Source organism: Mytilus californianus, unplaced genomic scaffold, assembly GCF_021869535.1.
Source record: "Mytilus californianus isolate M0D057914Y unplaced genomic scaffold, xbMytCali1.0.p SCAF_1, whole genome shotgun sequence".
Taxonomy (NCBI): Eukaryota; Metazoa; Mollusca; class Bivalvia; order Mytilida; family Mytilidae; genus Mytilus; species Mytilus californianus.
In genome coordinates this window covers 970,383-1,042,471 of record NW_026262581.1, presented here as the reverse complement: position 1 = coordinate 1,042,471, position 72,089 = coordinate 970,383, and the positions used below count along the sequence as shown (strand labels likewise).

General features: G+C 32.2%; 2 protein-coding genes across 2 annotated transcripts in view; both read right to left on the bottom strand.

The window, feature by feature from the left end:
- Nucleotides 1–16,802, bottom strand: part of LOC127727284 (uncharacterized) — a 23,799-nt gene extending 6,997 nt beyond the window's left edge. Inside the window, exons 1-3 of the mRNA XM_052234759.1 lie at nucleotides 15,968–16,802; nucleotides 9,604–9,779; nucleotides 322–542 (exon numbers count right to left, since the gene is read on the bottom strand). Coding sequence (XP_052090719.1) covers nucleotides 322–542; nucleotides 9,604–9,779; nucleotides 15,968–16,706 — 1,136 coding nt within the window. The 5' untranslated portion in view covers nucleotides 16,707–16,802. The remainder of the gene's footprint in view (nucleotides 1–321; nucleotides 543–9,603; nucleotides 9,780–15,967) is intronic.
- Nucleotides 16,803–29,675: 12,873 nt separating this feature from the next.
- LOC127727198 (uncharacterized) lies at nucleotides 29,676–67,778 on the bottom strand. Its single transcript, XM_052234692.1, has 4 exons — nucleotides 67,524–67,778; nucleotides 65,581–65,999; nucleotides 43,561–43,755; nucleotides 29,676–31,239 (listed from the first exon to the last, which is right to left on the bottom strand). The coding sequence occupies exons 2-4, from the start codon at nucleotides 65,932–65,934 to the stop codon at nucleotides 30,889–30,891; spliced, it is 900 nt and encodes a 299-aa protein (XP_052090652.1). The 5' UTR covers nucleotides 65,935–65,999; nucleotides 67,524–67,778; the 3' UTR covers nucleotides 29,676–30,888.
- Between the last annotated feature and the right edge of the window lie 4,311 nt (nucleotides 67,779–72,089).

Here is a 72,089-nt window from a genome sequence, read left to right as displayed (position 1 = left end):
TAGCTGAAGAGCACCGAGGACCAAAACTTCCAAAAATTTGCGCCTAACACGGCCAAGGTTTTCTGCCTGGGACAGGAACATCCTTATTATTTAGAATAATATATAATTTTGCAAACAGTAAATTTTATAAAATGACTATATAATAGATATACATGATAAAACCGAAGTGGGGACTAACTATAGAAACGGATACATTACATAAAATAACTTAATCCAACACATAAAAATACACAGCCGAGTTAGCCAAAGCCTCAACACACAAAGTGACGTCACATTTTAAATTCTAAAAACACACACAAAGATATGTGTCGATTCCTGTACCTTTTATAGCCTCTGCATGCGGTAAAGGAGTGAATAGTAGTCGATCCAACAACAGTTCGCTGAGGCATGTAAATGTATTTATGTCTGTCAGCAATTGAGGTGGTGCTATTTAGGTATTTGTTGATAAACAAGGTACTTGATCGGTTGTCAGGTATCCATGTTGTGACATGTACTTTTGGGTTTAACTGAACTCCTGCTGTTTTTATGTCAAACATTTGATCCTGGAATACAATCAATATATAAATGAAAGAAAATAAAAATAAATTATCACCGATTCAATATGACGTGCTTCTTTCGCTTTGTAAACAACAGCGTGATAAAATTCTCAATATATCTATACTATATCGATATATATACCAAACTCAGAGATGTACATATTGATGGCTGTTACAATTTATCTCCCACGTAAATCCACATGTATCGTTACCTATGTGCAAACACTATGTGGATTTCGTTGTTTTCAAATTGAAGAAGGAAACTACAGAACCGTTATTCCTATTCCAATGCATAATAAAAAGAATAAATGCATAAGATTTTAAAAATTGTATAGCTCAAAATAAAATAAAATTCAACGAAATTCCATGAATGATTTTGGCGCATTAATGTCATGTCAAAACATGACGTCGTACGAATGAAAAGTCTCAAGTTGAAGATTATTCCTCTACGTGTACACTCTGAATTCGGATAATATTGCATTAAAATGGAGTTTTGAGGTAGGTGTTGTTTCATTTTCTATTCTGTTACATCATTCGATCATTCATGGATTTCAGCAAGTCAACATGGCGTACCACTCCTTAGTCACGACATGTCAATTGTGCATTTGACAGTAAATAGTAGCCAACAAACAGCAGCTACAATAGTATTTACATTACATTTTGAGTGAAACGAATACGGATTGACATTCAAACAACCGCAATAAAAATGCAAATACATATGAAACCATGACGTATATAAAAAAAAAATCTAGTTTTACTGGTTGTCTTGACATTTCCGCACCGCTTTTAGTAATTGGTTCATTGAAGAAACATATCATCACCAGTAAAAATAAAGAACACAATAATCATACCTTTCCTAAACAAAAACAAGTAAAAGATAACAAAAATATCGAACTCCAACATCAGTTAAAAGCGGAAAGTCCTTTCTTTATCAGATGGCAAAATAAAAGCTCAAACACATCAAATGAATGGAAAACAACTGTCATATTCCTGACTTAGTACAGACATTTCCTTAGGCAGAAAATGGTGGATTAAGATATTGTTTTGAAATGAACATGCCACCATATATTTGTATTACAACAACTGAGACAATATACAAAATAGATCATGGTCCCAAATAATACACAATGATCTTGGGTTATAGATGGATAATTGAGAAGTTGTGTATCATTTTATTAACTTAACAGTTCAGCTTTATTTTTCTTTTTTACTTGTACGTTCCTTTTGTTCGTATGATTCGTGTCGTGGCTCGGTTTTTTGCGCATCCACCTTTCTAGTTTTTTGTCTTTGGATGTTTCTTGTGCTCTGTGCGATTCGAATGCATGCAGTTTTCAAGGTGTTATTTTCGTTTCGATTACCCTTGTATATATAGTTAACTCTATTTGTACTTTATCCGGAAAGTGTTTACTATTAAGACAATATGCTGTACATGTACTACATTGTTTGCACTTTTAACTACAAAAACTTGATTGTCAGATTTGTTTGTTTGATTGTATGTACTATTAACTACAATAACCTTGTTTTTTTCTTTGTCTGATGTATGTGTATGCTTGTTTGAATGTTAAAGTCAGTTTTGTTCGATGTATGTTTACATTCTTTTGACTGCTGGATCCCAGAAAGTGTCACATTAACCACTTATGTCTGTTTTGGTTACTCACCTAATGTTGTCAATATAAGCGAAATATATTCAACTGTCATACAAGTAAAAGGTTAAGTTATCTATGAAACCAGGTTTTAACCCACCATTTTTGTGTGAAAATGCATGTACCAGGCAAGGAATATAGCAGCTGTTTTCTATTCGTTCCGTTTGTTACCAAATGTAAAGTTTTATTTTGTCAGTTTTTATGGAACTAAACCATTTTTGAATTTACCTTGGAGTTCGGTATTTTTTGTAAATACTGATTTATAGTATCACTTTTACTGTGACAAGCGAGTTGGCATTGCCATTGTTAGTTACTTCCACAATTCATTTTGTATTCGGATTTATCATTTTTCGTCGTGCGCTCTTTCTTGCATTATAACATGTACAAAGTATTGCACCTTTTCTTTAGAGAAAGACTTTTTGGTATTATTTTGACAAATATAATAATTAGTATTATTATTAGTAGAAATATTAGTATAAATATCAGTATTAGTATTATCATTTTAGTGTAGTCAGTGTAGATAGGAATAATGAAAAGAAATTTAGATTTTTTTTTCTTTCCATGAAGTTATATCTTTAAAAGAAAGAAACAGGTCACTGTACTTTACACAAAGGTTTTAAATATTATGCTTTTCTGGTACAAAATCTGATGTTTTTCTTATAAGAAAACGTTGATTTCTTATCATAATGAATATCATTTGCGTTTGTCTTGTTTTAAGGGTATCAAAGGAATTCTGGTTCATGTATTATTACTCATAAAGCGCTTTTATCACTGGGAATTTCGGATAGAATCTTAATTTTTAATTTAGGCAACCTTTACTAAAACTCAATGGGGGATATATTAAACGGATGATGCAAAATACTTGATTAATAATATGCTAATATGGAAGTATGTCCGAGGGAATCCTATGTCTCCCAGTACAAGTTCTTGTCCTTGTAATGCAATTATAGATCAGAGGCAACAGTAGTGTTCCAAATGTTGTCCGAACTGTAAATTTGGTGTTTATTTCAGAAATTGTAAACATATTGATAAGTCAGAGAACAATATTCAACATTAATGAAGCTTGTAGGAGATATCAAATTTAAAAAAAAAATAACGTTTCTATATGTTAAAATTGACGTTTTATTAGTTAACAAATTTTGTTCATGTATGACTCCATTTTGTTTTCATACAAGGATAACCTTGAACTTTGATTATGCAAAATTTACATAAAAATGAAGTTTTGATAGACTTGTCAGTATCTAAAACTTAAACGAGAAGTAAGGAGGGAAAAAACTTTATTTTATAGAATTTAGTCCCACTGGCTTTTTTAGTCAGTAATTGAAATTTTCATTTCAGACTAAAGGTATCTTTGACATTTCTGTTTTTACATAAAAATGTTTTCGTATAAACTTTTTTAAAATATATTAGTATCCTGTCAACTTTTATTGGCGTTTAATATTTGACGCTCGGAATGTGCCAATAACTATATCGTATAGAACGGAAATAATTTGTGTGTACTTACTTACATAAATGTATTAATAACAAAAAAATAGACAATAACTGAATGTAAAGTACGTTTTAGTCATTCAAATGTTTACAATGTAAATAGCTCAGATAATCAAGCATCATCATCATCGACATCTGTCATGTGTGTATTGATAAAATGACACAGGTCTGATGCTTGACATTGACAAAGTTCAGTAGAAGACAAATTATCTTCAAAAAATGAAAATAACACGTTATTAATTTCATGCGTCCGAAGCGCTTTCCTGGATTTACCTTCATCAGGAACGCTCAAATCCGAATTTTTGAAAGCCAAGGATGTATAAAAACCGAAACAGTTGAAGAGCTTTATAATAAAAAAGGATCTAAAATAATAGCCAAATCCATCTAAGGCCAACTTTGCCTGAGGGAGTTGAAACCTTAGTTTCTTAATAATTTCAAAACTTATAAACGGACAATTTTAGAAAGGTTTGTTATAAATCATGTCAGTATCGAAATACTGACTACTGAGCTGATGATAGCCTCGGGGACTGATAGTCCACCCGCAGATGTATCGACCCAGTGCTGTAAAAAATGAAAACAACACGTTATAAAGCTTCCAAAGCGTTTTCTTCAAAACGTACAACCCTTACTGCACACTGCATTTCCTTTGCACATGCACACCGAACCTTGAAGGAAGTCATATGACATTTGACCTTCAAACAAGAAAGGTTCAAGACCACAATTTCCTTCTTTCCAACCAAAATTGTAAAAGCGACCCAATAACCGACTTGGCTTTATGCGCATTCACCAGACATTTCAAAAGAAATTTCAACACGTGTAGTTTAAATGATGCTTCACAAGGCGGAAGCTGGACTTAGTTGGAGCATTTACAGGTTGCAAATTACACACGGATCCTGCTCTGATTTGTATGGCAATGTGTAGACTTTTTCTTCGCATCACACCGCCTTGCTATCATATATATCTTATGGTGATATATAGGATAAGTCATTGAATTGATCTGATATAACTCATTGTGTTGATCGGGTGTTTCTTTCAGTGCCTTTAGTAAGGATTTGTTGAAGATGATGTAGTGTCACATCCTTTAATAGCATGGGCAGTTGGTAGGAACGAACATAGAACTGAATTCATTGACTTGCACAACTCATGAAGAGGAATGTAACGCCTACAATGCTTAGGCTAGAAACTATTCCTGTCTGAAACTACAATGCAGATATATGAGTCATTTGTGCGAAAGCTTTAATGGCATCATCAATAGTAAAAACATTAACGGTACCAATTTTACTGCAGCAGATGCGAATTTCGACAAGAAATGTCTCTTCAGTGATGATCGGGGTCAAAATATTTTAAAATCCAAAACTTATTAAAAAAAGATGAAGAGCTTATAAAGCAAACAATACAAAAAGTATAGACAAAGACATGCTAGGAATCAGAGCTTTGCATGAAGGAGATGTATACCTTAATTTCAAATAATTTCAAACCTTTTGAAACAGAACAATATCCGTGTTTTCATGCCAGTACCGAAGTACTGGCTGCTGGGCTGTTGATACCATCGGGACTAACAGTCCACCAGCAGAAATATTGACCCAGTGGTAATAATAACATTAAGGGTACCAACTTTACTGCACCAGATGCTAAAGATATGGAACTGATGAATACTATTTTAGATTTACCCTGTCTTTGTTGTAATTCAATAATAATTGAATCGCCGTAATAATTCTACAACCTATTTTCCAATGTATCCGTTGTGTCAGCATGCTCCTTTGGAAGAAAAACACGCAAAAGTAATGCCTTATGTTTAACCTAATTAGATAAGAATTTATTTCGGATATCAAATTCACGACTTCAGTATTCTGGTTTAAAGATTTGCTTTCTGCTTTCACTTTATTGGTGTTTTCGGTGTATACTTAATAACTTAAACAGGGCGAATGGTAAAGTGCATTTTTATAAAACAAAAATATATAAAATCTTTGATTCAATTTCATGATTTAATTCTGGTTGCCTCTGGGATATTTGTCATTCTGTTTTTTTATTTAACTGTATGCAGTCTTGTTTCTTTTCAGTTGGTCTTACAAAATTTGCAGGAATACCAGTCAGATCGGGTTGTTATTCTAGATATGCTTACAACCATTTCCATTAATTCTTGTTTATAACGAGTAAGATTGTTTTTACTGATGTCTAATTTATGGCATTTACCTTTTTCCCGAAATGATATGATTGACAGAAAAAAAAATCTTCTTCAATCTTCTTAATCTTTATTAATCTCATATTGTCGTACTTCAGTAGTTTCAATAAAGCCTACTTTGCCATTGTGAGTGAAAATGTAGAATTTTCCAGGACTTTCAGTTTTACAAATACATGTAATACACATCTGAAAATTTGATAAACGATGTTTTGACTCAATTGGCGCTAGCTGAAGCAAGTTTAAAGGACAAATGAACTGGCCGTACGGATACCTATAGTTGATAATTTCTGTGTCACTTGGTCACTTGTGGAGAGTAATCATACCACATCTTCTTATTTTTATTGTTACACTTTCCGGAAATTTTTGCACAGTAGATCCGGAATATTTTTTAAACGCAAATTTCAACACAATGTAAACTATGATAGAAAATAATAATAATAACCTCTTTTGTCGATCAAAATAGAAAAAACAATGAAATTAACAAAAAATCTACTTTAGCAATGCGTAAAGACCTCTAAAGGTAATAAATAAACAATTTCAATGTGAAAGGCAAATAGAATTTTAGCTTCAGAGGGATAGAACTGATCGGGTTGAGGATTAAATGGAAATAAAAGTTTCGGACCACAATTCTGGATTTAAATGCATCATTTGACGGATTGGTGTGCCTTATTCAAATTATGAATTTCTCCAAAATAGAATTTAAATTGTTTCAAATGGAAGTTCTATGTTTCAAAGTGTATTTATATGCAAAATAAATACAAATGAAGCGAATAATTATTGTCTTATCATAAACGGAAACAGGTAGTTAACCAAAACTACTGAAATAAAAACCTTCACAAAATTTTATTGGTAAACATATGAAAACGAAATCATTGTCGCCTTTTATCATTAATGTTTTATTCTTACATTTGCATGATCAAATATAGCCTGCATGTGGTGATTCGTAGTAAAAATAATCATTTTAGTAAATCAGCGATTTTGTTTTATAAACTGCATAATGCTAAATAAGGCAATTCTTACGGAATTAAGACCATACGATTTTCTTACGGCATGTTTACAAAATAAGTTGAATATTTATTATTTCATTTAAAAACATTTCCAGGTGTGTGTTCTTTTGGGTGCATTAAACTCCTTAACTAAGAGTCTTTTCAGATTTTGCCGCTCCACTATTAAGATAAAAAGCAATAACTCATAATGGAATGAGCCTGTGAGCATCTTATGTTTGTTACCCCCGCCATCCAAATTCACATAGTCTTTACAAAAACAGAAATATAGTACTGCGAACAATATTTTGGTCCGATTTATAACGTCTTTTGGCATGTAAACCTCTGACAGATATCCACCAGAAAATTAACGTGAATTTGAGTTATAACATGACATCGGACGTCCCTCAACAATAAGCAAAATCCATACCGTATAGTACGCTATAAAAGGCCCGGACATATCAAAATGTAAATAATACGAACGAAATGTTGGTAGGAGTTGCTATCAAATATTAAACAGGGAAATTAGAATCATCTTTCTTATGCAAGTAATCACAGATGGAGATACACACGGATATTTGAGATAAGTGAACCTTTTTTCTCGTGAGTGGTACAAGTACATACGTTGGATTCACGTAGTCTTTTTAAAGCATTTCAGATAATGAGTTTTGCATATAAAAAGTATGTGTTGTGCAGGGAGAAACAAGCAGACATCCACCGGGCTACATGACATGAAAGAAACCCGTATGCTACATCGTTTCTTAATGCATGTCCAATCGATTTGTTTTTCTATAATCATGACTTTCATAGAAAAAATTTAATTATCAGGCTTGTAAAAAGTATTATAAAGAACTGTAGTGTAAACAGGATCAAATACATAAGACGAAAAAGGAACATTTTTTTTGCATTTCGTTTAGTCTAAGTCGTGTTTCGCCGATATAGTGTGCAATTTAATTACGTATACAATAACGCTGGCTGTTCAATGCATAGCGTCCTGAATTGTTGTATTGTACCATTTGATGGTCAGGTAATTAAGATTGGTTAAATTTTCCATGTATTGCAGATGAAAATGTATTCTCAATTAGAGTTTATTGTGTATCTAAACAAAAAAGAGGGACATTTTTTGATAAACCTGCATGTTGGATTATTTTTTTTTTATATTAAGAATTCCAAAAAGTTATAAATAAAAGCAACAGTAGTATACCGCTGTTTAAAAGTCATTAATCGATTAGGAGAAAACAAATCTGGGTTAAAAACTAAAACCGAAGGAAACACACCAATTATAAGAGGAAAAAAACAATACAACAGAAACCCTTAACAGGACATTATAAGAAAAAATGATGGGTTGAACTTGGTTTTATAATTAGCCAAACCACCCACTTATATGGCAATGTTAAAAAATATCGCTAAAATGACGACTCAGCACAGAGAAATGAATAAATAAAAAATATAATAATACATTACAATATGTAAACCGTAGAATAACAACTGACATCTACCATGAATTAACGACAGCACAGGACACCACAAACTGCGTCACATGAATGGATCAACGCCACAAAAGGTGACGTATTTTTGTGACGTATATATAATCTTGACATTCATACAATTTTATGGAACGAGATCTATAAATTCACAACTATTTTCACAATACTAGTCCAAATAATTATCATGATTATGACGGTCTTGAAAGGCTATTTTAAATTAATGTGTGACGACGTCATAATTATGTTGACTTACACAATACTTTATCCATGAAAAAATGGAAATTAACTCGACTATACTGACAAATAAGACATCCAGATTTCAAGCCATAAACAATAGGACATAACACAATATCCAACGGTACTTACAAAAGAAATATCATAACTAAATACTGAATATTGGATGTATAAATACCGAGTGACGTCGTATAGCAATGCGAATTCACACTTGGCAAAACAGTCATATTCGAGAATAGGTCACGTTCGGTACTTAGCAGACAGACGACGTAGATGGTAAACCACAATCTAAGACGTGGTAAAAATGTCGTTAGTTAGTTTAAACACAGACACATCGTATAGATCAACCAATTCGTGATGGTATCCATAAAATTAACGGAGTGTCATTTTTAATCTTTCCTCCTCATAACTCTGTTGGAGCAGTTTCTGCGTAAGGAACACACACCTGTTTTATGAAGTCCGTATAGAGTGAAAATACACGAGCATAACGTATCAATTGAGGTATGTATGAGTTTGGGAAATTGATAATTGGGAAGTTGAAATCATCCCGTTTGTCATAGATTTTAGTGTGAAGTCGTCCATCTGTGTCAATAGTGGGGAAAAGATCAAGGTATGAAAAGTCCTTCTAGATATCAGTAGAATATAGGTGTGTTGCAACTTTCCTTTCAGAAAAGTCTTAATTCGTCTGGATTAAATACTTTACATCACATTTTAGACGTTTTGTTGATAACATTTCCGCCTTCCATTTCAGGTCCAAACAATTGATATCTAAAAAAAGCACATGCAGGTATTTACATTTATCATTCGAAGTTTCTTAAATGAACTGCTTATACCTTTGCGAGCACTATTTTCAAATGGTCTAGGGAGTGTTATTTGCATTATTTCATAGACTAGATGTATTGCCCTTCTATTGAAAGCTTTTACCGAATTAAAAAATAAGCAGTCTTCTAAACGCTAGTCTTCCTAATGTAGACGAAATGCCCTGTTGACTTAAGGGGTTATTTAAAAACCTGATGTGATATATAATTTGTTAAGGAAAAAGATACGTACTAGTGCTTTCCGTAATGAAAATCCAAACTTCGTGAAATTCGGCACCACAAATTCATCTTTGTCACACATTATGACATACTTAAATCCAAGAAGTCGTGCGTTGCAATCAAGAGATACAACTTCTTTGTCAGTCCATTGCCTTGCATTCTGTTCTCCAAGAAATCTAGGAAGTTTGTCTTAAATGAATGAGTAGATGTGCATTATTTTAATTTAAATTTGAATTGTTTGCAATAAATACAACAGCCAAGACTAAAAGCTTACACACACGTTAAAACTTAACGACACAAATAAGCACACGTATACAAATAAACATGCAGTCTTCAATTACGGATAAATATGAATGCAAAATGTCAGCTACACAATTTATAGTGCTTACATGCAATTTCTAAATTAGATATCAATCTCTGTTTAAGCTTACATCGTTATTGCAGTTTTATCGATTCAACTATTATTTTTTTTTTTTTATAAAATGTTTGAATCAATTGCATATTAAAAGAAAATGGATAAAAAGAGGTAAACGATAAGAGACAAAACCATTATCTTGAACATGAATTTCCGAATTATAAATTTACTTTTCTTGTTGTTAATGGCCGTACGGTTGTCAATTCATTTGAACTCTGGTGGATTATTGTCTCATTGGCAATCATACCACATCTCCTGATTTTTTTAAACCTTCTTTTTAGGTCAAGTATTATAGTGTTCTAATTTGAATACTTAAATAAAAAGTGATCAGTTTTTCACGCAATCATAAACAAAAATATAAGTATTTACTTTTGCAACAGTCAACAAATAAATTAAAAAAAAAAAAACAATTTATTTTCACTAAAAAGAATTGTATGTTTTTTAACGTTTTTTTTTTCTGAGTGAATTGGCTTTTTTGACACACAACGCATTCATTGTTTTATCACATTTTAAAACGAGACATACAATGATGAAGGCCTTTTATTGTTCTGAAATTTCCGTCAATACGATATTATTTCATCCTGTTCGTATATTTTTATATTTGATCAGAATCGTTGCACAAATCATAAGACTATAATAAACTCGTAAACAATAAATATAAGTATATATAACACATATCCTTCATCAGTATGATATTGATGATGTAAAATGAATCATATCAATATATTCTGAATAAGCTCAAACAATCCTTAACGGAATACAAATTAATAACTGGAACACGCTTGTATAATTCTAAAAATTCAAAGTTGAAAACAGGTTAAGTATTTACAACAGAGACTGCATAGATATATATGTGTGACGATCCGTTAATACTACAGTTGCTGCTTGGTGTTTTATATAAGGTTGCACTTTGTAAATACAGCTGTTTCTCAAACCACGCCTCTTTTGGGGAGATATTTAATATTCATAGTTATGTTAATTTGTTAACGTACTGGTTCCCATTGATGATCTCTGTGTTTCATCTCATAGAGACATCACTTGGGAATGTAACCAGTATAGAAAAACATGGTAGCGGCTAAATTTTAATTCTTAGGAGGTCCAAAAATGGAGGTAAGGGCAGTATAGAATTTTAGTATAAGTTTAAACTCTTAGAAGTTCAGGGCATATAAATGTTGAAAATATGCCGCACAGCCCTATATTTTGACCTTTGAATAAAATAGTAGTGCATATAAACTTTCCGTTCTGGGATATTATTTTTCACGAAACTTCATAGTAAAAGTGTCACAGTTTTAGCCGCAAAGGGAGTTCTTATGGGAAATTGCATTGTCTGTATTTACAGAATTGCAACCTATATAGGGTTAAAAAATAGAACATACAGAATTTCACAAAATCTGGTTTATCTCAGAGATTTTAAAGAATTTAACTCAAATATGAAGTTTTATAAATATTTCATGAAGATTGAGAAAATCCTGGGCCTTAACTATGATGACTCAGCATAAATTCACAGTTTACAGTATGCATGGTTTACCCAAAGCCCTGAATTCAAAATAAATTCATAATATATGCCTATTTGTAATTTAAATTGTTTAGAAGTGCTTATATTTACTCTTCGCAGTAATTGCAACTCATTGATCCTTCCTAAATATTTCTGGTGGGGTATTTTTGTCCTGTCGATAACCCAAAAGTAAGCCGTAACGCCTAAATGTGCTTTTTTGTGACTGCGGCATAAAAAAGTACAAGCTAGAATTACAAAAAGACCTCAGTAAAACTTACAATAGTGTGTTCTATCCTAAATATGTAGTAAATATTCCACATTGCTAGAAACAGGGGAAAAAATTAGGAAATGTGAGGCCCCAGGGGCAAAACACAGAGAAAAATGCCTACCCCTGAGTCATAAAACAGATAATTTAACTTGTAAATGCTATGATTTTTTTTATTTTAAAGGTCTTTTATAAAGTAAACAATAACTGTGCTAGGAAGTTATGCAAAAATCAGATGTAAGCAGTCATTTCAATCAAACTTTTAGTGAATTTATGCACCAGACTGATATCTTCATAAATACAACTTTTGCAAATATGGCTTTGTTTAAACACTTCTAGGACATATATTAACTAACTTATGTTAGATATATGGTTAGGAATGATACTGTTGTGACAAGAATTCTAAACTGACCATTTGAGGCAGAAATTGTGAACTTTCATTGACAAATAGGCATACAGTAAGATGTGGACTGGAGACACAGGCAGGATTGGATACTTTGTATAATCTTGAATGTTGGAATGCTTAACTACTAAACAATACATTTATAGTATTCTAAAATGCTTTCAATTTGTTATCAAAATAGTTTCAAACAGGTTTTAGACAGTTCATGTCAGAAAACATGCACATAGGGTAAGCTGGCAATAATTAGAGTCTTGTTTTCAAAATCTTTAAAAAATTGAAACAGGGGTAGGGGTATAAAATGTACTGTAAAAGGAGACTTAGAGTATATGCAGTGATTTCTTTAAGGCTATAATTGTGATAAATAAGTATTGTTGTGAGAAAAAGTGTTTTTAGAGAGTTTTCTATTTGAATAAATGTTTGTATAGGTTGCACTTTGTAAATACAGCTGTTTCTCAAACCACGCCTCTTTTGGGGAGATATTTAATATTCATAGGTATGTTAATTTGTTAACGTACTGGTTCCCATTGATGATCTCTGTGTTTCATCTCATAGAGACATCACTTGGGAATGTAACCAGTATAGAAAAACATGGTAGCGGCTAAATTTTAATGCTTAGGAGGTCAAAAAATGGAGGTAAGGGTAGTATAGAATTTTAGTATAAGTTTAAACTCTTAGAAGTTCAGGGCATATAAATGTTGAAAATATGCCGCACAGCCCTATATTTTGACCTTTGAATAAAATAGTAGTGCATATAAACTTTCCGTTCTGGGATATTATTTTTCACGAAACTTCATAGTAAAAGTGTCACAGTTTTAGCCGCAAAGGGAGTTCCTATGGGAAATTACATTGTCTGTATTTACAGAATTGCAACCTAAAAGCCTCTTATAAATATAAAAATAATTTATCAAGGAAACCAGGCTTGTAACTTTCTACGCAAGACGTGCGTTTCTTCTAAAAAAATGTATTACATCGCCAACTTAATTGTTTGCCCGTTGTTGTATATACTTCATTTTTAAATGTCATTTCATTGTTTTTTCAATATATAACATGCGCTAGTTTGATATTAAGTTAACTTTAGCTGTATTGACAAAATCTTTTGGAATTTTGGTTCCTCAATGGTCTTCAACTTCGTACTGTTTTTTGCCTTTTTAACTTTTTTTTTATTCGAGCGCCACCGATGAGTTTTTTATAGACGAAACGCGCTTCTGGCGTACAAAATTTTAATCCTGGTATCTATGATGAGTGTATTACATGTACGCTTGAATTTCTTGTATGATGTTAATATCGTTCCCTATATTGAATACTTTTCTGAAAATATGACTTTTAAATTGTTTATATGCACCTAAAAATATAAGTAGTAAGCATAGGATATATATATATATAACTACCCAGTCTGTTACGCCTCTAGTTTTATGAAATTTCCAATAAAGTGTGCAATAAAGTCATCAGTCCGCAAAATCTGTCAATGTTAATTCAAGATGTCCATTTACTTGTGTGTTAAAGAGGAGATAATTCAAAATAAATTTTATATTCCTTCGTAAAAACATGCCAACAGCGCCAGAATATGAATGATATATCTTCCAGCTCATACATGATTCCATAGTTTGCGTAAATTATCATGATTTCATTGGAAAAAAAGACAATAGTATCAAGGGTTCCGAATAGTGAAGATAAAGTAATCCATTCATGAGTTTCACGGCCGTCATCATGTTTTATTAGAACAATATGGAATATCGATGTTTATTCTAGAAATCGACAATTCTTGCCGAGTGAGAAATGAATTTTACGAGACACGAGAACATAATTGTACCATAAATATTCTTATAAATTCCAGCTATAGAATTAGCTCAAAAACAGAGCATGCCATTAAACATAATAATCAAAGAAATAGTACAGTGTATATCGCAACTTCACCTGTATACAAAACATAGAGTTTTGCTACTAGTAACTGCTTTGTTATTTATAAATGTACATGTTCTTCAACGTTTATAATAATTTTTAAATTTCAAAATATGTTAGCCTCAGGCAATACATTACAAAAGAAATGTCCATAACAGTAACAGTCATTTTATGACTGATAAAAGTTGTAATCTTCACTATTGCAGTAGTTCTAAAAGTAGTTGTTTCCAACATAAGCCGACTGCAACAACGCTTGAAATTGTTATCACAGTAATAATAGGACTGCTGCAACTATTTTGACAAAGTAACTCGTCCTGAACTTGTGTGAAATATGTGTCACTGAACATTAAGCAACCAACAATCAATCAATCATTAAAATTGCAACACTTAATCTATAACTGTCACAACTCTAAAAACGTTGCAACGGTCATAAATAATTTTTTTAAACAGCGAAAAGGTTGTACCAGTTATAATATGACTGCTTCAACTATTTGAAAGTTGTCACAGTTAATTTATAACTGTCCCAAAAACGTTGAAACAGTCATAAATAAATTGTGTAAATGCCATAAAATTTTTTACGGCTATGACATGTTTGTTTATTAAAAAGTTGTAACAGTTAATTTATACACAATACATGAAAGTCCGGGATAGCTAAGATCCTTTGTAAAACAGTTTACCGTGTGAAACATTCAAATGTTGTAACGAAATGACACATGGCACACCAATTCATAACTTGATTTGAATTTAAACTGCTTGTTTTAAAAAAAAAATAGTAGATTGAAATATATGCCATTGCACATTTTACAGTGTGCCGCTTATTTGTTCATTGAAAAGAAATTAGTTGTCGAAATGTGCATCCGGCGCAGTAATGGTGATGGTATTGCGATCAATGTTCTAAAGAAATAGTAAATGTATATTATGACCCATATATAAACTAAAAACCACACAATGTTTTTTAATTAATTGAACAGTATAGTCTGAATAGTTTTATTGTTGCTATTACTGATTTGTTGCATATCTACGATATCCTCTTTCGATATGATTATTGCCCATTTTTATATTTCTTCATAGAAAGCTGTTTCCTGGTGGCAGAGATGCAAATATATGCTTTAAAAAGATATCCTTTTTTTTTTTTTTTTATCTTTCTGTGGAATTTATTTTGGTAGAATTTTTGCTATTGCATTTTAAAAAGTCCCAATTTATTCGCACTAACCATAATCTACTGTTTTATGAAAATCGTTCTTTATTTTGAAAATTTACAAATTAATCGAAGTATTATACTATGATTTACTTATAAGCACATAAATAAGATGCAAACAATAAACCTAAATTGTGCACCAACGGTAAACGTTTAACATGTTTAAAGGCCATATAAACAGATATAAATAATTCAAATATACACACTTGGCTACTTTTCCCTTCCCTAATGAAAAGTTCCATTACTAATGGTTAATTTTAATTAGATGTCAGCCTGACATTAGCCCGACTAATTTAAATAAGTATAAATTAAAATGGTCACATATATAACATGCATACATTTACATCATTCACAGTTGCTATTAACATTCGAGTGAAAATATATGTCGTGTGAGCACCCGCTCTGATTGTTGCATATCGTTATTTTACAGATTGATAGTAATCGTTATCTAGGTAACTGCTACATGACGAATCCTATCAGAAAAACCCGTTGCACCGATCATTCATCAATCCAAATTTCAGTTTTGTGTTACTTCTGGATGGCTTGCCAAGAATTTTGGAGGTTTCGATTGACAAGAATTAAAAATACATGTATACACAAATCAATTATCAAATTTGTATGATTCCTGTAGAAAATAGAACCTGGCTTCAAAAGGAATACAAATCGAACACAATAACAGAAAACAAACAAACGACCACATACCTTTTTCTGGCATATCAAACTCTCGAATTACATAAGCAAGTCCTATGGACTCGTAATAATCCAACACTCGCAATGCATCGCTGTTAAGCTCTTGTGTGTACGTTACAATCTTATTTACACCAAGTAAACGTTGTGCTTCGAACCATTCAACTAATATTGCAGCATCTTGTGATCTATAGGATATTAGAGAGCATATAGCTATACTGGAATCTTGTGAAGCCAGTGGTAATGATACTTTTACATAATATGATATGTCCTCTTGACATGTAGCTTTCATATCATTTACAATCGATACATATTCAATCAAGTTGAACTCTACTTGAACTGGACATCTATACTGAATTCTGCGAAGTGGCATATGTGCATATATACTGGATAGTTTCTGATTCGAAGTAATATCTAGTGGTTTTCCATTCTTTAAACGAAAGCAACAAATGAAATTATTGTTTTTAACATTATATTCCCAGCCGTTTACAATAACATCTTGATGGTTTAAACAGTTTGATAAATTAGTATATATAGCAGATGTAAGAAACGATTTACCATCAAAGGCTGGCGTGAATTTGAATGTTGTTTTTGCTTCATTAACATCAGGAATGTGCGCTGCACTTTTTAAATTAATGTCAATATGGAGATAATTATATTGAATTATTATGAAATAAAACAATACAATAACAGATAATGCTATTACAGCTCGTTTCGCAGCCAAATATCGAGCATGGGAAAAACAAAATTGCATGATCAAATCCAAGACAACTATTCAAACACAAAGTTGAAGTAATAATGAAGCAATTATTTGCTGAAAATAAGTCACCAACTGCAAGGGAAATTATGAAAAAAATATGGAAGTAAAATCAATAGACCATAACGTATTTACAAAATTGTTGCTAATAAAAACAAACACATTATAAACCTACCAGTAGTTACTACAAAAAAACTCATCAAATATACAAGTCCTATACTTGTGTATGGCAGTCGCACGTTTCTACAGAAGACTCACCAGTGACGACAAAACAAAACGGTTGAAAGACCAAATTAAATACCAAGTCGCAGAGCATTTTCATCGACCCAGTGGTTATAATAATTCATCAAGGACATATAAGGCTTATAATTTTGAACACCAGACTCGAGTTCCGCCTTAATAAGAAATATCAGTGATGCGCGAATCAAAACGGTTGAAAGGCAATATAAAATATAAAATTGACGGGCATCAAAACCCCTAAAATTCCCTAAAGCCGAGCCCAAAATATCTACGGCAATCTATATCTGGGGTAAGAAAAAAAACTGAGGGTTTCGAAAAATCCAATATTTCATTATCAGTAAATTAAGAGACAAATAAGCATATCAATGATATGTCTCGTCAATACACGGATATATGGATAATTAGACTGATGATACCTTTGGAGAAGAAATGTCCACCAGCAGTGACATTTACCCAGTGGTAAAAGATAACAGTTTGATAATTTGGTACGCCATACGTGCGTTTCATCTATATAACACACATCAGTGACGCTCGAATTACTATTGTTGAAAGGCAAAATCAAATCCAAAGTTGAAGGACATTTAAAACAGAAAATTCCCGAAAAGCTGCGCCAAAACAGTTCTATGGCAATCTTTACCTGATGAAGGATAAAACTTGGTGTTTCATATCCTTCGTTCTTTTATAAACAGTTAATTTACAGAAAAATGAGTCTGTTAATGATATTTCATGTCAACAAAAAAAATGTTGACTATTGGGCTGATGATACCGTCGCATACGAAACGCGAGCAATGACATTGACCCAGTGGTTGTGAAAAATTATAAAATACAACCGGTATACAATTTGGTACAGCTGGCGTACCAAATTGTATACCAGTTATATTTTACGTCTATATAAAACTCATCAATGACGCTCGAATTAGAACAGTTGAAAAATACTTCAAATACGAAGTTGAAGAACATTAATTACTAACCACAAAAAAAAAAAAAACTGAGCCAAATAAGTAGAAATACCATAGAGTTTCAAATAACTCAATATTTTATCAACAGCAAATTTACAAGAAAGAACTTATTAGTGATGTTTCATGTCAACACAACAGTGGATATAAAAACTCATAAAAGATACCAGTAGCTTGTTTCATTTTCATAAGACTCATAAGTGACAACAAAGACAAGGAATAACTGAGCAGAACCAATTTGTTAAAATGTGTTGTTTTACATGACCGTTGTTATATATTTCTAATAAAAAGACACGTGCACGTAACTCGACGTACGTTTAAAGAAACATAAAGGCTACTTATAGAAACAACATAATGTGTTCAGCTAAATAAAGGCAACAGTAGTATACCGCTGTTCGAAAACTCATCAATCGATAGAGATAAAAACAAATCCGGGTTACAAACTAAAACTGAGGGAAACGCATCAAATATAAGAGGAGAACAACGACACAACAAAAACACAGCATTAAAATGTAACACACACAGAAAACGAACTGTAATATAACAATGGCCATTTTCCTGACTTGGTACAGGACATTTTAAGAAAAAAAATGGTGGGTTGAACCTGGTTTTGTGGCATGCCACACCTCCCGCTTTGATGGCAACGACAAACACAACACCAAAACGACAACATCACATGACAGGACCACAATACAAATAAATGGGAGAACATATAGGACAAAGAAACACACGAATACTAGCTAACAAAAGGTACTAGGCTTAAAATTCAATACGCCAGACGTGCGTCTCGTCCACACAAGACCAACCAGTGACGCTCAGATGAAAAAAGTTTGAAAGCAAAAACAAGTACAAACCTGAAGAGCACCGAGGACCAAAACTTCCAAAAAGTTGCGCCTAACACGGCCAGGGTTTTCTGCCTGGGACAAGAACATCCTTATTATTTAGAATAATTTATAATTTTGCAAACAGTAAATTTTATAAAATGACTATATAATAGATATACATGATAAAACCAAAGTGGGGACTAACTACAGAATAAAAACGGATACATTACATAAAACAACTTAATCCAACACATAAAAAATACATAGCCGAGTTAGTCAAAGCCTCAACTCACAAAGTGACGTCATATTTGAAATTCTAAAAAAAAACACAAAGTGACGTCACATTTGAATTTGTAAAAATTTTTCTCCAAAATAAGATAGGATTACCATTCCACAAAACCAGTATTTCCTTAAGGATGCAGAACTTGTACTTCGTCAAGTTCTTAAGTATTGTACCTCGCAATCAAAGTAACCGTACCATTTTTTTATTATAATAATTGAAATTAAATAGTTATCATAAAACAATTCATAATGAAGAAGACACGATAATAAAAAAAAAACTTTCATAAATTGTATTAAAATCCCTTTTTCAATCCGACACGCGACATACAAACGTCAGAGTTAACAACAACAAACAAAAGACGTTCAGAGGAAATTATTAGGCCTCAAAAGATGACCAAGTGACCACGTTGTATATATAGTAAGATCCAAATTAAACAACAAGTTATTAATAAGTTCAACAAACATAAATGTCACCAAATTCTGAATCTAGAATCGAGACACACCACCTGATATATCGATATCAGCCAAATTAAACTAGTACATTATTGTGAGTAGGCAGCAAGACAAAGCTACAGTGAAAGGAATACACTTTTCTTTAAAACAACTACGAACACTACTGTATAGATAAATATATTCTCTAAATAAATTGTATTTTAGAAGATGTGCTCGATTAGGGATTGTAGTGTGTTGTTTTTGCATAACGGATTTGACAGTTTAAAATTCTAAACGATTCCAATTCAAATTAAGTTTCTATGCAATATCTATTATATCCATCGAAGTATCTTAACTTACGTTACTTTATCCTTTTTACTAGTATTCATATACAACACAGCATCTCTTATACAATTTATAGGTGTCACCGAACTCGTTTAGACTGCATTTTGCAATATAGCGTAGTTAGAAACATACAAAAAATAAGAAACATTTAATGTTTGCCTTAACGTTAATGTTTTGTAATGCTGTGCAGATTATCACGACTATGTGTACGCCAAAATATAAGTTTCGACATGATACAAATGTAGGTACATAAGCTAAACAATATGTAGTTTGAATATAAAGTATATATCATTTACAAGCAAATAATACCTAGTAATTTGTCTGTAGGAAAACAGTGTTCATGGAAGAAACACATACATGGATATCTAAAACATATGAAACATGAAAATGATTTCATACGAAATCGTGCCTTTCACATGATAACATTATTTGTTCAGTTAGATACAAAATCCGGGTCATTATTTTTAAAAACATTTTCAAAGTATCAAATCTGGTACTGGATGGACCAACGGACGGATATACTGAATAGAAAATGCTATATACCCTATTATCATAGGGTTTGCATACAACGAAACTGCAATGAAATATTCCATGCATGTCTGTTTTTAGAATAGGTTCTCAAGTCAAAATTTCTTTAAGAAAACAAACAGTGGGCCATGACGTTAGAGTAAAGATGACGACTCTTTTTAAAAACAATGCATCATTTTAAGCGAAAACATTGAAGACAATAACTGATCTGCGTAAGGTTCTATTTTAATTTTCGATCTTGAAGATGCATTCTCATTTATTAAATTTTATAATATTCTACGGAAAGATGAAACGTACTATATGAGTTAGTAAATGCAATACTCATGTTATTTATCATAATTTCTGCCAATAACACAAATTATAGAAATTTGAGTGTGTTTGAAACCTCTTTTTTCAAAGGTGAATTATAAAACAAAAATTATCTAGCTTCAGATTTCATTATTGTTTTTTTTTTTTTTTTTTTAGCCTAAACGTTGATGAAGTCTCTTTAAAATTTGCAATTTAAATACAACTAATCATTTGGGCTACGTGAAATTACCAAGTAATAACTACAAGCCAGTGGATTAGTTATTCACTCAAAATGATGTTGCTAATTAAGATCATCCAACTTGTAACAATAAACAATTAAAATATCTTCAATAGCAGATCGGATTAATTCTGAAATAAAATCTATTCCAACAAAATATGTTTATTTAACTACAATGTAGCAAATAATTCACGCAGTCTACCCTTACCTTCGTCATGAGTCAATACATTAGGCCAAGATACGTTCAGTTATGTTGGTTATGTCGAGTAAACTCATATTTATGGAAATCTCGAGCAGGCAATAAAAAAAAAGACATTCTCTTTTTTTGGTCTTTCTGCCTTTCCGTGGAAAGGCCTTTTGATGTTGTTCTGATTATTAGGTCTTCCGACTGTTCCGTTGCAAAACCTTTTATCGCCGCGATATTTTGCTAACGTTTTGCACGATAATTTAGTGGTCAACTTAACTGTTATACTTTGCGCATATAAGGACCAAGTTTGAAGATTTAATTCATCACAACGTTAAAATGCTTCCATGCCAAGGTTGGACACTGCTATTCGAGTGTCCCAAAAAGAACTGAAAATGTTAACCAGAGCACAATTTCGCAACTTTGGAACAGATACCAGCAGACTGGCTGTACTAAGGAACGTCCAAGGAGAGGACGATCTCGCCTAACAGCCCATGGACAAGATTGCTACATCCGGCTATTTAATCTACGTAATTGATCCGTTCCCGCAACAGCCACTGCAGTTGGTATACCAGGATTGAGAAGAATCAGCTCACAAACAGTCCACAATCGACTGCGACAGCATGGCTTTAGACCCAGAAGGCCGTATTTTGTACCCGTTTTGAGGAGGTTACACAGACGGAATAGAGTCCGATGGTGCAACAGATTGAGGGGCTGGACATTCCTCAACTGGCGTAGAATCTGTTTCAGTGATGAGTCTTGTTTTATGTTTCAGAAACGTAATAGAGGAACTCGAGTCTACTGGCGCATGAATGAACGTTTTGCTTACTCGTGTGTCCAAGAAGTGTACAGTTTTGGTGGAGGAAGTGTCATGATGTGGTTGGCTATCTCTAATGACCATAAAACGGAATTAGTACATGTTCCGGGTAATTTAACGGCTAAAAGGTATAGAGACGAAATTCTCCAACCTCACCTTATGCATGTTATTGACCGACAGTGGGAGTTATTCCAGCAGGACAATGCTAGGCCCCACACAGCGCGTTTAACAATGGACTACCTTGTGCAGAATAACATCAATGTGCTACATTGGCCTTCCAAATCACCGGACTTGAATCCTATTGAGCATCTATGGGACCAAAAGGATAAACGTGTGCGCCAGCGTCAACCCTGCCTCAAACCCATGATCGGCTCCGACAAATGTTGCAACAGGAATGGCAAGCAATTCCACGCAGGACAATTAGAACATTGATAGCATCCATGCCGAGGAGACGCGTAGCAGTCTTAACAGCGAGAGGTGGTCATACACGGTACTAACTTTAATGGCACCGGAAGTAACTCTAATTGTGATAAATTATCTTTTGTTCATCAATCTCGAAGGCATTGACTTTCTTCTTCTCAATCAAACAAGTTTTTAGTGAATATCTTTATAAGTAAATTTAAAAATTCTATTCAAAATAAATGTATCAAATTCTTAAAAATCCATTATGCTGAGTATCTTTAGCTAACAACAGCTCACAAATGAAATGGTATGGTAATGCCCCTCTTTGTCCCCTTGACTTTGAAAAAAAAAAGAGTAAATACTGCCAACATGACCTCATTTTGACATATTGTTATTAATATTTAGATATGATCGAAGGCTTCACCAAAAAAAAAACAAAACATTAGTTGCTATCCCGCAATGGTGGTAAGTCGTGCACTTAAGGACATTTTTTATTTGATTTTTCTGTAGACTTAGCTTTATTTTTTTATTACTGTGTGTTGTCAAGCTTGGTTACTCATAATTGTTTTTCAGTCAATGAATGTACGATGTTGTTCCATACTGGAGCAGCTGACCCGGTTTGTTTACATTCAAATTCTATTGGCTTCAAAACCACGTGATACATTGAATCGTTATATCCAATCAAATTGCTCTACTGTCAAATAGGTGATTTTTTAGTACAAGGCAATTATATTATTTGTTTGTATGATATTGCTTTGAAATAGTTTGCAATAAATTGGGGGTTTATTCAATAGGAAACCTCATTATTAGCCATGAAATTTGACATCAATGGAATTTTATATGAATATTTACTTATGGTCAGAATATCGATCTCTTTATATTGAACCAAAATATTTTTTTATGAAAAATATATGTATATTGTTTTTTATTAACCTACTCTATATTCCTGAACAAAAATATGGCATGATTATCGTTTGTTTCCTAAAGTTTTTCTTTCAATTTGGATGGGTTTTGTTTTGCGGGAAAATCGCGAAAGACGTAAGGTGCTTGCCATTTTGAAATTCTTAGAAATACGATTTGCTTGGCCTGTTTGGTCTGCCATTAAGATTGATGACGCTTAATGGAATGTAAACAAAGCAATGGAGGCCGGAAGAGGGATTTTCTGAATCTCTGGAATGTGTTTAGGCATTCGGATGTCAGGTTTGAAACGGCCATTAGAAAATTGGCATTTTTGAACAATACTTTAGAATAACAATGAAAACATATCTTTAGAAATTTTTTTTATTTAGAAGAGTAGAAAAAATGTATTCTGCACTAATTTTGTACGCTGGTATTAGCGTAGTGACGTCAATGCGGAGTTTTCCCGTGTGATAAGTGCAATAACAAATTCCGAACGAACCAACATGATGACCGATTATAGACTACGGTAGGATACATGATATATTTTACAACATGTTAATGTGTTAAAAATATTTTTTTTGGTTAGACATTGGCCTAATATCTTTTTTTGTAAAAAACAAACTATACATTTATGTGCAAATCCTGATTATATATGTCAATTTTGACGTGTTTATGACATTATAGTAACAGCACATATGACATATCAATGTTAAAATGTACTGATCAATCTGTTTGTTTAACAATTAAGTTACCAAATTTTGTAAGGCTTGTTTGATTTAAGTATTTTTGCAATTTCAGGTGGCAAATACTGGTTTTTTTCGTATCTCTGCCTTTGATTGAGTGTTATTGCTATGTTTTGGGATCAAAATACATAATTTTTAGCTGGCTTCTTCATTAGAATATACGCTACCATATCGATAGATTACCTTATAGGCGAGAAACATTTTTCAAAAATACTCGTTGTTACGGACTTAAAAGCACACACCTAACACACGGCTATTTGATTTATACTTCGAAAACTGATTATCTGTACAAAAAAAAAATGTCTTGTCTGGTTCTTTTAGGATAAAACATTTTAAATATAGCAAAGGTACCATATAGAACAGGATACAATAATTTCAAATCATATAGCTACCAAGACATCAGTATAGCAATATTTATAGAAAATTGCAATTCTAAAAAAATCCACCAAAAATGAAAAAAAAAAAATGCTCTGGGGATAGATATTTATATTCTCAAAAAGTAAAAGCTTAACGTATGGGTTTTTATGTAAAGGAAATTTATTTTCATAGTTTTGAAATGCAACATATGTATATTGTTCTCGGAAAGGCCTTCTACATCCTACCATCTGCGAAAGGCGATCATTTTGCTTTACTATGTTTAGAAAGTACATTGATTATTGTCTATATCAGTAAGAAAAACATTTTCAATTAAACAGCGACTGATATTGAAAGTTCGAAAAAAGTTGTATACGACCTGAATATAGATGGCATTTGTTTTTGTTTTGTTTTTCTAAGCCGAACGTATTTATCTGTTGAGGTCATATAGGAATGCCAGCATACCCTTACTTCTAAATTTTTGACAAAATTGAAATACCTGTGTTTAACGTTTGTATGATAAAAAACGTGTTGCAAATGTTAAACGTGTTAAGTTTATCCGAATTAATGTGTTCTAAAACCCGGAATGATCTCATATGATCAGGATGTGTGGTAATTTTTTCATTTTTTTTTTCTTAATTTGAAGTCATATTTTAACAAAACATTCACTAATACAGTTCTTACCATTATTACCTGCATTTATTTTTTTACAGCTTAAGGGGAAAATAAAATTCTTTGACATATTGACTTGGTAGTGTTCGTTTTTACATTTTGGTATATTATTTGTAGACTGCTATTTGTTCATTTGACCTTCCTGTTTTGTTCATGACGTTATCTTACTTTCTTCGATTCATGGTTTTCCACTTAATAAAAGTATTGCAGTAATTAGATAATAACAATTTCCCTCATCCTTTGGTTCAAGTTTCAGGGATTATTTTATAAACTGATATTTTGGTAAACATACAATACTTTCAACCTTAGGCGTTACTGTTTTTAGCGATCAGTCAGCAGTCATCGATCATTCACCGATTAGTCAAGTTCGCGTCAAACTCAGGTCACAAATCCGTCAGACTTATAATGAAAATATTTGACTGATCGGACGGATCGGACGGATTGACCTGTCTGAGGGATTGAATTCTGCTACGTCACATGTTGAACTCTTTGAAATTACGAGATTTTAGTCTCGTTTTATTTCATCATAATAGCGCCCCGGAAAATACGAATCGTTTATAATCAATCATTCAGCAAAGTTATCACAACTAAAATTTTACGTTTGTAGAAGAGAAGTGAAATATGCAGATAAAAAACTAAAATTAAAACTTTATTAAAGAATTGCAATTGTCGTTAATATATTTTTTATCAAACCCAATGTATGCTAACACGGTGTTTATCGCGATTGCAAAAATCTACTGAATTAGCCGAAAATGTTCTGAAAAATCAAACAATCAAATATTGCAAATATTTGTGAATAATTTTTAATGAAATAAACAAAGATTTAGGGGAACACTAAAAAAATGCAAACAAAATATAAAGTATGTTTTCTCTTAAATTCGTAAGGTTTTTGGGGAACAACCCATCCCGATGTTCAAAATAATTATATCGAAAGATGGAAAATGATGGATGGAAAATGATTTCCATTAAATTTTAATAAAGTGAAGTACTAAATGCACTCTTATTCAATACAAACACAAGTATAAGTATCGTTATCCTTATATTATTACAGTTTAACAAAATTAAAAAAAGTTTATCCAGAGGCATTTAAAATAACTGATTATAAAACAAGTTTATTAGTTTTGATCAATAGAAGAATTATTAGTATTTTTAAACAATGGAGACAACATTTTAGTATCTTTTTTCTGATATTGATTATATTTTATACAAAACAACCAATATCGATGTTCAAAATATACAACATTGCAATGGTGGTTAATGATTTTATTTAAAATAAAGAAATTATTGCATTCTTATTCAAAACAAACAAAAGTTTAAGAATTTTAAGTCTTATAATATTCACAATTTAGAAAAACAAAACTTATCCAGAGGCATTTAAAATGACTGATTCAAAAAAAAAAAAAAGAATATGGGCATTTTTAAACAATGCGAGATACATCTTTGTATCTTTTCTCTGATATTCATCATATTTTTAAACAAAAAAAAACAAAAAAATCTTTATGTACAAAATGTACAAAAACCCAAAGGCGGTTCATGATTTCCATTTAAATAAAGAAATAATTGCACTCTTATTCAACGCACACATGATTTTAGTCATTTTTATCCTTAGATTATTCACAGTTTATACAATAACTCATCCAGAGGCATTGGAAACAACTGATTGCAAAACAAAGTGCATTGATTTTCATAAAAAGATAAAATATGGGCATTTTAAAACAATGCGAACAACATTTTTCTCTGATATTCATCATATTTAAAAAAAAAGAAAAAAAAAAAAAAAAAAAAAAAAAAAAAACATCTTGATGTACAAAATGTACAAATTTACAATGGGGGTCTATGATTTCCATTAAAATAAAGAAAAAATGCACTCTTATTCAACATACACATAATTTTTTTTTATCCTTAGATTATTCACATTTTATAAAAGTAACTAATCCAGAGGCATTTGAAATGACTGATTGCAAAAAAAGTGCATTGATTTCCACAAAAAAAAAGAATACGGGCATTTTTGAACAATGCGAACAAAATTTAAGTATTTTGTCTCTGATATTCATCATATTTTATGCAAAAACAACCCATCCTGATGTACAAAAGTACTAAATAAAGGCAACAGTAGTATACCGCTGTTCGAAAACTCATAAATCGATAGAGATAAAAACAAGTCCGGGTTACAAACTAAAACTGAGGGAAACGCATCAAATATAAAAGGAGAACAAAAAAATCAATGACGGTTTATGATTACAGAATCCTTAGATTATTCAAATTTTATAAAAAAATAACTCATCAAAAGGCATTTGGAATGACTGATTTCAAATGAAAGTGCATTGATTTTTATGAAAAGAATAAAAATTGACCTTTTTAAACAATGTGAACAAAAGTTTAGTAACTTATCTCATATTCTATGAAAAACATCCCATCCTGATGTAAAGAAAAGTGGAAATAACAAAAGGCGGTTGATGATTTCCATTAAAATAAAGAATTAATTGCACTCTTAATCAACAAAAACATAACTATAAGTATCTTTACTGTTATACTATTTACATTTCATGAAAACTTACTCATCTGGTGGCATTGAAATGTATGCTTGCTGAATATGGTACTTACTTCAAATGATAACATTTTATTTCTTTTTAGAATTAATGATACAGAAACATTCTGAGCATTTCATTCTTCTGCAATTATGTAATTTTTTTAGCATAAAAATAAAAGAACCAATAATGAAAAAAATGCATATAAAGTCTTTAAAGTAATTATATATTTTTTAATATGTTATTCCGACCAAGTGGATTACAAATCAGCGGGTGAAGGTGTCTTCGGTAGAGGTCCGTGTTTATCGCATGCAAATACTTTTGAGTTCGTTTCACATAGCTTATTTTAGATATCTGACATATTCTATTGGTCATCGATCATCGATCATTCATCGATCAGTCAAACATTCGTCACCGATCATTCACTGATCAGTCAAGTCCATCCAAGCAGTAACGCCTAAGGTTGCAAGTACTGTAATGCTTCAAACCAGTTTGGCATGCAATTCAAACACGCGTCTTTTTTCGGTGGAAAAATAAAGCGACTTTAGTTAATTCTAATTTTCATTATTATGAACAGTAAGAAAATCCCCAAAACATCGATGCAAAGTCAGCTAAAGAGGACTGAATGCAACAAACAAAACATATCCTAGAAAATAAATGTTTAAGATAACTCAACAAAGATGTCAGGCTTATACATGTAATTGGGTACGGCAGACGCGCAAGTCCTATTAGTGATAATCGAAAGAAAAAAATTCAAAGGCCGAATGAAATACGAAATTGAAGAGCACCCTTTAGAATGCAAATTTGATGTCAATTAGGGGCCAGATGACATCATGTAAGTCACCTTATACTAAAACAACACTCCTGAATACCTTTGATGACAAAATCATGTATCACATTTACCGTACAAATCTAATGCAAAACCAAAGTCGCGTACATTTGTGCTCGTAGTTCTAAAGTTTTGGAATATTGCAGTTGTTATCAAATAGTCCGTTTCTATGTATGTTGGCGTTTGTTTTTGTTGCAGTTCAGTGTTTCTGTTGTTCCGTTGTCTTCCTCTTATAATTGATGTGTTTTCCTCGGTTTTAGTTGGTAACCCGGATTTGTTAATCGATTTATGACTATTGAACAGCGGTATACTACTGTTGCCTTTATTTGTTTATGCAAATTGAATTCTTACATGCAATGTAAACAGCAAAATCAAAAGTGCTGTTTTATCAGAGTAGGCTTTTCTTTACAAAATATTCTTGATGCTGATTAGTTGAATTGGTCATGTTGGTTGGTGTGACACTTACACAGTCATGTTTATTCGTATAATACCACTAAAATTTGGCAATAAATATGTGTGTTTTCAATATGTTGCATTCATAGCGTTAGAAGTACTTGAATACGTGAGGAATTTTATTACCAAAAGAATGATGAAATCCATCTGAGTTCAACTCTGTTCTCGGAAGTTGAGATAAATAATCAAAAACAATGTAACTGTAATATGTCGAAAATTACATCTTTCTACAAAAGAGGTGATAGACACCAAGGGTTCATTTGAACCTACAAGTCGAAAATAAACAGACAACGCCATGGCAGAAAAGGAAAAAGACCAACAGACAAAAAACATTACACAAAATACAACGTAGAACACTAAAGACTTAGCAAAACGAACACCACTAAAAACTTGGGGTGAAATCAGGAGCTCCAGAAAGGTAAGCAGATCATGCTCCACATGTGGCACCCGTCGTGGTTCTCATGTAAGTACAAACCTGATGATAAATATAATTCGGTAGGTCACATTCAGGGAAAAGGGGGATTGGATTGTAGTTACGACAATTGGAAGATATACGTCATCATCTGTGAAATAGATATATCATTACGGTCAACAAAGATGCCGTCCGTAAAATTTACAAAAGGACGATTTCAACTTTACCACTTTGAAATTTTGATTTAATAGCCTCCTTGTGAGCAGCAAACCTCTATCAAGGAAATCATGATAGGAAATATAAGCCCTGGAATATCGTATCAATTGAGAGATATAAAGTTTCCTAATTCTGACATAAAAATGACATGTAAATAATAGTTTCACCATTTTGTTTTTTGTCATCGATGACTTGATGCATTTAAAAGTAAAATAACAAAACTACCGAACTCCAAGGAAAATTCTAAACGGAAAGTCCCTTATCAAATGGCAAAATCAAAACATCAAATACTTCAAACGAATAAAAAACAACTGTCATATGCCTGACTTGGTACATGTACTTCTTTATGTAGAACATGGTGGATAACACATAGTTTGATAGCTAACTGAACATCTAACTTGTATGACAGTCGCATATAATTCCATTATATTGACAACAATGTGTGGGCAAAACAAACAGACATAATAGGTTAAAATGTCGAAGATTGGAATACAGCAGTCAATATTGTGTTATAATCTTAATCACTATAAAAACAAACAACTATTGCAACAATGAAAGACAAAATGGCATATAGACATCTTATCGACAAAGCACAGAAGAAAAAATGAAAGACATGAATACAAAAAATGACCATAGCAAAATAACACAAAACAATGAGCAGTTTTTGTTGAAGCAGCCATGAAGACCAGTTTTCTACTTTGTATATTAGAACTCTTTCTTCTTTAACTGATTTGTTATTAAATAAGCTTCGTCGAATAACAATTGACCTAATGCAAATAAATATCATTTAGTCTGAATAGACCTAAATATATCTTTTATTTAGTATATGATTGTTCCAAAATTAATAAAAGTCTTATACACGTACATGTATACGTGCACTTGCAAAAGGTCGATTTCTATCCGACGCAGCTCATTTGTGAGTGTATGTATTGTTTATTTCTTTTGTACCCATTATAGGATCTATTTGGTTTTAGGGTATAAACATTTGAATAACAAGGAAGTATTTTGGTTTTCACTCAATTTCATCATTTTCACTAGAGTTTTTGATAAAAAAAATTGCTGTTTATTGTAAGCAAGTTTTAAATACTTAAAACTGTGCTTGATAATTGACTATTTATCTGACTTCTAAAGGTTTTCCCGATTTGCATACATTATTAAATATAGAAAAAAAGAGTAATCTGTCATAATGCTGACATCTTAAATAACATGAAAGTATCCGTCCTTCACCTTTAATTTTGATGTCACAGAAATTGCACCGTATGATTTTTTTTTACGACCTGACAAAACAATAAGTATAGAGGATATGGAAAACGAAAATGACATCGCAGTTCTTACTTCATATAATTGGTCTGGTATTTTGCATCCAGGATAGAAAAGGACTTTCAAAAATAATGTTGATTAGTTGTAAATGTAGTTTCATTGCTGCACATTGGAATGATTACGGAGGAATTTGTGATACAAAATTTATAACAAAATTCAAAGTAATTTGTTTGCTATTAAGATTAGAAAACTCTTAAACTTGACGAAAACGAACTTTTATACGTTTTTCCTAAATATTATATCATTTGCTAGACCATTGTAATGGGACATTTTCATGAGTGATGAGTACCCATGTTTTTCTACAAATTTTTTTAATTGTGCTTCTCCTGCTGGGACGTGAATAAATTCCACCGTCATCATATCAATATCTAATTTACCAAATGGTATAGTTTGTAACACTTGTAATTCCGCTCCCTCTACGTCAAGACTGAAGAAATCAACATGCGTTACGTTTAAAGCCTTCATAATTGAATAGAAAGGGAAGCACTGGACATCCACAATGTCTTTGCCAGTCGAATTCTGGTTCTGTAATATCTTGCCAACACTGAAATTCTTTTTGAATTGCATCTGAAAACACATAAAATTACACCTGCAAACAAAAAAACTGTGAGATTCCGAAGAAATCACGATTTATAGTATAGATAACGTTGTAGTGACCAGTGCGTATTATCTGTACAATATGTGTTTAGTAAACTTTTTGTGTTTCATTTTAATCTGCAAACTATATTAAAGATTGTATTTTGATCTAAACCGTAACCATGGTTACAGAAATTTAAATTATCAAAAATCGTAAATATGGCAGATTTAAGATATTTCATGAGAGTAATCAATGCTCTCCCGCCCTTGCAGAAAATAAACAGACACATAAATAGTTAAGACAACGCTGTTGTAACGTGTGCAGATTATATAACTTGTTTAATATTGTTAATGTTTTTGAAAATCTCATCTTTTGTTTTTTTAATTTTCAAACTCTATTACATATTGTACTTTTTAGTGGACGGTAACAAGGGTGGTCACATGTACAAAGAGAGAGGTTGACACATTCTTTTTGTTAACCAGAATACATACATTATTGCCTGATACTTTACTTTCTAAAACTTAAAATGATGCAACACTGCCGATCCTGATCTCTGACAAACACAAGCACTGAAAGGAATCGTGATGTCGACCAAAGACAACATCTTACAAATATCGATAATTGGAACAATGACAACAACGGATTCTGAAATTGGACAACAATAACCACTGAAGAGGATCATGATCTTGGACAAAAACAACAACTAGTAAGAATACTGACCCGCGGCAAAGAAAATAACTCCCGAGGATTATAGAATTAGAGAAAGGCAACCAATGACGCTGATCCTATACTTGGACAAAGAAAACCGCTGACGAGGATCCTGGTTTTGGGCAAAGGCAGTCCTTGAAATGGATACTGAACGTTGACAATACAATACCAAATGAGGATTTGAGCCTTGGACAGACACCAACTAACTTATACTACAAATAACATTATAATTTAACAGCATACCAAGATATATAAGTCCATAACATAATTCAATATGTTGTCTATTACTGAACCATTTTTCTTTTGATTTGATACAGCAATATACTCAATTATATTCTCAAATATATTACCAAATTTGGAATACATTTCAATATAGACATAACTGATTGACAAGAATTCTGACTAAGGGAAAAGTCATCATCTGACTAAGGGATAAGTCATCATCTGACTGGTCTAGGACTGCGATAACCTCTGACGAGGATCCTGACATGAGACAAATACAATATTTGACGAAGATTCAGAGTTGGGACATAGACAAAAGCTGGAGATTTTATTATTCTTTGACAAAAATAATCACTCATTAAGATTTCGACTTAAGAAAAAGAGACCAACTGACGATGATCCTGACCCCGGGAAAAGAACCACTGACGATCATCCGTTTTTTGAAGAAGAAAAAAAACACAAACACTGATGATGATTCCGACCAGAGACAAAGGCAAGCACTAAAGTGGATCCTTAAGTTGGACAAATAAAAACAAACACTGACAATGATATTGAAAATGCGCAAATACAGCCATGGACGAGGATCTTGAGTAGAGACAAAGACATCCAATAATGAGGATTCAGAACTGGGACAAACACAACATATGACGAGAATACTACAGCGAAACAAAAACAACCCCGGACGAGCAAATGGCCGTTGGCAATGACAACCACTACCGTAACGGCACTGACGAAGATACTAAACTGGGATGAAAATAACCACAAACGATGATCATGACTTATAAAATTACATCTGACAAGGAATTGAACAAATAACGAATGACAAGGATTCTGACCTAGGCCACGAAATACTACTGACGATGATTCTGACCTCGGAAAGAGAAAACTACTGGCAATGCCCCGGCATTTTTATAAAGATAACAACACACAAGGATCCATAACTTGAACAATTACGATGATACTGGTGAGGATTCTAAATTGCGGCTGACACAACCACTGACGATCAGCCAGCAGTTAAAATAGACATTATTCAACGAGGATCCTGAAGATGGAAAAGACGCCAACAATCCTAGATTTGGACAAAAAAAAAAACAACTGCCGAGGATCTAAAAGTTGTTAATCATGACCTTGGGCAATAACAACCACTAACCTGGATACTTAGCTTGGATAATAGCAACCACTGATGATGATCCTGAACGCAGATAAAAGATAATCTACAGACGGGCATCCTGATTCCTAGCTGATACAAAGATCACCACTTATTATGTACTGTTAAAAGAAAACCACCGGCCAGGATTTTGAACTTAGAGTACGACAACCACTTAGGAGGATCTTGAGCTGCAACAAAGACAATAACTTACAAGGATCATGACCTAGGAGCGGGACAAACACTAGTAAGAATCCCGAAGTTGAACACGGACAACCTCTGAAGACGATTCTGAACACGGACATAGGAAACTATTGACGATGAACATAGACAACCACTTGCGATTATTCTGACCAGGATCTTAGAAACAATTGATGACAATCATAAACATAGAAACACACAACCACTGACGTAGATTCTGAACTGGGACAATCAGTTACGGTGATCATGGGTTGGAAAAGAGAGTACCACTAACAAGGATTGTGCCGTAGCCCAGGCCAAATACTTACGAGAATCATCAACTGGGATACAGACACCCGCTGACTAAGATCATAAACTGGGACAAAGGTAACAACTAAAGAGGATCATGACATTGGATAGAGGTAATCACTGTCGTTGTTCTGACCATAAACAGAAACAACCATTGACACAACAAGGTATCTTACTGACGAGAATCCTGATCTGAGACAAACACAACTACTGATGTGGATCCTGAACTAAAGCACAGACAAACATTGACAAGGATGTAATGGAAAAAAAACACCACTTACGACTAACGACTAACACAAAGACAACAACTTGCAAGGATCATAATTTTGGCTAAGTTAAATACTTACGATGATCTTTGGACAGGGAAAGCCACTGACGAACATTCTAACATTAGACAAAGACAACCACTAACTATAAGCCCATACATAGGAGAAAACAATACAGTAGTAAAATTTCTAAAATGGGACAAGGATAACCACTGACTATGATGTTGAACTTTGACAAAGAACACTGATGGAGTCCTTAACTAAAATAAAGACACCTGGTAAAAATCCTTAAATGGAACAACGACATCCACTAACTATGATCTTGAACCGTAAAAAAACACACTGGTGATATGGAGTCCTAACTAAATAAAAAATACTGACAAAGATCCTGACAAGGGACACAGACAGCCACTTACGACGATCATTTATCTGGAATAAAAAAAATAACCCTTCCTGAGGAAAAGACAGCCATTGGTAAGGATCCTGAACTGGGAAAACGACAACACTTACAAAGTGCATACCTCGGACAACCATTACAACTGGTAAAGATCATGAATTGGAACAAGGACAATCACTGACCATGATCTTGAACTATGACAAATAACACTTGTGATGTGGATCCCTTACTTAAACAAAGACAACTGCTAACAAGGTTCCCGACCTGGGATAAAAAAAAAACACTGACAAGGAGCATGATATAGGATAAAAAACACACTGGTTGGGATCCTGCAGTGGGAAAACGACAATCACTGACGAGTATCCTGATCTGTGACAAAAACAACATCTGACGAAATTCATGACTAGGTGCCAAAATAACCACTGACATGAATTCTGACCTGTGACAAAGACAACCACTGGGAGGATCCTTAACTAGGACAAACATAACCACTTACGCTGATCCTTACAGGGAACAAAGTAAATCACTAACAATGATCCTGAACAGGGACAAAGATCGAACTGAAGAGAATCGTGAACTTGGAAACAGACAACCACTCACGAGGATACTGAACTTGGACAAAGACATCAACTTACAATAATCTGACCTGGAAGGAACCAGCCTCCAATGCAGATCCAGGGCAAGTACAGAGACATCCACTGACGATAATCTTTAACTGGAAAATATATACCTTTCAAGAGGATTTTTAACTGGGACAAAGACAACCCCTTACGATAAACATGAGCTTGAACAAGAACAACTAACAACTGACAAAGATCTTGACCTCGTACAAAGACAAACATGACGATAATCCGGAACTGGGACATAGACGACCTTTGACAAGGATCATGCTCTGGGATATTAAAAACACTGATGATGATCTTGATCAGGCACAACACAAACCATTGACATGGATCTTAAACTGAGATAAAGACAACCACTCAATAAATCTTGGCCTTGGACAAAGAGAACGACTGACAAGGATCCTGACATTTAAAGAAGACTACCACTGACGAAGTTCAGTAGAAAACTACAATTGAAACGGACCTTAACTGAAACAAGGACGACTTCTGATGAGGATCCTAAATAGGAAGCAAGACAATCACTGACTGTAACTTTGAACTTGGAAAAAAAACAACTGACGAGGATTCTCGTATTGGATAATTACAACAATTGACGAGGACCATAACCAGTGACAAATATAGGCAAAGTCATAATGCGAATATATATGTTTAAATTCTTTTAGGTCATTTTTTTGGAACAACAAACAAAAGAACTATGTAAATTGGACCTGCTTTGATACGACAACTGCACTTGAATTGTTACTAGATAACATTTTGGTTCGCTATGGAGATTCCGTATATCGTCCACTTATCGGAATCCCAATGGGGACAAAATGTGCACCACTTATTGCGGACCTGTTTCTGTATTGTTATGAGTTACAATGTATGACTAAAATCAACATAGACCCATCGAAACAACATCTGATACAAAAATTTTATAACACTTTTAGATATTTGGATGATACATTGGCTCTCAATAATGACGACTTCAGTATGTACATTAAAGAGATTTAACTGACTTAAAATAATGCTAATAGCAACAATGAACACTGCCCTTCCCTGGATCTTGTTATCTATACCTTAAACGGGAAACTTAATACCAAAATTAACGATAAAAGAGATGATTTTTCATTTCCTATTGTTAATTATCCATTTTTAAATGGCAACGTTCCCTTGTCACCATCTTATGGTGTTTATATATCTCAATTTGTTCGATTCGCTCGTGTATGTAACAACGTATTTGATTTTAACGAAAGAAATCTCTGTATTACTGAAAAATTATTACACCAGGGTTTTCGATATCACAAACTAGTCAAAACATTTACTAAATGTTATCATCGGTACAAGGCCATCCTTCGTATATATAAATCAACATGCAGACAATTTATACGTTCAGGTATTTCACATCCAATCTTTTATGGTAATATTCTATTCAAAGCACAAAAATGTCGTCATTCACCTCAAAAGCTAACCAAACCTTTCAACAGACTTATTCAGAAGTGATATAGTTAAGATACTGCTGTCAGGTCATTAAAGATGGCATATTTTGGAATTAATATTGATTACCTCATAGGACTTTGCATCGGAAATAAACACATTTATTCTAAAACCAGTTGTTGACATGATACGGGTTATGTTCTTCTCATGTATTTTATGATGGTATGATACTAAACCCCTAACGGAGGGGATTGTGCCTGATTCTCATATGATGAAGACATAATCTTTTTATCAGTTAAGTTAAAGTCTGGAGCTTGCATGTCAGTAAATGCTAGTAGTCCTTTGTTAATTTATGTATGATTGTAAATTTGCTTAGTCTTTTCTGTTACCTTTTCTGATATCGGACTCGGACTTCTTTTCAACTGAGTTTTACTGTGCGTATTGCTGTGTGTTTGTTTATTCTACATTGGCTAGAGCTAATGGGGCGAGTGTTGAGATCTCACAAAACATGTTTATCCCCGCCGCATTTTTGCGCCTGTCCTAAGTCAGCATTCTCTGGCCTTTGTCAGTTTTATATGTTTTTTTTAATTTTTGTTCATTTATATGTTTTGGAGTTTAGTGTGACGTCCATTTTTACTGAACTATTAACATTTCTGTTTAGGGACCAGCTGAAGCCCGCCTCCGGATGCGGGATTTTCTTGCTGTGTTGAAGACCCATTAGTGACATTGATCTGTTTTCTGCTGTTGAGTCGGGTTGTTGTCTCTTTGACACATTCCCCATTTTCATTCTCAATTTTACTTACTAGGAGTCTTACCTAAGACAAATTCTACCATTGACGAGATCCTAAACTAGAACAAAGACAACAACTGACAAGGATCATAATTTGGGACTAAATTAATCACTGGCAAAGATCATGACATAATACAAAGTCAACCCAATGACGGAGATTCTCAGCTGGGACAAACCCAAGAAATCACTGAGGAGAATTTTGAATAGCGGCAGAGACAACCACTGACGAAAATCCTGACCAGAGGCATTAGAAACAATTAACAAGAATCCTGAACTGGGACAAAGACAACCAATGATGAAGATCCAGAACTTGGACAATAACAACAACTGACGAGGATCCTGACCTCTGACATAGAAAACTACTGATAAATAGGACATAGATAACAACTGACAAAGATCCTAAAATGTGACAAAAACAATCATTTACGATGATAATAGCCTGGAACAAAGACCACCAATAACAATGAATCTTAAAGAGGACAAAGACAACTGTTGAAAAGAATCCTTATATGGGAAATAGACGAACTCTGACCAAGATCTTAAAATTGGACAGAGACAATAACTTACGATGATCCAAAGCTGGAACAAAAAAAAAACAGTGAAAAGTAATACAATTCATTTTGATAAAGCTGATGACCGTAATTCGATTCACGGTCATCTCAAGATGGCGGACGCAGAATTAGGTCAGAATCGGTATTGTCTGTTAATGTGTTTCTATGATATATTCTATATAAAGCATATATTAGTATGCTATAAATTTATAAAAGATTCACACGGAAATCACAGATTACTACCGAGAAATCTATATGAAACAGGAAATTCGATTTTAAAAAATCGCTAATATGACCGTAATTCACAATCGAGATGACCGTAACAGTACCAGCGATTCAAAACAAGGATGACCGTAATTGGTAAAAGATGACCGTAATTTATACAGGAAAAAAAACTACTAATTTGAATAGAAATTGTCCAAAAAGAATGATATAAAATATTCAATTATATTATTTAGTTTCATCAGAAATATCAATTATGGACTATTTTTTCTAAACAAACGAAACAAATGAAAACTCAATGAATAATGAACCAAAAAAAAAAAAAAAATATTTCAAGGTAGTCAGAAGATATATCACTGAGCATGAAGCAAATGTTATACCCTTAGACTACTTAAATATAAAAAAGATGATGTGACATGATTGCCAATTGGACAACTCTCCACAAGAGACCAAATGACACAGAAATTAACAACTATAGGTCACCGTACGGCCTTCAACAATTAGCAAACCCCATACCGCATAGTCAGCTATAAAAGGCCCCGAAATCACAAATGTAAAACATTTCAAACGAGAAAACTAACGGCATAATTAATATACAAAAATATGAAGATAAAAAAAAATATGTAACACAGCAACAAACGACAACCACTGAATTACAGGCTCCTAACTTGAGATAGGCACACGCACACATAATGTGGCGGGGTTAAACATGTAAGCGGGATCCTAACCCTCCCCTAACCTTGGACAGTTGTGTTACAGTAAAATAAGAACAAACTATAAAAATCAGTTGAGAATGGCTTAACTCATCAGATGGATACAAATAGAAATACATATAACAAAAACACGTGGACGGGTACTTGTACACCCCAACAACAAAAAGACACTAAGTACAAATCTGAGAGTACTCGCAGTTACTGACAGTTGGTTCAAAGCCAATAACAACTAATATAAAAACTCATGCATCTAAGATTAAATTTAATGTTCATTTCTATATAAGATCAAATTATAGTCTGGCTCTGTTCAGGTTGATGCATGAATTTCCCGAACAATAAAATATTGAAATTTTGAAACTTTTTCAGGTAAGGGAACGATCATTTGATTCTGAGGTGAGGGTCGGATAGATTTTATAGGGTCAGAATATTTATTTTAGAAAAGTATTGTGGGTCAGAAAATTTTCTTCAACCACTTTAGAGCAAGATTCTTTTTTTTTTTTACTAAAAAATATACATGGCGGTAAGAATAAATTTTCTAGGAAGTTAAACCAGAATATTTATTTTCAACTTTATCGAGGTCAGAAACTTTTAATGAAAAATCTGCAAGCCCCCCCCCCCCATTGGAGTTTAACCAAGAAATGTACTTTCCAAAAACAATGTAAATTGCCGAGGTTGAAAATACCAACAGAACATAACTCCTAAATGAATCTGTCCCAGACACTTTCACTATGACATGTATGAAAAAAAGATTCATGATAGAAAACCAACAGAGTGGGTCAAAATTTTGCAATGACTCTTGAAGTTTACATCCTCAGAGCATGAAAGTAAAATAAAATATAATACTTCCTTGCTCAGAGTGATACTGAACAATTGATATCAAAAATAAAATTGCTAAAATTATGAATGGTTCATGTCTTCATATGTGTAAGTGCCCAGACACAAAATGTTTTAAAAATTTCAAGTAACTTGGGTTTATTAAACTATACATAACATCAATAGTGTTCAACGATATATCCTTAAAAAGTAATAATATCTCAATTAAATAGAACAAATCTTTTAAAAACAGATAATCGTTTTCTTTATGAAAAGGGATACTAATTAATTACTGTATCCATTGATGCTATTTGCAACATAATTTATAAGAATTAAATAATTTGAAAAGTAAATCAAACATGTAAGAAGAATTATTTCAATAAAATATTAAAGGAGCATTAGCTACGAGATAATTTTTTTTTTTGTGTGTTCAATCATTAATGAAAGTGAAAAAATAATTCGCTTTTCGTGGCCAGTTTGTTTCAGTTTGTCAAAATAAGCAAAGAGACATCGTTAATGAATTATTCACTTGCAAGTGAATAATTCGACTTCATTAAATCCGTATTCATGTGAACTTCAATTGAACCCCTTAGTTAGTTATGGGTTCAGTTATTGAAAGGAAAAGTATGTCAACATTGGAAGAGAAACAAGTGTAAACCATTTGGTTGACTAATTAGATCTACTAAAACTCGTTCTTATACAGGTAAACACGATTATCAACATATTGTTTTAACCTATAATATGAAATCAAACAGACCTAGAAAAATCCAATTGCACGAATTTGCTATCTATTTATATATATATATGTGTTTATGTTTATATATAGACAGACACTGTTGTTAAAAAACTACGATCAAACTGATGAAGGTGAGCTCCGGCAAAATATTACCAAATTCATAATTTAACTTACCACTTAGATCCTACAACCAGTCTTGCACGAATAGCGTATTACAAGGAGGAACCTTGTCAAATTGTTTAAAAAATGTTATTCATACATCAAGACAAAGTTAGCTTTTAATCTGCTTCCCGTGGAAACATACACTACAGAAGTCAAAAAGTCTGAAAAGACCAGTTTTTGTCTGAATTTGCATGAATTTTTACTCGACATTCTTAATTTGTCTGAATAGTTTTTAAAAATTCTTGACATAGTATGAATTTGTCTAATAAGGTTCTTAATTTTTCTTGACAAGTGTCTTGACAGTATGAACATTGTCTTAAAATTTCTCGACACTTCCTGTATCATCTGATAAGAGTCTGGATTAGTCTCGACCAATTCTTGACTGTCTTAAATTTGTCTCGATCTGTCTTGACATATTCTTGACATTCTTAATAATGTCTGAATATGTCTCGACATATTCTTGACATTCTAAATAATGTCTGAATATGTCTCGACACATTCTTGACAGTCTTAAATATGTCTTGACACTATCTCAACAGTATAAAATTCGCCTGAAATGTGAACAGACTTATTCAGCACTGTTTATGACATTCTATTGCTGTTGTATACTCCTTTTTATTATGGCTAAACTAAACTTTGAAGAATCAAGGATTAATTTGGTATAGTAAGATACCCTTTTGGTGCAACTAAGTTGGAATACCCCGAATAATCCCCCATGTAGTTTAATTTTGATTTATTTTTATAAAACATTTAAGTAATTGTTTTCACTTGGAATATAAGTCGAAGGTATTGACAAACAGCATTTAGATTTTTGCCGTTCGCAAAACTGCCAGTCAAATTTGCTTTACTAAAATAGGTGTCTTGTATCTCTTTTGGACCCCACAATTCATCTTTTGGGTGTGTGTGGCTAAAAAAAGAGGGGGGGGGGGGGGGGGGGGCTTTCGTTTAGGTCAAAGAATTTGTTCCCATCTTGATTCAAAAACCTTATTTATTTTTTAGAACAACCCAAAAACATTTTTTATTCAAATTTGAGTGTTGAATTTTATAATTTTTTAACAAAAATAAATATTTGTGATAACTCCTTCCTGAAAAAAAAAAATGTTTAGATCTATATTATGCATGTCTGTTTGAGAACCATTTCATAAGACTGATGATTTCTATAGAAATCATTGATGGGACCCATCATAAATACATTTTTTTTATTATTCCTGGAGTAGATAATAATTTTCTTTTAATCTTTGGGATTTATTCAATTTGTTTTTATGTTGAAATAATTAGCTTCATAATTTTCATTCTCATCTATCAACAAACTTTTTAAATTGTAGTGGCATGGTCGGTCAACTGATAAGTTGTATGGCTGATTACAGGTAAAGCAATAACTTCTATTTGACAGTTGCGTGTACTCTGGGGTGTGGAATACCTTAATTTTATGGGGAACATCCTGTCCATGTGTAATACTTAATATATTCCAACAGATGACATTACACAAATTTTTCTTCTGTTAAATGAATGATTTGTATATCATCATAATTTGCTATTTATATAAACCACATTTTGGTATAATAATTATTTACCATATCAACATTGAATATTATGAATGTAGAATGAAATATGTCTACAGTATGATTGGTTTGAATCATTTAATTTATAAGATTTAGGAATCAAAATTTGTAATTATTTAAAAACCCACATTGAAATTGTTTTATATCAACACACCCACATTTGAATTATTTTATACTTTAGATTTCATAGCCATATTTGCATTTGTAAAAATATCAGAGACATATATGCACATATTTATATATGTCTCTGAAAATATTTATATACCCAATTTTCAATTATTTTACATGCCCAACTTTTATTTTTGTTGTAAAGAAGTGTAACTTGAAACAACAGTATATCATATAAAGAGAAATAAAGATTAAAGTTATATCATGAATATTGGTCATGATTTGTAAAACTCAGACCTGTCAAGTAAATTTAAGACACGATTCAAAATGTTCAGAATATGTCAAGCCATACTGAGAAAAAATAAGAATGTCGAGAATATGTCGAGAAATTTCAAGACAGTATTCAAATGTCAAGAATTTGTCAAGAAATTTTAAGACCATATCCAGAATGTCGAGAATATGTCGAGTAAATTTCATACAAATTTAATATAAATGAGAATTTGTCAAGAAAAATTAAGACACAAGTCATACTTTTGGAGAATGTCGAGTAAAAGTTCATGCAAATTAAGACAAAAACTGGTCTTTTCAGACTTTTAGACTTTTGTAGTGATATACATGGACTCGGTTAGTGGATATAAATATGTTTTTCGTTTTTTTATATAGATTAGACCGTTGGTTTTCCCGTTTGAATGGTTTTACACTAGTCATTTTTGGAGCATTTATTGTTCGGTGTGAGCCAAGGCTCCGTGTTGAAGACCGTACTTTGACCTTTAATGGTTATTTATTTACAAATTGTGACTTGGATGGAGAGTTGTCTCATTGGCACTCATACCTCATCTTCTTATATCTATTAATAAATTTTTTCAAAACTTTTTATCGTATTTCTGTCAATTTGTGTTAAAATATTAATGTTGTTATCAATATTTCAATGTTTACTAGCAATATGCAATTTACTATCTATGTCCTGTACCTAAAATACGGCAAGAAGTTAAAAAGACATTGATGAAACATATTTATATTCGCTAACCGAGCCCGAATTGAGACAAACTCAAAATTATATGTTATTCGGATTATTGAATCACGGTCATCCTTGTTATATGTTACAGTCATCTTGAAAAAATAATGCTGATGAATTACGGTCATCTTAGCAATATTTTCTTATATAATTTCCTGTCTCATTAACATTTCTCGGTAGTAATTTGAGATTTCCGTGTGAATCTTTTATAAATTTATATCATACCAATGTTTGCTTTATATAGAATATATTGTAGAAACACTTTAACAGACTATTCCGATTCTGATCTAATTCTGCGTCCGCCATCTTGAGATGACCGTGAATCGAATTACGGTCATCAGTTTTACCCCAGTGTCAACTATAAAACTAACCTTTACCGGATATGAGTAAACACTGAGACAAGCATTTATGGTAAATGCTTTTCTGTTCTTGTTCCTCAATAGCTTGTAGTTTGATGGGTCAGCTTCAATCAATAGACCGTTCCAACTCCTGGTGCGCTCAAATATTAAGGTATTTGATCTAGTTTCCCCATCAAGTGCCCCACATTCAACGAAAAATCCGCCTATCTGAAGAAATTTTAAAAACATGATAAAATTACCTTACTGTTTATCAGCGTCTCTCCCACATCAAAAAAATGTACAATTTAAATAGAAGGGATTGGTGCTAGAATAAGAGTGAAATTTTGTTAAATAATTTTGAAAAAAAAGGTTCTTAGATATGTTGCTTTAGTTTTCATACCTGAAGATTCTGAGAAAAAGAAAATAATGTGTCCTACAGAAAACAAAATAATGCGTGTCGTATCTGCTGACAGACTCAATAATCAAAGATGAATCGGATAGTGGGTAACTAATCACAGAACAAGTAATGATATATTGTTGTATTTGTTATACGCAAATATCCTGAACGAGTTAAATGGTGTGTTAATAATCAGAGATAAAGTTCTCATATACTCATATACTCATATATCATTTGCGATACTTACACATCTTAGGTGAGATAGATGGTGTGTAAAAACTAGTCAATTATTCAAGGCACATCGTATCGCATGAGATACTCATACATCATAGTCGAGTGAGATAGTATGTCACAGGCCGGACTTCCTTTTGAATCCCCTTTCGTGTACATCTATGTTTGTTAATTCTGTCAGTAGCATGGTTGGAAGAGTAATTTGTTTATAATTAATGATAAATCAGATGAATTATTCAGAATAAATTGGCTGCCTTCCAGTTTAAAATCATCACTACATAAAATATGCCATCAACTTATCCCCTCCCCCCCCCCCTCGAATCAAATTGTTGTCCAAATAGTAAATAATATTTCTGTTTCTTTTTTTTTATCTTTCTCTCTCAGTATGAGCAACACAAATGTATCCCCATGATCACTTCTTATATAAGTCTTAAGACAGATAAACTATATAGTTTTCAGCCGAAGCCAGGCTTAGGTATTGTTTTGACATGAAATGACTATCACGATATTTTATAAAGAAAATGATCAAATTTAATGTTATGCAGTGCTATATCATTTAAAATGATGCATATATTATATATATATATATATATATATATATATATATATATATATATATATATATATATTAATCTATTTAAAATACAAAATCATTATCTTGGTTCATTCAACTTATGCCAACATTTTGGAATATAGGTATATAATTGTATGAAAAAAAATGCATAGGTTGAACAATATGCAACCGATTAAGTGTTATAAAAACATAAATTGGTTAGGGGCTAATCAATTTACAACCAGTTAAAACTGAATGTTTAAGTGTTTGTAGGTAATTGAATGTTTTTATGATCTTTTTTTCATTAGGAATTGATAATATAAAACAATGGAAAATAAGGATTTTTACAATTTTATTAAAGGAATATTTATCTAATCATATATGTAATATACTTCGTAAAAAAGTTTAGCATAACAACAGTTCTGACTGTAAATAAAGAAAACAAAATCTCGATTCATCTTTGAAGATTGTGTTTTCTTAATCTACAATCATTTGTTTATTCAAAAGTACAACAGTTATGCTGGTCAAACTATAGACAGCTACAGTGTTTGCAAAATTTGAGGGAAGGGGTCAAAATTGAAAGTTACAGTTTAAACTATTGTTTTGCACATGGTCTCGTTACAAAATATATAAAACGCACAAGATGGACGAAGTGGTGAACTTGTTGGCATAATTAATTACATATGAACGGAAACTAACATTTCCCTGGGAAAAAAATTGGGAGGGCATTTTTTTACATCCCTTAAAGTTTGATCTCATTCATCTCTATATAGAAGTGTTGAAAACTTTCTGTGAGTAGCATGTTTACAAGTATCATTCTCATGAGTAATATACAATATATACGATCAAAATATTTAATGATAATTTTGTTTAAATAGATAAATGGTTTATTTGCATAAAACCATGCAGGTACAAAGGTAAAACAAATTAAAAAAACAAAAATTAAAAACAAAAATTTAAAAAAATAAAAATAAATATAAATACAAATATGAAAATAGATACACACACAAATAAAGTAAATAAACATGTTTAAAGACATAGTTTTAGTGTTTAAATATGTTGAAATAATGATTGAGAAGAAGGAGTAATTTTACTGTTGATGCATCTTCTGAAATTACAAATCTGTCTGAATGTCTCTGGATTTTTGGAGTTAAACAGTGTGTTGTATATAAAACATTGTGTCTGTTTATTAGTTCGTTTTGGTATAAATCTGTTCCTTCCATCTTCTAAAGCCGGGCAAACAAAAATATAGTGATATTCGTCTCCAATATCTCCATTCTGGCATATAAAACACCTTCTTTCACTTCTGTCAATATAATATCATCTCCCCTTTTCTATTGGGAGTGAATGATTTGAAGTTCGGAATTTGCAAAATGTATATATATCTCGGTCATTGCTAATAGTAAAATGATTTTCAAATTCCAAAGTTTCCTTGAAAAGCCTATATGTGATGCAGTTAGGAGTGTTCTATATACCCGAGTTCTAAATTTGTTTAAACTGGTCAATCAATCGAAGTTTGAGACTTTTCGGTAACCATTTTGCTAGGTCGGTATTTTGTACATGAAATAGGTTTGAGAATCTAGCATTGTCCAATATGGTTTTGATGTACTTTATCCATACAATATTATCGTTGAATGTATGATTGTTTTTGTTTAAATGTCTTTTTGATCGAGTACGGCCATTTCAATTGATATTTTATATTCTGTCTTTTTATGTTGTAATGTTACACTACTGTCTCAGGTTAGGGTGAAGGTTGGCGCCTGTTAAAACATTTAAACCCGCTGCATTTTTTATGCACCTGCCCTAAGTCAGGAGCCTGTTGTTCAGTGGTTGACGTTTGTTGGTTTGGTTCATTGGTGTTTCTCGTTTTGCATATAGATTAGACCGTTGGTTTTCCTGTTTGAAAATTGTTTTACAATATCATTTTGGGGCCCGTTATAGCTTGCTGTGAGGTTTTATATATAAAGAGATAAATAGAGGGAAAATATTTTCACCTTGTCTTACTCCAGTGTTACACGGAGAAAATCTGACTTTTAATTATTGTATATAACTCGTGATTTTATATTGTTGTTCATACTATGTATAACTTCGTGCATTTTTCCATTGATATTATTCAATTCCATCTGAAACCATAAGCCATTTCTCCATACTGTGTCGACAGCTTTTGCGAAATCAATAAAAAATGTTCTTTCAAATACATGGACATAACGACTTTATCACTATTGAAACATATATTTCATAAATACTGACTACTTATGTTAAAAAGAAATCACCTTTTAAATCCTTAAATGTTGACACGAACGCAGAGGCAGAATAAGATAAAGTTTTAAAACTATGATTGTCACAAAAGCAATACGCTTCATAATATGTAGAAGATATGATGCTACATCTGGGTACTCAACAGGTGTCATGTTGTTATCCTAGAGTCTGTTTTCGGTCAGGTAAACTGTTATTTGATTGTTATTTTAAAATTTGAATATTGCATAATTCATCTTATTTAAAATTGTTTAATTTTGTTTTAGTTCAGTATTGTTTGTAGGAGTTTGGTATATTTTGTTGCTTGTTTATTGTATGTTTCAAAATAGTTAATAGAAGTTATCTTAAAATTCGCCAATATAATAGCGTTTCAACTATATTTTTTTAGCAAGTATTAAGTGTACTATTATAATTTTTTTTTTTTTTTTTTTATTTAGTAATTTATCGGTTACTGTAACACCATTTTTTGAATTATCAAGTGTTCTTTTTTATTATTTGTGTCTATTTTTTTTATAACAATTTCATATTTACTGCAAAACAATTCTGCAAGTATTTTATTTTTGTTTTTCAAGTTTTGAAAGAGTAATGTTTAATGCTTGAAAATACTGACTGTATTTTACCTGTAATTAATTAATAATTGTTATAACAACACCTATTGTATTTTGTTTGTAGGTATAGGTTGGATATGTATTTATCAAATGCTGGCATAGTGTTGAAGACACTATTATCTTATTCATTACGTTCAAATTGAGTCATTTCTCCAATGTTGAACTATGCTAGATTATTCGTTTATTTGACAAATTCAAATTTTACTTAGATATTTTCATAAAGTTTTGATAAACATCATAACAGCTATATTATTAGTTCCTGGTGATTGCATGTTCACGAGGGTATTCCATCAAGATTATACAGTACACATGGTTGTCAGGTAAATGTGGATTGCGGATTAAGAAGTTGGATGTCAAACTTTAATTAACAGACTGAGGAGATTTTAACACAGATATGTATTTTTTCTTAAACAGTATTTTCATCTTCTGTTCTTTATTTTCATTTAAACTAAGCCAAATACGTTTGTGAGAATTAAAAAAAAAACATCAGATGTATTTGAAGGCACTTTGTAAATAAACAAATATAAAATAAGGCAAAATATCACGGATCCCTTAAGAACTAAGAACGATTTTAAAAGAGAGGCGAAAAATACCAAAGGGACATTCACACTTATTAGTCGAAAATAAACTGACAACGCCATGGCTAAAAAAGAAAAAGACAAACAAACAAACAACAGTACACACAACACAACATAGAAAACTAAAGACTGATCAACACTAACCCTACCAAAACCTGGGAGTAATCTCAGGTGCTCCGGAAGGGTTAGCAAATCCTGCTCCACATGTTGCACCCTTCGTGTTTTTCATGCAAGAACAAAACCGGAAATAAGTCTAATTCGGTGGGTTACATTTTATGAAAAGGGGACGGGATTGTAGTTATCATCTGTAAAACGGATATTCCATACTGGTCAACCAACCCGTGAATGCGTTTGTAAAATTTACGAAGGGATGATTTCAACTTCACCATTTGGAACTCTTGGTTTAATAGCTTCCTTGTGAGCAGCAACCGTATATTAAGGAAATCATGATAGGAAATACAAGCCCTGGAATATCGTATCAACTGGGAGATATATACTCCGTATGCAGGCGCTGCTGGAATGTTGCTGCATAGAAATGGAAAGTTTACAATTCTGAAGCTGAAATCTTTTGTCGTAAAGTTTAGGTTTCAACCGACCTTCATTGTCAATTTCTAGATGTAGGTCAAGAGATGAAGAAGACTTAACTGTATCTGTTGTATCCGTAATCTCAAGTTCGATGGGATAGATGCGTTCAACATAGTAACCACATTTTGAATTATTCAGTGAGAAAAACATCATCTATATAGCGGAAAGTAAAGTTAAAGGATACTGCCAACTTCTTTTCTTTCTTCCTAAGAAGTTCCTGTATCAAGTCAGCCTCATATGAACAAAGGAACAAGTCGGCAAGAAGAGAGCCGCAGTTGGTTCCCATGGGAATGCCGATTGTTTGTAAAAAAAAACACGTCCTCTTAACTTAACAAATATGTTGCCAATCAAGAAATGAATCATCGTGATAATATCCGTTTAGCGAATTCTTTGTTTGAATCAGAGTGATTTAGAAATATAGGAATCTATTTTTGTTTTTGATAAAATTATTACATTTCGGTTATTATCATAATACTTCTTTATTTCATTTTAAATAAACATTTAACACTTTCTCGGATTAATTTGCACTTAAAATTCCATCATGTTCATGATTGCAAATTCGACTCATCGTTTGTAAGGTATGTCTAGCATGTCTAAAGGATTATTTCCGAGAAAAAAAATTACTTAAGAACTTTGTGAACCTTATAGGGTTATTAAAAAAGGACGGAATTTTTGTTCCATTGGGTTATTTTTTGTCCCGTTGCTGAGGATAATTTATCCTTTACGAATCAATAGAGATTTTACTCCAATAGGAGATATTTTGTCTCATATGACAAAACGTTAGTATTTTATCCGATAGATTTTGTTCATTTCTATCAGATACAATCGTTATTTTGATGAATACAAATAATGCATTGAAGTTTCGGATGCATCTACAAAGATAAAAATCCTGTCAGCATTTTGGTCTAGTAGTACGCACACTGTCAGTGTGTATCGCAAAACATGTTCTCTTCCTGAAAATGCATGTCATATAATGAATAAGATTGGATATTGTTTGCTAGCTGCAAATTGCTGTGTATTATTTGCAAATTCAAGACCATAATTTTCAAACGATATGTTATGCAACTAAATAAAGTCAACAGTAGTATACCGCTGTTCAATAGTCATAATTCGATTTAGCAAAAACAAATTCGGGTAACAAACTAAAACCGAGGAAAACAACGGAACAACGGAAACACTGAACTACAACAAAAGCAAACGCCAACATACATAGAAACGGGCTGTAGATAACAACTGCCATATTCCTGACTTGGTACAGGACAGTATAAGAAAAAAAATGGCGGGTTAAACCTGGTTTTATGGCTAACCAAACCTCCCGCTTATATGGCAATGTTGAAAATACCGCTAAAATGGCAACACTACGTGACAGGAACACAGTACTAAATCACCAATGACACGGAGAAAACCTTTGCCTGTTCGTGTACATTTATAACTTTGGTTTTTCTAACATTCCAATTCATTTTCATCCGATCGTTCATTGTTGGGTTTAATACAGAATTCATCCATCAAATATAGTACATTACGTTTGACATTCAAATTGGATCAACATAATAAAAGGTGATCTGTTAGCTCTTGTATGTATCCTTCCCTAAGAATCGTTTTGGCTTTATAGCTCAAAAAAGTATCATTTGTTTTGCCTGAACATTTGAAATTTATTTCTTCTTGATTTCATATTGAGGATACATTAAAATATACGGAGTGAATTCGGAAAGCTTTACATTGGTAAATAATGTAATGTATGTTTCATCAGTTTACATAAGTCTAAATTCGGTTTTGACGCCTGGGGACGCAGTCGTTTAAAGTAAAAGTCGACAATCTGCACATGTACGTCCTTGTTCATATTTATATCATATAGAACGTTCTCCTTCTAAGAATGCATCTATTAGTTGCCACTGGACGTTCAACAACCAGCTATACATTCATCCGTCTCATCCTGAGTTTTGTTATAATGTGTAATTCAAACAACGTCATGAAACAATTGCAGATTTACACTGCAGTAAATAGGCCGATATAATTGTACACGTAAATCACTCAATCACATTCCTGCGTCACATGTGGATAAACCATTTTCGTTAATCTATTTCAAAATGTGTTTAAATAACTTTAAATCAAACGGACAATTTATGAAATGAATTTAATTAATGAAATGCATAATTTCTTTATTCTAAACATATTCTTGTTATACGTTATATTTACATTTCAGGTCGTTCTTTTCTTCAGTTATGAAGATTTGTTTACCCTTAATAAATCATGTTTTTCTTGGGCTTTCCCCTCGGAACATGTAGTTATAACTATAGTACAATACAGCCTATTATCCGAAATACTTCATAAATAAGTGTTCCAAATTATTGAAATCAAGTAAAAAAAGTATATATATATATATATAGATTTCACCTAAGAACTCAGAAGGTTAATACAGGCGCAGGTAAGACCGATACCTCTTAATTCTAAATGTCCGATAGTTTTTGTTTGTGTTTAGTTGCTATCGAATTGAAGTATAACCCCCTTTAATCGTTCTATCGATAGCTCTTCTTAAGGATATATTTCATGTAGCAGCGTCATGAATAGTACAGGAAAAAATAATTGTAATGCACCAACCTTTCATTTTGTGTAGGCGGAGCATATTTTTTTGTGGAAACAAAATTTTTAAACTTTAATAACAACAAACTAATTTTCTCAAACAGTTTAGAATAAGGAATTTCGTAGACATTGGTGTTGTTTATATTTTTTAAACTAATTTGGAAAAGAAACAAATAGTTCTTTTATCTTTTTTAACAAATCGATTGTTTTTCAAAAGAAATTCATGAAAACAATAAAAACAGTTTCTTAGAAATACTTCCAGGGTCCATTTTCGAATTATTTTTTTTTGTAAAGTGGTTTAACGTTTAACAGTTAACTTCTCCTGAATTACCCATCAAGCAGGTGGGATTAATAACAAATCTATGGCAGTCTTTTTTACTTTATTCACAATTAAATTCGACTAAAGGCCTCTTAGCTAACATGACATATTGACCGTAATGAAAATTGTGTATTGCTGACGAATGAAAATATTGTTCACAAGATTTTCCTTTTTTGCAGTTGTTGGGTTACTGTCTGATTGCCGCACACCAGCCATTTTATGGTTAATATTTTTTTTAGAGATGCATCCAGTTGCAGCATTTTCTTAAAAAGATATTAACGCGGCATAACCTTAAAGACCAAACAGCCTATTGTTGATGCGCATCAACTAACGCAACTTGGTAGTGACATAAAAGCTCTATGACGTTGTTTCTAGCCATGAAAAAAAACGTCAAATTATAACGTCCTATTTCGCGTTTTTCACGGATTCCAACATGGTGTACGCTTAAAACTACGTCTTCCAAGAAAAGTGGAATTAAGCGTCGCACTGATACCTAGTGGAAATTAAACACAAATGGACACAAAAGATACTACACTATCTGTAACCTCCGTTCAAAAAAAAAATAATAGTAAAAATATAAATTTTGAACTCGGCTTTTTGCATTTGCGCCGATCTGCATTTCACTTTTTTTTCTTTCACTTACGCCGATTTTGTATTTCATTTGCGCCGATTGTGTACAGGTATATTATAGGTGAAAGTTAGTTTTTTATTTATCATGTAAACCTCTTCCGTTAGCCAGTTGTACATATGTTATGAATTGTCAATTATAACATGTATAAAACTGTTGTCCCCTGCTCACAAAGGGGAGGTGGGAGTAGAATTTCGAGAAGGATAAGTCAATTTAAAAGATATTTGTGCACTCTGTTTACATCCACTAAAATCACGGAGTAAAATTCTATTTCACAGCATTTCAAAGCACCACAATAAAATCCATAAAAATGTAATACTAGTACAATGAATTATTATCTTGCCGAGAATTTATATGCCACACATCTGATATATAATTCTTTCTTGTCATTTTATCTTTTCTATACTTGTTGTACTTGCCAATAACGAAATCCATCTTTTCTTTCTCGTGTAAAAACGAAGTTCTCGAACAGTATGACCAAAATTATCTTAAACATAAGGGAACACTATTTATATCCATATATTACCATGCAATATACATTCTAGGTTTACTGCATGTACATGTATTTACTCGTATAGCAAATAAAGAATCGGGGCTAGTGATAAAAAAAAAATAAAATAGGCGCTAATGAAAGAATCAAATCGGCGCAAATTAAAGATCGAATTTTTTTTTAAATCGGCGCAAATCTCGTACGCCCGTGTAACTTTACACTGGTATATTTATATGACTTACGCTTAGAATTTTAACTTAATATGTGATTTTCAAAACTGAGTTTTCAGAAGGTTAGGCCGATAAACAATACTTTCTAGAAGTTTCGATATACTGGCAACGTATGCATGATGATATTAACTTATTTCTTTAAGATTCTCGTAAATTAATGGTGATCTTGCAATGAAGTTAAATTTTATCTATACTGCTTAATTGACAAAATCTTATAGTAAAAATAAAAATGATAAAGCTACATTGTATTTTGTCTTTTGTTTCATTTCAAATTGTCTCAAGGAGAAATGATAAAAATATAAGAAATTATTATACTGAGTGAATGTGAATTAAAATAAAAATTTACGGTTTTTAAAACTAAACTTGTTGTAAATTTAACTTATGACAAAAACAATTGCTTCAAGAATAAGATCCAACATAAAATTTCTCACTTTCAAAAAGCTACAATGACCGGAAAGATTGAAAATAAATTTCGATTTTCAATGCCGGCAATCCGGCTATACATACAACCTTGTCTTTGTTTTTATTTCCAAAATGAGCTATTTAGATTCATAATATTTCATCCTGTTTTGAGAAATACTTTATAGTTTTCAACGGAAAATTATTTCTTAGATTCTAAATCTATTTTTGAATTAAAAACTTATTTGTATTTTATATTTACTGTCTCGTTTATTCAAAACACGTGAGGTAGTAATAACGGGGATCGTATTTTATGATAGGTTAAATGGATGTAAAACGTTTTGGAATCAAAAACTTTAATTCATATATTATACCTATAATTTAAATTTTCTTATATTTTAAATATTTGAAGAAATAATGAATCCACAAACTAGATGGAATAATTTGTATACGCTCGTCTTAGTCGGGACACATAATGGTATAAAGAAGTCCGTCCGTGCTAATGTCTGTCCGTCTGTCAATAGTAGCGAAAGTGTGCGCTAGGGCGAAGTTCTGAAATTGACGCGACAAAAAAACCCACACATCTAGTCTAATATAGTCAAATAGTCTGTAAGTAATCATCTTTCATTTCTCTTTTTATTTTCAATGATTTTGCTAATGAGCTGGAGAGGACAAAAACAGACTTTCCTTTCTAAAGCGTCGTAAAAGGTTATTTCGAACAATTTTTCATTCCGACGGATGGTGTTTCTGAAGGTTAATTTTGTGCGGCAACAACATCATGAGATCTGATACTGATATATAAATGTGATCGCTTGTATTACCGGATAATAAAGTAGGTGAATATAGTTGTTATTCTTGATTCTTAAAAATTTAAATGTGGGTTTCAAACGTCCAATTTGCAATGTTTTTTCAAACCGTGCGACAACAAGGAAAACTTGTACTATGACGTCAGATTCAATGTTCTGAAGAACGACAACTCTTTTCTTCAAAACGAACGAGAAAAAAACATGAAAATTAATCATAACTTTTTTGAAAGGTCGGTGACATATACATTTTTTTGCTTTATTTTGAAGAGTACACATGGCACTTTCTTTCTTGAAATTTTTATGAAAAAATCACTGGTAGATATTTTTTAATACTTGAAACGTTTTTCATTCTTGCGTTTTATTTTTGGCGGGAATGAAATAAATCATATTTTTTCAGATCAAAACAATAAGAGTCTTAAAGTCTTGAACCTGTATTTGATAGACACAAGTCTACTCTTTAACATGAAACAAGAATTATGCTTGTAGGTTTGATATAATGGTATTTTTTGAGAGTTTAAATAACAGCAAATATCATGTTAATATTCGGGAAAACACGAAACTGAGGTTGCTATAGTGACAAAACTAAGTCGGTGACCCCCAATTTTTTTTATCATATTTTGTTCCTCAAAACATGAAATACCTTCACACAAAATTTTAAGGAAAAATCACTGGTTGAACTGAATAGGCTGTTTGGTCTTTAAAAAAGTCGTTACTTTAAATAAACTATGTTTGTGAAAGAAACCCCTTTCTGTTGTTGCATGAAAAAACAACCACAAAAAATCAAGACAAATGTTCAATAATAGAGGATCTAAATGAGATTTACAAGTAGAGAATAATAGACAAAAAGTGCAAAATAAAGGACTAAAAAAGAAAAGTGAAAAATAGGCCAAGGAAAAAAGAATAGAGAATGATGGGATATTTAAATTTATTATACTTCACTTAAAATTCCAGATTTTTATTGGTTAATACGAGGGAGACACTTTACTCTATCCCATAGCTCAGCGGTAGATAATTTTTTTTTAATGTCACCCTCTCCTGCAGAGCCTCAACTGGTTTCTTCAATTAGTAATCAGATTTTATAGCTATATATATGTGCGCTTGAAAGTAACAAAGTGGAGCAAATCGCTATAAGATCCTAAATGACACCGATTTTACCAAAAAACAACAGGCTCTGAAGTTTCAGAGGATGATATATCTGATTTAATGGAGTCAAAAGACTCAAAGTCAACAAAAAAAAAATGTGTAGCACACAGTGTAAAGAGTTTCCGTGGTTTCCTTGGCCAAGACAATGAATTTGATACATTTGTAAAACCAAAATTGAATGAAAAACTGAGATTGTGTTTTGCTTCGTTACGAAAAACTGACGGGAATCACTTGAACAAGTCTACCATCACAAATATAGATACGAAATATCCAAATATATGAAAGAACATTGTTCTATAGACATTTCAAACGATGTTCAATTCGCCGGTTCAAAAGATGTGTTTAAAGCAGTCGTCGTTAACTTGAAGAAAACAGGGTATGGTTTTACTGACCACAAACCCCCTATTTCTAAAGAGGACTTACATAAGCTGTACAACACGAACAGTATTGCAATCAATACCACCACACCTTTTTGGTTTACAGAAAAAGGTATGATTTGACATAATGTTCTATTTATGTAGGAGAGGCCAAGAAAACTTGAGATCTATAAAAAAACAAAACATTTGCTATTAAAACAGATTCTAGTGGAAGAGAGTATGCGTATCAACAAATAGATGCGTATGATAAAAATCATCCTGATGAAGCAACCCCTGATGACACTGTCGGTGAAATAAAAATGTACGCCAGAGTGTGTGATCGTCTGTGTCCAGTATTTTCATTTAAATTGTATCTTGAAAAACTTCACCCTGATCTCGATGAGTTATGGCAGCGGACAAAGGATTCGTATGATATAAGTGACACAACATGGTACTGTAAAGCCCCTATAGGGAAAAACAGTTTAGCGGTAATGATGCCTGAAATTTCTGAGAAAGCAAAACTTTCTAGGAGGTAAACGAACCACTCTATCCGTGCAACATCAATAACTGCAATGGATGAAGCAGACATAGAAACTAGGCACATAATGAGAGCCAGTGAAGCCTCTATCCGTAGTTATTCTAAGAGACTAAGCAAAAACAAGCAACGCGAGATGTCGGACAGTTTAAACAATATACTCCAAAGTGACAAAATTGGTTATGAACTTCAGCCTAAAGGTGATCACAATATAATTGAGACTAGACCTGAAGCACTGCCATTGTTGGGCTCAGTGCAACTGGAATAGAAGCTTTATTTTCATTCGAAAACACATTGGAAGAAATTCCTATGGATATTAACCCGGTTGCGCTGCAAAATGTTTGTGTATCTGGTAACGCAAACAAGGAAAACTCACCTCTTCCAGCTGTATCTTCAAATTTTTAGCTGTCCATGAACAATGTCCAGCCATGGTGGAACACTCACACAATGAATGTATGTCCGAATATTACTAACAGTGTTGTTAATTTCAACATTCACAAGTGATTTTCAAAATTGAATTGTTTCACGAACTATACAGTTACATGTCATTCTGTGTTGAATTTTATTCTGACAGACAGTTAAATTTAATTCTATGTTGAATTGTTTCATATACAAAATGTATGTGACCTTTGTATTTTCTCTGTTAAAGAATTGTTGAAAAATATGTTCTGTTTTCTTGTTGACTTTTCCCCATTTCATATGAACTATGTATCCAATTTGAAAAAAATGACGGGTAGATGTGTACATGAGACAATATCTTTATTTCTGTCATCTTACAGAAATGTCAATGTAAATTAGTAATTATCAAAGTATATCAAGATATTCTAATATTTTTCTAGATAAAAATAACAGAACATTCAGTATAATAAACAAAATAACACATAGCTGACAGGGTGATAAAGCAGATTATTACCCCTTAAAAAAACATTGTCAACCTCGGCTTCGCCTCATTTGACAATGTTTTCTCGGGGTAACAATCTGCTCTATTACCCTCTCAGCTATGTGTTTTTTTTTAATAATACAGAATAGTGAATATTGGCCAAAAAAGATAAAGAATAGAGAAAAATGATCTACAAAATGAAAGAATAAATGATTTGTATTAGAATATTGTGCTTAAAATTTTAATAGTTATTATTCTAAAGATGATTTTATGGAATGTAATATTTAACGTTTATTCATTGTCTCTTTTTTATAGTTATTATGTATTATCCCTGACATTTATTTAGTGATTATGAAGAATCCTGAACATTTTAGTAATTACATATAATCACTAAAGTTACCAGTGGTTATACAAAATCCCTGAAAAATTTCAGGGATTCTACATAATCCTTAATTATACACATTTATTGTAACATATATACTAAAGTGTTTATCGCCTTCCAATTTAAATCTGACGACGACATTTAGCTTAAGGTCAATTTAGTGTCCACAGAAAAGAACGAAATTTAAAATATATAACATTCTGTCGAAAAATCATTTTAAAGGTGAACATTATTAAGGTCATCCGCAAAAGTGATGGAAATAATTTATAACATAGATACTTATTAAATATTATCCAATTCAATTTTAACACTAAAAGTTTTCATGTCTGACAATTGAATTGAATATCTCACAATTTAAATTGTTGAAAATGGATCTTAATTATAAATTAAATACTAAACAGAAAACAATAAACTTGCGGAAAAGATGGTATACCGCAAACAAAAGGTGCAAAGGTTTTTGTACACCATATCCGGATTTCGACAATTAATGTCTCTTCAGTGATGTTAGGAATCGAAACGGTATTTGGAAGGCCACATAATTTACCTCAATTTAGGATAGACTCTTAAATTTTGAAAGAGTCAAAATAGGATGAACGGATCATATAAACCCGAAGGCAAATATAATACAAGCCCAAACGAAAAAATATAAACAAGTCTAAATTGAAAACAACGTTCAAACCTATGATTGCGTTGGATAAAAACCGCAATTTTTATACGTGTGCATGCAAAACAAATTTCTCGGTAGAGGGGTCTTAATACAGCACAAACAACATTTTCCAAAAGACCAAAATGAGTGAAAAAGTATATTTTAACAAAACGCATTTGACTAGCAGGTCGAACAACTGATGTTCTTAAACCCTGCTGACTGTCACTGGCGATTGCCAAATAAACGGATCACCGATGTAATAAATGGATCTTACTTATAAATTAAATACTAAACAGAAAACAATAAACTTGCGGAAAAGATGGTATACCGCAAACAAAAGGTGCAAAGGGGTTTGTACACCATATCCGGATTTCGACAATTGATGTCTCTTCAGTGATGTTAGGAATCGAAACGGTATTTGGAAGGCCACATAATTTACCTCAATTTAGGATAGACTCTTAAATTTTGAAAGAGTCAAAATAGGATGAACGGATCATATAAACCCGAAGGCAAATATAATACAAACCCAAACGAAAAAATATAAACAAGTCTAAATTGAAAACAACGTTCAAACCTATGATTGCGTTGGATAAAAAGCGCAATTTTTATACGTGTGCATGCAAAACAAATTTCTCGGTAGAGGGGTCTAAATACAGCACTAACAACATTTTCCAAAAGACCAAATGAGTGAAAAAGTATATTTTAACAAAACGCATTTGACTAGCTGGTCGAACAACTGATGTTCTTAAACATTGCTGACTGTCATTGGCGATTGCCAAATAAACGGATCACCGATGTAATAAATGGATCTTAATTATAAATTAAATACTAAACAGAAAACAATAAACTTACGAAAAAGATGGTATACCGCAAACAAAAGGTGCAAAGGTTTTTGTACACCATATCCGGATTTCGACAATTAATGTCTCTTCAGTGATGTTAGGAATCGAAACGGTATTTGGAAGGCCACATAATTTACCTCAATTTATGATAGACTCTTAAATTTTATAAGAGTCAAAATAGGATGAACGGATCATATAAACCCGAAGGCAAATATAATACAAGCCCAAACGAAAAAATATAAACAAGTCTATATTGAAAACAACGTTCAAACCTATGATTGCGTTGGATAAAAACCGCAATTTTTATACGTGTGCATGCAAAACAAATTTCTCGGTAGAGGGGTCTAAATACAGCACAAACAACATTTTCCAAAAGACCAAAATGAGTGAAAAAGTATATTTTAACAAAACGCATTTGACTAGCAGGTCGAACAACTGATGTTCTTAAACCCTGCTGACTGCCATTTGCGATTGCCAAATAAACGGATCACCGATGTAATAAATGGATCTTAATTATAAATTAAATACTAAACAGAAAGCAATAAACTTGCGGAAAAGATGGTATACCGCAAACAAAAGGTGCAAAGGTTTTTGTACACCATATCCGGATTTCGACAATTAATGTCTCTTCAGTGATATTAGGAATCGAAACGGTATTTGGAAGGCCACATAATTTATCTCAATTTAGGATAGACTCTTAAATTTTGAAAGAGTCAAAATAGGATGAACGGATCATATAAACCCGAAGGCAAATATAATACAAGCCCAAACGAAAAAATATAAACAAGTCTAAATCGAAAACAACGTTCAAACCTATGATTGCGTTGGATAAAAACCGCAATTTTTATACGTGTGCATGCAAAACAAATTTCTCGGGAGAGGGGTCTAAATACAGCACAAACAACATTTTCCAAAAGACCAAATGAGTGAAAAAGTATATTTTAACAAAACGCATTTGACTAGCAGGTCGAACAACTGATGTTCTTAAACCCTGCTGACTGCCATTGGCGATTGCCAAATAAACGGGTTACCGATGTAATAACTGGATCTTAATTATAAATTAAATACTAAACAGAAAACAATAAACTTGCGGAAAAGATGGTATACCGCAAACAAAAGGTGCAAAGGTTTTCGTACACCATATCCGGATTTCCACAAATAATGTCTCTTCAGTGATGTTAGGAATCGAAACGGTATTTGGAAGGCCACATAATTTACCTCAATTTAGGATAGACTCTTAAATTTTGAAAGAGTCAAAATAGGATGAACGGATCATATAAACCCGAAGGCAAATATAATACAAGCCCAAACGAAAAAATATAAACAAGTCTAAATTGAAAACAACGTTCAAACCTATGATTGCGTTGGATAAAAACCGCAATTGTTATACGTGTGCATGCAAAACAAATTTCATGGTAGAGGGGTCTAAATACAGCACAAACAACATTTTCCAAAAGACCAAATGAGTGAAAAAGTATATTTTAACAAAACGCATTTGACTAGCAGGTCGAACAACTGATGTTCTTAAACCCTGCTGACTGCCATTGGCGATTGCCAAATAAACGGATCACCGATGTAATAAATGGATCTTAATTATAAATTAAATACTAAACAGAAAACAATAAAGGGGACTAAATACAGCATCTTCGTATATAACCATCTTATATTAATACCGTTTTGCATATCTTTAGACTTATATAATGTTTTCTTATCTGCGGAGTATCGTCTATTCTAGACGATCCGGTACATATTAAATTTGCTGGTTGGTCCTTTTCATACACTTCTATAGAAAGCAAATTTTACAGATCTAACATTGTTGGGCTGATGTTTAGACGAGTTATATATATATATACTCCTCAAAGTTCAAGAGTCTATCCCAAATGTAGGTAAATTATGTGGCCTTCCAATAACCGTTTCGATTCCTAACATCACTGAAGAGACATTAATTGTCGAAATCCGGATATGGTGTACAAAAAATCTTTGCACCTTTGTTTGCGGTATACCATCTTCGCCGCAAGTTTATTGTTTTCTGTTTGGTATTAAATTTAAAGTTAAGATCCATTTATTACACCTTGTGATCCGTTTATTTGGCAATCGCCAATGGCAGTCAGAGCAGGATTTAAGAACATTTGTTGTTCGACCTGTTAGTCAAATGCGTTTTGTTAAAATATACTTTTTCACTTTTTTGGTCTTTTGGAAAATGTTGTTTGTGCTGTATTTAGACCCCTCTAACAAGAAATTTGTTTTGCATGCACACGTATAAAAATTGCGGTTTTTATCTAACGCAATCATAGGTTTGAACGTTGTTTTCAATTTAGACTATATATATATATAGTTACATATATCGATTTTCACTGAACTTTATGCAAAATAAAAAACAATTAACCGACACGGGTCAAGAGCACGGAAACAGAAAAATGCTTCGGAAAGAGGATTTTTTGCCAAACATTTTGAATAAAAAAACAAAGATTTAAATATCATAAAGTTTCTTTTTGACAGCACTATATTGTGTTGATTATTTAATATATGATAATGATAATAATGATAATAATAATAATAATAATAATAATAATAATAATAATTATTATTATTTATTTTATCACAGTGTCACATATTTGATCAGACATATATATATACTATAATGATCCCTTGGTTGTTAGTTGTCCAGTGTAAACTATTTAATACATTTTTTGACGACAACAAATTATCAATAATTAGGTAAGGTCTGCAAATTAAGTCGAACGACCAAGATAAAGCTGGACTGCCACAGAAAAACGACGGTTAGTCGGTTGGGATATTTGTTTTGTAACATAACCTTAAGTTAAATTTAACGGAATGTATGTTCAATCATAAAGTTTGTCATTGGAGATATTTAACAGGCAGTCAAGGTTGATAAGGTGTGTAAATCGTCGACATTTGATCTTTTGTCAAACGTAATAGGAAAATGTGTTATTCTGCAATTTTGTATTTCACCAACATTAATCATCATTACATGTAATACTGGTCCTAAATATGCATGCTTTCTATATTATGATGACGTTAATATATGGTTTTATGGGTTTTTGAAATTTGATATTCACCGAGGCCAACAGTCAATAAAACCATATATTTACCGACACAAACAAAAACATAACTAGAAACATTTTATTCCATATTTATATTCCGAGAGACAACAAAAAATGCAATTACTGACAATTATTCACCAAAACCAATTGTACATAAAATATTTTACAATGTCTAAACATGTAAAAAATACCCGTGACATATTGCGCTTTAAATATCATTTTCTACAGTTGAATATGTTGCTTTATCAAAATTCAATTAATATAGGAAAACCTACTTAAATAATACCACTACAGTGAATATTAAAACATCGATGTCCTAAAGTGTTGGGAAAATATTCAATTAATTAAATTCAATCTTAAAATAATCAATTAATTTATATTGTTAAAAAATAATTTCGTGTTATTCCTTGTGATTCAATTAACACCATAATGTTGTTCAGTCGTACATACCGTTTTTAAATATCCTCAATAGAAAAACGAATGCAGTAATAAACCACAAAAACGTTCAAATCCATGGCGATTGACATATCATGTTAAACAAATGTTGTGTATGTAACAACGACTGACGTCAATATAAGTTTTACAAAAAACAATTAACCCACAAATGTACCTCACTAAAAGACAGTAGTTGTTTTATTCTATGAATATTCCGCGAGAGAAAATGTATTTGATAGCAACTTTTTACCAAAATCAATTGTGCATCAAACATGTTACTATAATTATACATGTAAAAGCATGTGACGTTTAGCGCGGTGAATATCTATGCTGTCACAGTTATTCAAAATTAAATTCATATTAGAAAAACCTTTAGAATATATGATACCAATATAGAATAATGTTCATAATATAATAAACGTGTATTAAGCTGCAATATCTATATATACATGTATGTACCATGCTTGCGTTTTGGTACCTTGTAAGATAATTCGAATCACCGATTTAAATACAGAGTCATCGCCTCTTTAACTAGACAAATAATTCAAAACGTTTAATTAATGGTTATCGTTTTAGTTTCTGTAAGCTAATTAATCGCTGTGTATTTATCTATCGTTCATCGTCCTCGTAACGCCCATCACTCATCGTGCATTCATCGTCCGTGTAACGCTCGCCACTCATTATGCGTTAATCCTCCGTGAAACGCTCAACGCTCATCGTGAAGGCATCATTCAACGTCCATTCATCGTCCATTCTCCATGCGTGTATCGTCCGTGTGTGTATCGTTCGTGTGGTCAGTTTGAATTTTAGAAGGTATGTAACAAAGTGATGACCGAGCAACGTTTTATGGCATAAGCGTAGACAATGAAGAAACCAGTAGTTCAAGTAGTGATACTAAGTTTTACTACTATGGCGATGAAAGTGAAGTTCCTGCTGAACTACTTGATGAATTTTAATCGTGTTAATAAAACAAATCAAATGTCTGGTTGTTATTCTAAACATGTCTAGGTAGAAGAGTTTTAACCAGCATTAATAGCAAATACAAAATTATCCCAAAACAAATTGCAGCCGACATTAAGAGAATTACAGAATACAAAGATTTACACTTGTAAACTATGCTCAAATATTTCTCATTTTATAAAACCACACACAACATTCAAAAATTTTCTCGCCTGAATTGCACCCATGACCAACAAATTGTGAATTACCTCTATTGTTACAAGGATTTCTTAATAAATACATGTAGCATGGCTTTTTAGAAACTGACCTTATCCCAAAAACATGACACTTATGACTTGACTGTCACCGTGGAAATACACAGTAGCATGAGTAACGCAAGGCCAATAAAACAATGGAAACGAGGTCATAAACTGTTGACACAGATGTATGTCTCATCTTTATATGATTTTGATAGTGAAATACAAATGTTGAAATTACAATAGCAATACTTTAAACTATGCAAAACACTCAAAGTCAATACACCATGACTGAGGGGGCGGAGACAAAAAATCTCTATGGAAATGAGATGTGCCAATTCTTATACAACTGCATACCAAATATCAATGATTTAATATTAGTGGTTCTCCTTAATCTAACCAAATCACCTTAAACAAATGGTTGACGCCACCTTGCCATAAACACCATACCAAAGTCTCGCCTTTTGACTCTTTCACGGCTAGACAAAAAAGGATTCATAAATTTATTTGTAAATTCGACAATATAAATCTTGATCGTGTGAAAAAACATGTTCTCCTTAGACTGTTCTGTTTTGATTTCTGAAACAACGATTCCAAGCTATTGATAACATGGGTACACATGCTATTAATCTCAAATTATTCCACATGATAAAACAACAGGTAACGCTAGTCAACAATTGGAGTGAGTTATTCAAGGTATTATGTTCCAATCGAAATATGGCTCCATTAACAGTATTGTAATGAAAGGCAATTCTACCAGTATTCTATATACTTTAAAATCATAAATGATCATGTTATGAGATGAAACATGGTAGATGGGCATGATCACACAACTATAATTTCATACACACAAAATTATTGACCTATTGCTTATAGTATGGGTCTACGAAAGAGCCCAAACCCTGAAAGTGATGTCAAGTTCAGATGACTGCCAAATAGACATAAACACCTTACAATCATTCTATATACCAAATTTAGTTTACCTATATTAACACTCGCTTAACAATGAAATTGAGATCAAGGACAGTGGACATACGACACACAGTATAAAATGATAAAATTTATTATCATAAATTTGATTTTTATCTTCATTAAGTTCATATCAATAGAGCGAAAAGCTTTAAACCAAGGACTGACACCAATTATTACATTATAAGCATACCCGCTGAAAGGTCAAGCAAGAAAGCAAAACAAGAGTTCACACTAACATTCTTATAAAACAGTGGTAAGTGTACAAAGGTGCATCACAGGTGTGAATCACGAAGACGTCATCATGGAACATGTGACCTGTGGCGGTAAATCATTGATGATAATCCTTCAAAACAATTGTCATAAAGATTTATGTCTACAACAAGTGCTTTGCAATTAAATGTGCGGCCTGGTTTATTTTCAAGCACATTTAGTTGTTGCAAGACTTTCATTACCTTCATTACATCTTCTTTGTACAATTGTAAGTGATGAAACCCTTTTCTTTGATGAATTTCAGTGATTGTATCAAAGTATGCACACTATGCGGACAACATTAACAGAAATGTGCTCCCTACACAAAACTGTGTTTTAAGACGAAGAACGATTGAAATTAACACTTCAAAGTTTTACGGTCACCATCACGTTTTGGGTGACGGATACGATTTGATTGAGCGTGAATTTGAAAAGTGGGTGTGGGGAAACAACAGGAGACGAATACCCTATCCTGTAGAAATACTAGGGCTATTGCCATAAGTGTGCGCTAGATACCTTTGAATGTTTTGAAAATCTTTGAACTGGTGTCACCTTTATTACACACTTCAAAACATAAACTGGAACTAAATGTTATGTTACAAATTGTGTCTTATGCAGAATTGAAGATGATATCAATAATAACACAAACACAAAAATCTACGCTTTACACGTACAAAATCAATAACACGTACCTTAAAATTTAATCGATTATCAACAAATGCAGCTTGTCCAATGGAGGGGTCTATCACGTGAGGTTTGTTAAGATTGTAGGGTTTGTCTGACGGGTTTTCTATCCAGTAATTTCTAATCAAATTGATCAATCTTGGGTCATCCATATCAACTTTTTGCTTGTTGAGGATGTCCATCTCCTCAAGGTAGTCATCCTTATTTTTTAACTGAGTGATGGACATTTTAGCTGTAGGAACCGCTGTAGTACTCTTATCAACGATATCAAACCAAACATTATGAAGGTGTACCGTAATCCAAAAGCATAACACACAAAGTGCGGATAATACACCAACTTTGTAGTTTTTCCAAAAAATCATTGCGTGTTTTATAAGAATTTGGAACAATGATGTATTTCTTTCCAAAACTTGCGTTTTATCTGTAACTGCAAAAAGAATGTCAACATTTTATTTTACAACAATATTAAAGTTAACTGAAACTAAGAATAGTAATGGTAAACAGAATATAAAATTTTACTTGGTGCCATATGCAAATCCAAGGAGGAAATACAAATGAATAATAAATTCGGAAAAAAGGACAGACAAAAAACCATTGCAAAAACAAATAAAATAAAAACAGCAATAACAAAAGATTACAAAGAAAACAAAATATTGAGCAACACGAACGCCAACAACACCGAGGGTAAATGCAGATGCACCGGAAGGGTTTGCAGTTCCTTGTCCACTAGTGACCACTCCATTTGTATCATTTTCTTAGTAGAATCTGTCATGCAAAATAATTGTAGAAATTTAAACACTAGCATCATTTGATTGATTATGATTTCGATAACTTATATATGTTTATTATAATGATAAGATGAACTATTGCAGTTTTTACAATATACGGTAACAGATACTCTACAACACACAATCTTTAGGGAATCGTTATGATATATCCGAAAAATTAACTATCTGTCTTTACTTTAAAAATAAATTATGTTCTATTTTCTCATGTTTTATGTAGAAATTGTAAAACAAATGACTTCAGGTCACAGCTATGACATTTCTGAACCGAACAATGAAAATAATATATATATATATATACCGGTCTAGCAATTTAATACACTTGTTTTTTGTAATTAAGATACTGATTTTGTTGTTTAAGTCAATACTGGTCTTATTTTTGGAAGTTAATATGTCCAACACCATTAATTAGACGATACACTCCTAACCGTGTCATAATCAAGGTAAATACAGTTTTAATTTATTAGTCCATTATATGTTTGTGATCGCTCATCCCCCTTCTCCCAACCGTCAAAAAGTGGTGTTAATGCATATCATGAGAAATCACTATAAACATCAGATTGAAATGGCTTATTCAATAGATTTGCACGAAGAAAAAAACCATCTTATAGAAAGACAAAAGACACACATAATGACACATCAATATTCCGATATTAATAACACACGCCTTATGTATGTTCTCTAAATACAGATGTGTTCTCTTACGTATATCCATTGACTAAACCAACTGATATTTTCGTTCGTTCTGTTGTTGTTATATTATCTTAGCGGGTAAAGTTATGGTGATATTTGGTGCTCATAAACATGGTTAACGGGATAACATGTATATGTGCCTGTCTCAAGACATTAGCATGCATTCGAACGGTTTGTTTTTATTACCTTACTTCATGACAAGGATATCTATGGGGAATATGGGGGATAGGGGTGGTTTTTATGAAAAGTTTTACATGGATCCATAATACAATTTGCATATTATCTAATGTTGACTGATTTGATTTTTTATTTTCAAGCAAGGTTTAAAAATTATTACGCGACCTTAGACAACATTCTGTGTTTGCATGTACCAGTATTGATATTTATCTAGTGGACAAAAATTATTGCACATCAGTTTATTCCCGTCTATTCCCAAAGCCGAAGACGATTATAGCTGTGGACGCTGTACTTACATCGGACTGTTAGTCCCTCCGTCTAGAAAGTTTACCGTACTATCCTCCTTTTAAATGCTAAAATCTGTCGAGTATCAATCTGATATAGGGTCGGATCATAAGAATGACAGAGTGTTGTCCCAGTTGACCTATTTGTAAGGACGGTTGGTCCTTCAGCATTAATAATACCTTAAAAAAAACAATGTCATTACTTTTTTCCGTTATTGGTCAACCTGTTGATTTTATAACAAGTTTAACGGCAATTCAGCTTGAACGATTTTGCAGAGGAAGTTTGTTTGAAATGATTAGTTTTCCACATTTACGATTGAGTGATTTGCGGTACGTTGTGTTCTACTTAAATAGAAACCTATTGTAATATATAACTGGATTTTCTGTTAAAACCAAATTTTCACATATATTCATATTAATGTTTGGACTTTGGAAATGCAACAACTTAAATAGAAATAAAAACATTCGATTCCTAGGGAAGAATATTGACCAATTCAAGAGAAAAATTGAAGTGCCGTTTACATCATCAACATCTTTTACCCAATATAATAACTTGATCTTCGTTGAAATCGAATATGTGTAAACGAATCGTTTGATACTGCTTTAAGTGTACAGTGTTTTGCATCAGTATTACAATGGTTGTTGTAGTTAAATATATTTTGAATCTACCAGTATCGAAATTAGGTTATAGCTAAGATTGGCGAACAATAATATTTGACTTTATTTAAAAGAGTATATATGTATGATATGAATGACTTAATTATGTGTGAATAAAACGTTTACATTTCCAGGGTTTCTTGTATGTAAAATTGTAGTTTGAGAGAAGAAAATTCTAAATTTACAAACTTCATTTGATTTAGTTGGGGAAATGATATATCATTCAGAAAGGAATTTCACACGGTCAGCCCTTTTTGTGGATATTTTTTAATGTTTTAATGATTTCGTTAACAGTTGTAAAAAATAGTAGATATAACAAAGTTAAAAGGAAATAAAATAAAAACATTCTGAATTCTAGTATTATTCGACAGAGTAAGTTTTTTTTTTAAATCAGTGGTGTTTTCATTTTTTCTTTCTCTGGTGACAAAGGTGTAGTATGTTTTTTTGACTTGTGGATTTGATTTCTTCCATATAAATGACTCGATCTGTTTTCATGAGCTGGTGTAATTTTATTAAAAGCTTCGTTGAACTTTTGTTACTTATGCGTTAATTGAGTGACAATGGACAGCGAAAATACAAGACAAAAGATCGAATGATAAGCGTCCATAAATGATACACAACAAAACTAAAGATTGTCTTACACAAGCGCTTAACAAAAATTGGATTGAATTCAAGCGAGTAAGAAAAGTATCTTACTGATTGAACACGCATTCAAGTAGCTGTTTTGATATATCTGGATGATTGATAGAACAAAATCGTTTTGCTGCTTACCTAGTACTGGCCATAAACTGATGTGTACTTTATAATGATAATTATATTCCGGTATCATAAATCAGTAAATTAGGTGACTGAGTAAGGATTGTATAATATATTTGTACGCTAAATGTTGGTATAATTAACAGCCAATGTTGTCAGCTTTAATAAAGAGTGCCAATATTTCTTCTACTTATTCAAAGTACTGAACTAAAATTTTAAATAAGCATAAAGGTGGAATTTATCAAAAAATGTTGTTTGCATCGGATATCACTGGAAATAGTTGTAATCAATAATGGAAATTGTAGAAGTTGGTAACAAAGGATTATTGAATAATATGCATGACATTCATAATGACAATAATACCAAACAAAGAAGAAGTTTGACTAAAGGTGAAAATTTGCCTTCCGATTTCAATTTGTTATTTATCTTGCAAAAAATTTACAAATAGTACATACAAAATAACTTTGTTATGGCATATCAGATTATAAATGAAGAAGTAACGGTCATTGAATTTTGCTTATTTTTTGTTGTAACGTAAGTTTTGGTCCCACTTTTCATAATTTATAACAGTTTTTGGCATTGATAGCTTTAACAATGAATATTAATATGATGCTTGTTGTGTCAAGGGATCCAATATAAACATTGCCATCTTTTGTTAACATCACATTTTGGATAGTAGACGTATTTTTGTAAACGCGTTTGTCCAAAAATTCCACATTATCATCATTTTGTGACAACATATCCGAAATCTGCTGACTTTTGGGCAAATCATCTTCTCTTTTGAAAACAATGTGTTTTATTTAGCATTTAAGAATTTAAAAACCCGTTTGAGACTGCAATCGTGCCTTTTGTTTTACATTTTATGATAAAGCTGAAATCAAAGACAAATATGAACGAAAGTGAACATTTCAGGTTTAATTCATAGTTTCAATATTTCTTCTGTTTTGTCACGTTAATGAACTGTCATTAAGAATCAATCATTTATATGTATTACGAATCTATAACGTATTGTTGACAAATAATATTTCATTCAGGGATTGTTGGTCGCTAGATGATTAATTTTCGATTTTGTTGCATAGGTTTACCTGATCGTTACATTAATAAGCAATCAACACAGAGCACGTAGAGCAAATGACAAATAAGCCAAGATAAACAGTTGATAATGATTTGTTGTATTAAATTTGTTCTTTTAGAATCAATTATTACTATTTTCCTTCCAGTGCACGTTTGTTTACATTCTTCCATCACGGTTTCCTCCCGCACTTGTGCTATGCAGTGGCCGATGTTCTAGCAAAAGGTATCGTAGCTGAGGTCACTGCATACGGGAAAATATCCGCGAATTAATGTACAGGAAGGCAGTAATTCAATAGCAGTATATTTTTGAAGATTTTGATAATAGAACGGATTTCCTTTTACAAGACAGTTCGCGAACACTTGTTTTATAATAAAATTAGCCATTCAAGTATATAACAAAGATTTTCAACTTTTCATTTAAATTTGAAGTTTCATATGACTCTAACTTCTGTTAAAGAATGAACCACTAAATTTTGTGAATATAGCGGAAGTAATTTTGTTTGCAGTTGAAAATCTTTAGGACATTTTACATAAAATACGTGCTTTTAGTGGTCCTTTTAAGTCGTTTGACAGTTTTAACTGTTCAATTCTTTACCATACACTTACACACAATCGTATCGAACAAAAGTGTATCTATTTAATAAAAAGTTCGTTTTAAAAATCTGATTGCTAATATATTTGCTCCAACTTATATAGAGCATTTCTTTGTAATGAAGAAGGAAAAAAGATATACTTAATAGAAGTGTGATGTGTTGTTTAAACTGTAAATGTTCTCCTTGACAACATTGATGTCAAAATGTTCTCTTTGACAACATTGATGCCATTTCGGAAAAAATATTAAAAACATAATGTAGGTATCCCTATATACACCAATTGAGCCCCTTTAATAATCGACTTGTTTCTGTACAGTTTTTAATCACAGATTATGACCAATTTCCGTAAAGAGCCGTTTGAATTCCATGTAATTGATAAATTCAACAACACTTGCCATTATCTTAATGATATTGTCTAATAATCAAGAATTCTCTAAATATACTGCCGAAACTTACCCAAAGGAACTTACTTCAAATCAATCCAATTTAACAACAATAACTGTCGTATCCTAGTTGCGGCCCACACAAGGTTATTCAAAAGTGTAAAGAGGATAATAAATATGATGCAAGATTCGACCACTATATTTTTCTGGAATACAGGATGGAGTTGAAACTTCCTGTCTTGAAAGAGTTATTATATGTTTATTCGTGTTCTTATATCTTATATTATAATCAAATCAATCTCGAAGATATGTTTTATTTTAGATATCCACTTAAAAGAAAGAAAGCCAAAAAGTATGAAACCGATTGTGTTCCTATGTTTTATAGTGTTCCTGTTGTTCCTTTGTTTTCCTCTTATAGGTGATGTATTTCCCTCGGTTTTAGTTTGTAACCCGGATTTGTTTTCCCTCAATCGATTTATGACTTTTGAACACCAGTATACTACTGTTGCCTCTATTTATATCATATATTCAAATCAACCTCGAAAGACTTTTTTTATTTAGATATGTGCATCCACTTAAAAGAAAGTTAAAAGTGTATGACCGATTTTCTACGACTATGGTATTGTTGTTTCCTTTTGATACTATGCTAAAAAGATATGTACTTCGATGCTTCTGTGTATAAAAGAATGCACAACAAAATAAAACTTTTTGATTACATTTCACGCATTTACATTTTTTAATTTTTACTATTATTGAAATCCACATATTGATAATTTATATTTAATATATCAACGTATCAAGAAAACAAAAATCGAAATGATTGGTGAAATTTGACCTCAATCAGATTTTGTACGCTTTTCAAATTAACTACGGAGGAAAATATATCTCTATTGTTGTTTTGCTTACTCATGAAAGTTGCCATTCTTTATTTCAGTATGAACTCTCCTATCTTAACGAAAATACGAATAACATCGCAACTATACGTTGTGTCTGGTAACTGCAATGTTCGAACGATATGCAACTAGTCAGTTACAGTGGGTATACGACAACTCATACCTTTGTCAACTCGTACATATATCCTATTTTCAACCATTCTTACCTTCACTAACTCTTAC

Bases quoted from the DNA above. Each gene is read 5' to 3' on its own strand.
- LOC127727198 (XM_052234692.1), bottom strand. From the start codon at position 65,934: ATGATTTTTTGGAAAAACTACAAAGTTGGTGTATTATCCGCACTTTGT. The intron at 43,756-65,580 runs GTACGTGTTATT...AAATTTCTTCAG, and splicing joins ATAATCGATTAAATTTTAAG to ATAGGCGGATTTTTCGTTGA. The intron at 31,240-43,560 runs GTTAGTTTTATA...ATGTGTTTTCAG, and splicing joins TTTACTCATATCCGGTAAAG to ATGCAATTCAAAAAGAATTT.